General features: G+C 41.2%; 1 protein-coding gene across 2 annotated transcripts; it reads right to left on the bottom strand.

The window, feature by feature from the left end:
- Window positions 1–28525: 28525 nt before the first annotated feature.
- Window positions 28526–54408, bottom strand: LOC147627789 (nuclear transport factor 2-like). Of its 2 annotated transcripts, none has more exons than XM_086814758.1 (10): window positions 54213–54408; window positions 53991–54057; window positions 53720–53863; window positions 52923–53223; window positions 52573–52838; window positions 30128–30335; window positions 29919–30040; window positions 29764–29826; window positions 29586–29658; window positions 28526–29499 (listed from the first exon to the last, which is right to left on the bottom strand). In XM_086814758.1, exons 2-10 carry the CDS (start codon window positions 54042–54044, stop codon window positions 29207–29209), a joined length of 1524 nt encoding a protein of 507 aa, XP_086670884.1. In that variant the 5' UTR covers window positions 54045–54057; window positions 54213–54408; the 3' UTR covers window positions 28526–29206. The 2 variants fall into 2 exon arrangements, with proteins under 2 accessions (XP_086670884.1, XP_086670885.1); XM_086814759.1 differs by having other exon boundaries at window positions 53987–54057; window positions 54213–54397.
- Window positions 54409–72089: the final 17681 nt, after the last annotated feature.

Genomic DNA, 72089 nt, shown 5'->3' with positions numbered 1-72089 from the left:
CACATCTATACAACCACATCTACATCCACATTCACATACATCCACATCTACATTCACATTCACATCTATATCCACATCTATATTCCCATTCACATCTATACATCCACATCTACATCCACATACATACATACATCCATATCCACATTCCACATTCACTTCTATACAACCACGTCTACATCCACATTCACATCTATGCATATACATCTTCATGCATACATCCATTTTCACATGCATACATCCACACTCCCATCTCCACATCCACACATCCACATACATACATCCATTTTCACATTCCCATTCATATAACCCCATATGCCTTCATATCTAATCTTTTATATCACATCCATTCTCACCCTATCACAACCCATATACATCTTATCTCATCTCATACACTTCTTATCTCATCCCATACACATCTTATCACATCTTAACTCATCTTATATGCATCTTATCATATCTTATCACTTCCCATATCTTTTATGCATACTTCTATGCATGAAATTTAATTATGCTAAAAGTAACACTTTTATAATAAAATTATCATCTCTTATGCATACCTCTATGCATGAAATTCAATTATGCTAAAAGTAACACTTTTATAATAAAATATTCATCTCTTATGCATACCTCTATGCATGAATTTTAATTATTGTAAAAGTAACACTTTTATAATAAAATATTCATCTCTTATGCATACCTCTATGCATGAATTTCAATTATTGTAAAAGTAACACTTTTATAATAAAATATTCATCTCTTATGCATACCTCTATGCATGAAATTCAATTATGCTAAAAGTAACACTTTTGATATAAAAATTTATCCATTATGCATACTTCTATGCATGAAAATAAAAATGATAAAAGTAACACTTTTGATATAAAAATTTATCCATTATGCATACTTCTATGCATGTAAATAAAAATGATAAAAGTAACACTTTTGATATAAAAATTTATCCATTATGCATACTTCTATGCATGTAAATAAAAATGATAAAAGTAACACTTTTGATATAAAAATTTATCCATTATGCATACTTCTATGCAAGTAAATAAAATGATAAAAGTAACACTTTTGATATAAAAACTTATTCTTTATGCATAATATAGAAATTCAATTTCTCCATGATTATAATGAAATTCTTTCAATTAGTCTAGGATGATAATTCCTAGAATATGGTAGGAAGTCCTCTTTTTATGCTTTGAATGAAATTATTTTATGCATAATTTTTATAAAAATTTTGCCATAGCTCCGCTGCTATGACTGATAAATCTCAAATTTTCTACGGGATAAAGCTTATCATTAAGGAAATAATTAAAATGATCTCTAATTGGATCATTAATCCATAATGGATTGAATCATCAATATGCATAAACTAAAAGCATAGAAAAAAAAACCATTAATTTGGCCTCAAGCATAGCTTAATCTTGGATTAAGGAAAAGCTTTATGAAAAGCTTCTTTTGGATTGAGAATGGGTCATGAGTATGACCATTTCTTGAGTGAGAGAGAGAAATTACATAAAAACCATTAGAATTTAAACATAAATAAAAATTAACTTCAATAGCATTTATTAAATTATGTAACTCTTCACTACTATTCACCAATTAACTTCAATAGCATTTAAAAAACCATACCAATTAAGCTTCTCAAGCTTGAGAGGGGTTGAGAAGAGAGAAACATTGAGAAATTATAGAAAAGCACTAATTACCTTACAAGTTGCTTGATTCTTTGTTCACGGTAGAGGCCCCCAACCAATCAATTGGTTAAGTATGTTGATGGAGCCACTAATGGGGATTGAAGAAAGAGGGAAGCTCCAAAAACTAGTGAATTATTAAATGAATTCACAGTTCTTGGCTTAGGTGGAGTAGAGTAACGATGCATAAACACTATATATTTTTCAACAAGGGTGAGGCTTCTATTTATAGGAAAAATTGAGCTCCTAACCAAACAAACTGATTCTAGAATTTTCTAAATCAGTTTGGTCAATATTTGACCATTTTTAGGTCAGTTAAGCTAACTTTTTGGAACTAGACTTGAATGAGGAGAGAGGAGAGATGAAATATCTCAATTTTTTATGAGTTTAAAACTCATTCAAGCATGTGAAATATGCACCTCCTTTAAAGAACTCCCCTTCCTTACATATGTCATATTTTTAATATTGCTCATAGTTTTTTACTAATAAACCTTGTACATTTTCAACTCTTCATCTTATGTCAAAAATGCACCTCCTTTAAAGAACTCCCCTTCCTTACATATGTAATACTTTTAATATTGCTCATAATTTTTTACTAATAAACCTTGTACATTTTCAACTCTTCATCTTATGTGACATATGCACCTCCTTTAAAAAACTCCTCTTCCTTACATATGTCATACTTTTAATATTGCTCATAATTTTTTACTAATAAACCTTGTACATTTTCAACTCTTCATCTTATGTGAAATATGCACCTCCTTTAAAGAACTCCTCTTCCTTACATATGTCATACTTTTAATATTGCTCATAATTTTTTACTAATAAACCTTGTACATTTTCAACTCTTCATCTTATGTGAAAAATGCACCTCCTTTAAAGAACTCCTCTTCCTTACATATGTCATACTTTTAATATTGCTCATAATTTTTTACTAATAAACCTTGTACATTTTCAACTCTTCATCTTATGTGAGTATTTACTCATTTTTGGGTATCTTCTTTTTCAAATTGGATTTATCTCCTCCCTACACATGGATTGATGCTATTGGTCCATAGGAACCTTAATTGGACCATAATCCAAAAATTTCTAAAAATCTAGACCCTTAGACTAAGGTCCTTTATACACATTTCCAATTAATTCCAATTGCACATTGGAAAGTTCTTTTTGAATTTCTGTTTCAGGGAAACTTATTTTAATAAGATGAGATAATTTTCTATCCAAAAATATTAAAAATCTGAATATTCTCTCTCTAGAATATTTTCTCTCTCTAGGTTAAAACAGTTATAAACAAGTCTTTTATATTTCTGAAGAGGGATTGATTATAGAAGAAGATACTAGACATCAAAAAGGGGTTTGGGGGAGGAATCTTACACTTGGGACCGTAGCCTTGATCTCCATGGGATGGGACCCAATAAAGGGCATTTAAAAAAAACATCATTGTGGAGGTACTTAGCGATCTTTAGACAGTCTTGTATGAGGTTGAGGGCGGTGCCCTAGTTTTCTATTTTTAGAATCATAATAATAATCACTTAACAGTTTCATTTATAATCTAGATAATAGCTAGATATGGTTTCACCAAAAGATAGTGTGTCGAGACTAAGGTCATAACTCGAGGCATACTTTTTTCTCCATCCTAGTTTAGATAAAATTTGGGCCATCCTTAATATTACCCTTATCTTAACTATAAATTTGACTAGTTGTAAATATCTTTCCTCACTACTTGATTGATGTTTGCATTATGCTTAAATGCACCTTACTCATTGTACCATGTTGCTTTGTAGAACTTCTAAGACCTCCGACATTTCATGCATCTAGCAACAACCTTAACCAATTTTGATCGACATATTCCAAGGACAAGAACTGCATCAATAAGGGGGGCATGTTTACCCTCATTAGACATCTCTCCAATATCATTGTATATTTTACATGTGTAATCACCACTTGTCTATGAGAAAGGTGCATCATGGGATTAATTACGGAGATTGTATTCTTATATTAAGTGCTTGCACAAGCCTAGGTAGTCATGGATAGCCATAGACCTATTTTTTAAGTATGGTTGCCCAAGGTGTGAAGGCTAGGGGGGGCAAGATAAGGGTCATTTTGTAGTCTCACCACTCATTCTCTTAAGCTAATTCAATAATATAGTGCTCTTCTTCTCTACTCTCCTATGCTAATGCTTTCTTGCTTTCCTCTTAAGCTTTTGTGCATGTATGTGGGAGAGTGAGTGTGTGTGATTGAGTGAGAGAGGAGAGTCGAGCTTCCATTGGAGTGCGACGATGGCATTGAACTGGAGCTTAGTGTGTGGTTATGTGGCAACATCGTCTCCTACAAGAATCCAAGAACAAGCATTCACCTCACGAGGTGAGTGACACTGGGCTAGGTTATGGTAGATTAACTTCTTGGTTTAAGCTATTTTATGCTCTCGAGTGTGTGGTGAGGCAAAGCCCCACAACATTGGCTAGTTCCTGCACTTTTTCTATGGTGCAAGGGCTTCCCAACCCATAATAAGTTTACTACAAAAAGGGAAGGAGTCTAGGCAACGGCTAGACGGACCCAATAAGTGAGGGCTTCAAATGTTTTTCTTGGTGTAGAGGAAGAAAAATTTATTGTAAGAATAGACATAAAGTATCTTCCTTTCTATGCTTCAAATCTAAGATTAACCATGATTATGGAAAGTCTAGATCTTGTAAAAAAGGAATACAAAATATGCATGGCAAATTTCTTCACCCTAGATGAGTATTTAGTAATGTTTAACCATATGAGCTTTTATCTTCCTCGTAAAAAGTTAGGCTAGTATTGTTGATTATAGTAGCTTTTGGATCCCAGGATTGAGAATTTTCCCTAGCCATGTAATAATATTTTTGAAGAAATTTAAAAAAATCTTTTTTAATGTGATTATTACCAAAGTATTAAACTAAGAAAAGCCTTTTTTTTATAAGAATCATGAGACGTGGGCATCAAGCTCATTAAGCTAATAATGTGACCTGAAGTAGAGTCCTTGGATAATGATATTAAGGAAGTTCTCCGCAAATACAGAGCCAGTTTCCTTTCGAGGTGAAGGCAACAACCTTGATGAGGTAGTGTTAAGCCATACTAACTCTACAGATGAGTCCTTTGATATCACACGGTATAATGATAGGAGTAAGATGGCTCTTGCTAGTTTAAAGATTACTAGTGTGGCCAAAAGAAGTTGGAGAAATTATTTTGAATCCAATCATCTTAATCAAGATGTGATGGGAAGACACAAAGTACTACCTTCATTAAGGGTATATTTTTTTTGCGAGCATTTTTTAGCGAGCGCTTTTTGGTGTTTAGGCGAGTAGTTTCTCTCTCTACACTTCCTTCCCTCTATCAGCTCTCTATGGTCTTGCACATTACGACTCATTGATTGTGATAGGAGAGGAGAGGAGTGGATGGATACAAGAACTCTATACAAATTGCAACTCATTTGCAACTATCAATGCATATCAAGTTATAACTATCATTGTAACTCGTTTACAAAGTCACCATCTTATGATCTTAAACTTCCATTTTATATTCCCTAGCAAACTTACAAGGCCACAACATTACATGGCAAACACCTACGACGACACGATCATTTGTACTTCTTTACAAAGATACCATATGAAAGCATTTTGGGCCTCAACTATTATCTTCGCCTTTTCCGTCTACCCTAGCTTGCAAAATGAAGGTGGAAACTTCAGCTCTTAGAGGATCCTCCTTTGCCTCTTCAATAATGCTGAAATCTCTCCACATCCCAATGTTGGTTGAATCTGCTTTCACCTCTAGCATGTTCTTGTCTACAAGGTCTACCGCTTAGCATGTTTTCAGCTTCTTGTAGAGCTCATTTACTTCAGATGTTGTTGTCCATGCCTTCAAAACGGCATCCAATTTGGGTTCCTTTTCTTTGAGTTCCAAGAAAGATTGAAGAGCTTTACTTAAGATGGTTGCAAACATTATAGTATTAGAGGGATCACCAGATGAAGTCATAACCATAGAGTTCACAAGGACTCTATTGCAATATGAAGATATAAGGGGAAAGTGGTATGGGATGTGTCTAGAAGAAGAGTGTCTAGAAGAACATGGCAATCTCTATTGTGTTTATAACTTCAAAAGGAATAAAATTTTACTTTTTCGAGCACTAGAATTCTTCTTTTATTGTTTTAATGTTTCTATTATATTCTCTCTCTCTCTCTCTCTCTCTCTCTCTCTCTCTCTCTCTCTCTCTCTCTCTCTCTCTCTCTCTCTCTCTCTCATGTTGTTGAGATCTCACTCCAATTGCATCATCTCTCTCAAAAATCTAAGCCATGAAAGAAGAAAAAATCATGGCCATTGTCATAATATGAGTGAACAATAATAATGTCTAAAACCAATATATTACAAGCTACTGAAATACATTAGTACGGACGTCGGACTCCCCGATGGAAGAAGGGAGGTGGTATGGGGTAGGGACCTCTACCAAATGGTGCAAGTGCGGGTGGAAAAAGTGGCCTTGCAAAAATCAGGCCGCCGTGAGGGAACTGCAAATGAAGCTACGGGGGATGTATATGGCAAGACATGTCGATATTAGGGCTCTGAAAGGAAACTTCTCTACCTCCTCTGGAGGAAACTTCTCTACCTCCTTTGGAGGAAACTCCCCCTCTCGGTAGTCTAACCACCATGGACAAAGTATCCATGTGTCCTTGCCCCAAAGCTCGTCGATCCACTCTTTGGGGTACAATCCTATTTCCTCCACCTCAGATAGCACCCATGCGTCTAAAGGGTGCTCGAGAATGTAGACCCGATCATACACTACTTCTTCACCACCTAATACACAACCATTAGAAAGGTCTAAGAAACCAATACAAGATGCAGGAGAGCTTCTCCACCATGCAAGGCAAAAAAAAACTAAGAATTGTGGTACTTTATACCTGTACAAGAGGCGTCGTGATGTGCATGGTAGGTGTGGTTTGCTGATCATGATCCACGATAGAATGCATTTTTCCTTTCCACCTAAAAAATACCTTCTTAAAATGAGACTTCCTATAAGATTTCAGGGCATCCATGATAGCTACTCCAAAGTCTTCTCTAGCTCTTTCGTGCATGCCGGCTACTGGAGGTAAGCCCGCCCCTCCAGCTTCATGTACAATTTGAGTGTGTACTCGGTCAATTGGAAGTAGTACACATGATGATGGATCCACATGAAGAAGGCTCTATCGGATGGTGAAATCTGTGCATCCCTCATAGCAAACGCGCCACCAACCATATGTCAAGTAGGCTACATTTCATGCATTGTAAACAAGCATTAAGTTTCTAATAACTTTAAAAAAAATGTAATGCATCAAGAGAGCTGAAGATCTTACTCTTCATTTGAAACATGTACTCGAATCTCGGCTAGCTTTGGCGGCATAGTGAATTTGCTAGCCTTTTCACCCCACCCTTGGTACGAGATCACTTTTTTAAAGAACTCTTTCCCACAGTCGGGGTTGGCAATTTGTGTTAGCTCATGTCCCCTTTTAGTGAAGAGTGCCTCCATCTCTTTAGGGCATCCCTATAGTTCTTGTCGAACAATTCTGCATCCATCATGTATTCTCTACTCCCTCGCTCACGCAAGCCACAGATCTTGGCCTGGGATGTGCATCGAATTTGGACTGCAATGCGTTTATGTTTATTTAAGAAACATACTTCGAAATGAAAACATTAAGAAATATATTTCAAAATCAAAACATACTGCAATGCGCACACACCTTCTTGAAAACTAACTGTGACAAGAGTGCCATGAGAAGCTTCAACCACTTGGATCTGTTGGATCCCGGATGAGTAAGCGCTTTTTGGGACCATACATGATCAGCATCACTAAACTTTGACAACAACAATTGTGGATCGGCAAGACCCACACAATACATCATAAATATATCATGTGCCATTGTGTTCAGCACATGAATGGTGGTGAGCCTAAAAAAATTACATGCATTATAAACAAGGCAGAAGATGACATACACAATGTTTCTTCATTTCATATACACATTTTACAATGCACTTACTTGTTGATCATGCACAGCACCAACAAGAACTCTGCCTTCTCTTCCTCAAGGAACCAGACCACTCTGCAATTCACCTTGGGAATCCTCTCTTTTTCAACTAGATTGGTATTCACCCATTCTTGCCAAGCTTTGAGTCCATTGTTTCCATCCCAAACAACAAACATCTTGCCAATCGTGTGTTTCCATCCTTCAGTCTCCTCTAATATCGTGTCAAATTCACCTGGTAATGATAGATGGTGGCCGGCTGCACTTCGATGGTCGAATGGAATGGGAGCTTTGCCTTGGAATCCCTCTGAGATAATGAATGGATCCATTGTCAATTGGTACTTGCTCTCCTCAATGCTTATGATCACCCCCTCGACAGAATCCTCGTTCATGCAAATTGCTGGGTTTGCAAGGAGGCAACAAAGTGGCACTCTAGGAAGGCGGTTTTGGTTGTCGACCAAGTGGTCCTCCACCCAATTTGTAGACATGTGTCGATCAATCACTTGGCCGAAACTCTCTTTCATAGACTCCTCTTCTTCTACAATCGTGGCACTACCAGTGGCCACACGATTGTTGGCGGCCATTGAAGAACCAACTTCCATAGTCAACTTCAATTGTGAGGTGTTTGTCACCTCGCTTGATGTGGCCGCTTGCAATATGCCCATTTCTTACGAGAGAATGATCTCATCTTGCAATCCAGTGAACCCTTTCAATTGCAGACGAGTTCGTGGAGGCATTTTGTCTTGAATACGCATCCAGATTACCATCAATACTTCTTAAATTAGTCTTTTGTCATTCAACATGTGATGCAATTATCTTAAATTAGTATTTAAACTACATTAATTTTTTATTGCAATTACATGTGATGCTATTGGAATTGTTATGCTATCCATAATGAAGTCTACCTGGAGAAGTTTGATGATTGAGATCTCTTCCTTCGACGTTGAGAGGGCAAGTGAGGACTATTATTGCCTGAGGGCGTTCCAACCATTGAGACCGCTTCCAACCGTTGAGACGTGCTTGTTGAGAGAGAAAAGACGTCGGCTTCTTTGTGGTGGGAGAGAGAGATCTCGACTCTGTTGGAGGAGTTGAGAGAGAGAGAGAGAGAGAGAGAGAGAGAGAGAGACGGCAGCTATTGAGGGGTTAAGAGAGAGAGGGGAGCAAAGGGAAGATGAGGGTGAGCGAGAGAGGGGGGACAAGAGGGGGAGCAAGGGAGAGAGAGAGAGAGAGAGAGAGAGAGAGAGAGGGAGTGAGGGGGAGTGAGGGAGAGAGAGAGAGAGAGAGAGAGGGTGTTGTGTTAGGAAGAGGGGGAGTGAAAGAGAGGCACTATTGAGGGCTCTTTTATGAGCCCTCAACAGTTGCTATGCAATGGCTTAATAGTCGTCGTTGCACAGCCGCCCACGTAGCCATGCAACGTGGCCTGCATGGCCCATGTTGTATTGCCACATGGCCACACGGCTAGCCTATGTAGCCTTTGCCACATGCCACGCACGCAACAAAGGCCATGCGGACGTCGCGTGTAATGCCCACGTGCGGGCATTACACGAGGCATCGCCACGTGGACTTGCTAGGTGTAATGCCCGAGTGTGGGCATTACACTTGGCCACGCCACATGGACTAAATAGCCGACATGGGTTGTTTTGTCCATGTGGCTATGCCACGTGTAATGCCTACACTCGAGCATTACACGTGGCTGAGCCACGTGTACTAAATAAATAGTCCACACGGACTGTTTAGTCCAGGTGGTAGTGCTACATGTAATGCTTGCCCTTGGGTATTACACATGGCATTTCCATGTGTATTCACTTGTCCATGTGGCGAGCTAGTGGACTGTCCAGACCACGTGGCACACTATGGTGTGCCATGTGGCCTGCAAACCACATGTGGCATCATCTAATTGGTGCCACGTGTGCCAAGCGTGGCACCCACATGGATTGGGCCACTGAGTAGTCCACATGGACACCACGTGTATTGTGCCGTGCACGTGGCACCACGTGTACGGTGCACTACACGTGGCATCCACGTGAGGCCCACGATCGTGGGCCTCACGTGTGGCAACCATCGTGGCGTGGCCACGCATGGCTATTTCAACCCCTCCCGAGCCCTCTCGGCCCTCTCAAGCCCTCCTCTCGTGTGCTCTTGGCCCTCCTCTCACGCCCTCCACTCCACCTCCTCTCGCACCCTCCTTAATCGTCCCCTCCACCCTGAACCTCTATCAAGCGCTCCCTCTTCAAGCGCCCCTTTCTCAAGCGCCTTCCTCAAGTGCCTCCTCAGCTCCTCTCCCAAGTGTCCCCACTGCTATGTTTATTTATGTGTCATGACCATGCCATCGTTAGAGGATCGTACCATGGAGTGTATCATCTTGTAAGGATACATGGTGCTTGATGAAGAATGACTCAATCAATCCTGACTTGTACCAAGCTAGAGATATTTTGGGGAGTTTATTATTAGAATTGAAGCAAATAATCAAAGGGAAAGGAGAACGACCTGGCTACAATAGATAGGTTTGAGCTCAAAATCTCAAGTGCAATTGCTTATTGGAGAACATACAGAGTCATTAACGAGATGAGATCGAGCAATTAATTAGGAATACGGCCCAATCAATGGTTTCTCATCATAGAAACTTATGAGTGTGTTTCCTACTAAGTTTTGAGGTTTGTAATAAGGTTGGCATTACTTCATAATGCAACTTCTTTGATGAAGAAACTTCATAATGCAACTTCATAGTGCCACCTTCTTTAATGTATTTGTCAAGTTTTTTAGATGGTTATGTTTTTTGATGTTCATCTTGTAAACCATGATGAAGAAGAGTACGGAGAGAAATAGGAGAGAGATGAGGGATAGAGATGGCTAGATGCTAATTTTAGGAAAAAAAATATACATATATATATATATATATATATATATATATTAGATTATTTTTTAAAAAATATTTTTTAAAATAATAAAAAATATAATTAAAGTATAACGGTCTAATTAAAAACGGCCAACTTGCTTAAGGGTTTTAATCACCATTCAGTACTTGTGTACTCCCTACCTATTATATACCATTCTTTTTTGTTCTTGTGTACTTCATTTTTGTTCCTCTTTACAATGAGTTTCACAATTACATTCCCATGTTCTAAGAAAGAACTGAGTTTCATCAATGGATGGGTTGTGGTGAGAGTGCAAAGTTTTTACATGAGCAAGTAGCTCCCCCCGCTCATTTTGTGGTCTGCAAGCCCTAGTAAGTATTGGGACCCAATAGTTGCACATCCCTCTCGAGGCAACCTCTAATCATGAGGGAGAGGAGCTCTACATACTTGAGGACTCTCTATCAGCCAACTACTCATCGGCAATAGTTGATTCTTCATTGAAGTCAAACCCAGAACTAATAGCCATCTTAGACAGCCCACCTAGAGGTCTTTCAACTCCAAACAAGGTGATAGATTTATGCAGTCTCTTTCAAGATAACAAGGATACCGATGCATCAGGCTCATCCAGTGTTGCAAGAGGGCAAGGTAAGAGCATTTTAGAATACCTACTTAGCATGAAGAAGGCAAACACATTAAGAAAGATTTTGCTAAATGTCAAAGACGTTATCAAGGCCGTGGAGATTCCTAGACAATACAATGGTGATATTGCATTTGAGTTCCCACCGACCATGGAAACACACCTAGGAATGGACTCCATGGAGAAAAAGTATGATTCCCACTGGTGGTCAAAGCCGTAAACCTCTAACATTGCCTAGGCAGACCTCTTCTCTATCAATATCACTTTGTTTGCAGACCATGAAAGGGAATGGCCACCCAGGGCCTCTGACATACACTTGAAAAAAAGAATTATTGCTTCCCCGTTGTTGCTCATTGTCCCATGGTATATTAACAATTTGGCATTACATAAGTCTGCAATGAAATGGGAAAGACTTGATAGTTTACCCAAGCCAGCAACTCTGCTTCCTTTGGACCTCAAGAGGAAGGTTTCATCTTCAATATCCAACTACATGTAGACAATATTGTTAGATTACCTAAATGGTAACTAGAACTCAAAAGCAGGGATTGAAATATCACAAAAGTACACAAATAAGATGCCATTACCTTCATATTCTCATCTTGCTCAAGCAAGTTCTCTTTCCACAATGAGATCCTATGTTTTGATGTCTGCTCAGAATGATGTGCTAGAGCTGAGCTTCCAGTGAGATTCATACAGGCTTGTACCTCTTTAAAGACTTCATCATCCACCTCTTGAAAATTACTTGCCTCCTTAAAACACGTAGAAAGTTCCAATGTAGGATTGAACTTGTCTTCTAGGTCCAACAAGGGATCATCATCTATCATTACTTCCTTGTCCACCTTGCATGATTGAGCTATGAGGCCAAGTGCATAGTCCTCTCTTAGATTGAACATGCACAATATGTCATTTAGAAAAACATATTCTCCACCTTCTATCTTGAATGATGGAAGGATGGGAACAGCATAACTGGAACTATCAAGCTCAATTTTATCCGCTGTAACTGCATCTCTTAAAGTCTCTGATTTCAGAGATATAAGATCAAGTGTTGCAATAGCAGACTTCTCCTCCTCTAGATTAATGCTTTGCTCCTCATCTTGAAGTTCTTCACTCTGCTCACTTGCCAACTCCTCCTCCTTTTCCTCATATTCTTCCAAGTCATGTTCTTGAGCAGACTTTTCAGAAACACCAAGCTCAACATAATGTAAATAAATGGCAAATGCAAAGCTCTCCTCCAATATCCTACAGCCCCTCTTGTGGAGATTGCAGATACCCTTGAAGCAGCCATGTAGAACATCAAATCTCCTGTTCAATTGATACCTCAGCTTATCACTTTGGCATAAGTCCTTGATATGCACAAAAGTCCTTGATATGCACAAAAGCCTCACCCTTATTCACAATCCTTCCATCAGCCTACTGTCATCTGTCTAAACACCTCAAACTCGTCCTCCAAAAAGTGTTTGTGCTAAGCCACAATGTCAGTCAATTTGAAAGGAGTGGTGAACATCCTGTGAAATGTTGGATACTCCTTTTGGGCATTGGACTTTTGGAGAAACTCAAAAAGCTGTAGGTCTGGTGACTTTTGCTCTTCCAGAGGCTTCCTTGGCTTATTTTCTCATCTAAAGAAGAGTAAATTCAAATATTTCTCACCTGGACCTTCCTCAGCTTTGATAGAGTATCTTGATAGGTCCAATGTTCTCTTGGCAGAAGCATTATCCAAAACTGTACATGCACATAAAGATACACAGAGAGATGAGAAGAAAATCATTACAGAATATATCGGTAAAGGCCAAAAAATACGAGATATGCATTGATTCTCATCACAAAATACTTTTTGTCAAAAAACGCGATTTTGACATGTATTTGCAGCCAAAATCTTGAAATCGTGTTTCATTGCGAATATTCTTTGTATGCTTTAGAACTCATATACTAGCCTATGTAATTTAGGGAGAGGTTATATAAGAAAGAGTAACGAAATCTGCTAGAAAATGCGATATTGTGTCCCCCTCATGCAAAACCATCCTATATCGTGTTTTCTATCAAAACCACCTTTATATCGCGTTTTCAATATTGGAACTACTACACCTCGGGATCCAACAACATCGACAAGCGCATGTTTGTGGACAATACAGAATATAACATTGTAGTATAAAACTGAGATCGCTTTGAACAGTACCTCTTTTTCCTCTGTCCATGCTTTCTGAACAAAAGTGTATCAAGATTGCCTGCAAGGAATACCAAGACGGCACGAAGGTGATTTAGGGTTGAAGCAGATGAACTGTGTCTATTTGGTATTGCAAGGTATGAGGGTAACGCTTGATGAGGAAAGCATTGGCTGGGTGCTTGATGTGAAGGGGATGGTCAACATGGTCACTAGATGGTTTGTAAGGAGGAGAATGCAAAAGGACTCGATTAAAGAATCTGCACAAAAACCGAGGACACATCATCATGACGCACGTGGCAGGTACCGTTGATCACACGTGTGACATTTATAGTGGCACGTGCCACGTGGGCGTGAATTCCGAGACATAAAGTATACAATGTGCTAGAGTACTTGCCCTCCTCACATGTCTGTTCAGCACAACAACAAAGATCTCCTCCACAAAAAGGCGTCCTCCGAGTGAAGGATAACATTCAGCATGGCATCCTCCGACTGAAAGACAACTATCAGCATATCCCCAGCTCAACCAAAGCCAAGTACAAATACTCCAGCATATCCCCATCTTAACCAAAGCCAAGTACAGAGCCCTCTGAAAGGATTGTACCATCTAAGAGGGTATACTCCTGCAAAACTGAAACCTCATATTGTTTCTTCCTTATATATATTCGATGTCTAGTCCAAGTCTAAAAGAATCTTTTTAGAAAATAGATATCTGCATCTGCATTGAAGAGCATATAAGTTTCGGTGTTGGAACACTTTTTTGTCGGGAAACACGATTTCGATATGTCTTTGCAGCAAGAACCTTGAAATCGCGTTTCATTGCAAATTTTCGCTTTAAGCTTTTCTGTTCTTTCACCTTGGAGTCATGTATCATACATCCCTCTGCAATGACATGGAATAATTTGTGAAGCTGAGATAGTACTAAAGTTTTAGTGGGAAAACGCGATATGAACCAATTTTCCTAGCAATTGTTCCAAAAACGCGTTTTCTGGCAAATCTCTTCCCTTGACATGCGCTCTCGTGGAGAAGGCAAATTTCGAGCTATTCCATATCTTACTTGATTCTGATGACATATGGAATTTCCTGTCCTCCTCTTCCATGTTCTGTTCCATGATAGTTCTCATTATTGTACATTTTTATGAGTGGAAGCTTACCTTTATTGGATGTCATCTTTAAAGGTAATTAACCATTTTGCTTATTACTCTTTCAGTTCTGATGGCAAGAACAAAGGAATCTGCAAGGAGGAAGGGAAGTGGGCCTAACTTGGCAGTGGCTGGAGGTCAAAGTCCTTCAAAGGGGAGGTCAAAGTCCTCTAAGAAGGGCAAGCCCATGCACATGCTCCAGAAATGCCAAAAGAAGAGAATCAATCAGGGAACCAATGTTCTCAGGGAGATCAGGAAGGCACAAAAGGCTGTAGGCTTTGCAATTCCCATGGCTCCTTTCCAAAGACTCGTGAGACAAGTATGTGACTATTGGGGTGTCAGATTCAGGTGGAGTAGGACAGCCCTTCTCACCCTATAGGAGGCAGCAAAAGATTTTCTCATAGAGTTCTTCTAGGATACCATGCTAGTTGTTGCCCATGCACACAGGGTGACAATAATGAAAAAAATATCAACACATTAGTGAGAGTAAGGTACAGATATGATAAAATTCTGAATGCAGAAGACTGGGATGATATTAAGATGAGAGACATCTTATTAGTACCACCAAGCAGGAAGCCCTCTAAGGATAAGGTGAAGATAGAAGAGGTCACACACAACTATGAGACCAGAGGGAAGTCAACCTATGCGGATTTAATGAAACAACAAGTGAAGGATTCATCTTCGAACCTAGAGTCAGAAACACTTGTTAAGGAGTTGAAGATACATGAGAGGCTTCTGGAGTTGGGGCCCAAAATTACAATAAAATTAGAGACCACTGATTTTGATTTGGCTGATTTGGAGTTCAAGCTCACTAGAGACTGTATAAAAGCTCTTTCCCAGAGGAAGACGTACCTGACAGATACTCTCATCTTGGCTACTCTCTAGTGAGTATTTTCCAAGATTATTCTTTCTACAAAAGTATCAATCCTTTTCAATCTCAAACTGAGTCTTTGAGTCTTTCCTTGTGCAGCATGTTCAAGAGCAAATTGCATCCTGGGATTATGCACAGGATCTTCTCACTAATCTAGGAATCTCTTTCAAGCTCAGAGAGCACACAGAGAGCAGTGCAGACATTGCAAAATGGTTCAATTACTGCAATTTTGAAGTAGTTGATGTCATCTTCCTACCATACCACTCCAAGTAAGTACACCTAGATTTTAGATTTAATAGTACTTTGCTTTTTTGGTTCCTTTATCTTTCTGGTTCTCCTTATATTATTCTTCTTTTTGTAGCTCTCATTGGAGTTTTGTTTCCATTAACCTTGAACAAAAGAGATGTTATACATTTAACTCTCTTCAAGGTACCCACCAGGAGCTAGGCCTGTAAGTCTTATCCTTAATGTATTCTCATGAAACTTTGGAGTATGGAGAATGCTAATATCAAAGAAATTTGATAGTTCTCACATTTCCTTTGGTATTGTAGTGTCTTGAAAAGACTTTTTGATGCCCTGGACTTATGTCCTCCAAATACAAATTTACTCAACCTGATTGAACCAATTGCATTGCAGGTTTGTGGAAGAACACCAATCTTATTTTATCTTCTGTATAGAGAACTGTTTATCTTTATTTAAATTCTCATAATTTCATTTATAGACACCACAACAAACAGACCCATATTCTTGTGGATGGAGATTACTTATTATAACAGCTAAATACATGTTGGACTCCTACTTTGGAGAGAAGCAGCCTGAGTTCATAAGTCAAGATTTACAATCTTCAAATTTTTTAATTTTTAACATAAATGCAGTCAGTTTCTGAAAATAATATTTTCTTTATTGCAGATGCAAGAAGATAGTTTTGGCTCTGACTACGTCTATAGTTTCAGAGCCAATACAATTTTGAGGTTGCTACAACTTGCTTCTCCTATTCCTGCATCTCCTCCAATTCTAAACGAGCCAATATCCCCTTCTAATATTGATGTAGATGTGATTACTAAGCAGAAAGATGATTTTAAATCTTTCAATGTAAATGATAACATTCTTGATGGGTTCCAGAAAGTTCAGGAGCAGCCTTCCAAAGTGCCTGAGGAGATGAAAATGGAAGATGAGCCTCTCCCACAAAATATGAAGTTTTCGGATGTAACTGAGGAGCAAAAGGAGAAGCCGAGGGAGAGCCATATCAACAAGGAGCCTTTATCTGAGTCTTTGGACCAAAGCTAGGCTCAACCTGAGCTAGAATCCCAAATATAGGCATATTTATACATCTGTAGATATACCCTCCTCTCTGTACATCTGAGAACAACAACAGTAAATGCAAATATAAATGCAATTACTTTTTCTCAATGGATCACTTTTTGGTTTGAAAATGTTAAGAACTCTATAATGCTTTTACTGTTGTCTGGTAAAAGTATATATGAATTGTCTATTGTACCTGAGTTCAAGATGATTGAACTATCTGAATTGTTCTGCTTGCAATATCTCTACATTGTATCTTGCTTTCTCTTCTTTGCAGTATCTGAAACAAAATCACAGTTTGAAAATGAGATGTCTACATTTTTTGAATTAAAATTTTGATAAAACAATTTTGCCAATCTTGAATGAGTACTTTAGGAAACTCAGTTTACCTTTTTGTTGTTTAAAATGAATGAAAATCCCATGCAGACACTCCCTTCAGTCTGGTTTATCATGTCATTCCGTAATCGAGAGAGTGTGCAGGACTTACAGGCATGTCGGTAGTTTCCCATCTAAGCGTCTCCTTGACCCTCTCATGCTTGATTCTTTCAATATTATTATCATTTTTCCATATTTCAGGACAATACTTCAACAGTTGATGTAATTATATTGCCCCATTACTTACCATTCAAGTTCATCAGGTCATCCACCTTGAGTTTTCCACCACGGAGGTGAAGGATGTGTTCCATGTACTCCATGTAGTAGGCATAGATGAGTTGGATCATCAAAGCCAACATGTCATATGCCATTTTTAGTGTTTGATTTAATCAAAGTCCCCGCAACTAGTGCACCACACTAGCACAAGACGAAGTGTGCTCCCAACAAGTAGAGCTTGGTGTAATACCAAGGTTCTTGTCGTTCACACACAAGATTGCTTGATCTTAACTTTAGTGTTGTTCATTTTATAAAAACTTCTTACTTATATGTATTTCCCGTCCATGGAAAGGCATTATTCAAGGTGTCCAAGGAGTCATAATAATTGTATCATCCTTAATGACATGAGGGTCATCATCGAGTAGCCCATGTGCATCATCGACCATGGCTACATCTACATCAAAGAACACATCATCATCATTCTCATCTATGTGAGGGATAGCATCAAGTAGCCCATGTGCATCATTGGCCATGGCTACATCAAGTAAAATAATTACATTCTCAGTAAAGTGAGGGAACCCATCTAGTAGACCATGTACATCATTGGCATCAAGAAAAGCAACTCCAACTTTATTCAAGAGTTTTCTTTTGTGTGCTTCTATTGCAAAAAGTCTAGACAAAGTGTTGCTCGCTGATTTAAGGGTTACAATTGCTTCTTATTCTTTGCATCCATAAAAAGAATGTAATGAATATTTAACACCACTCTTCTGTCATGGCTGCTATGGTACCATCATACCTCATAGCAAACTCTTATGCAAAATGGCTAAGGGAGGATTAAAACGTAACAAAATCTATTTCTAAAAAGTATATCCACAAAAGTCTCTTTTCTCAATGGTATACGCAAGCACGCATGCCATGTTCCATCTAATCTTGGTATAAGAAGGGCATACATGTGAAACGTGTTTGAAGGAATGAAATTATCAATGTAAACCATGTATTTACCTTATGCAAGCAATGGGTTACCAACATAAAATGTGCGCCAAAGGCTTGTGCAACTACAAGATACGTACAAAAGTATACATCTTTAAGTAGCTAGTTTGCTGCCACACAAGCCAGGCCGCTAGCATCTCTTATTTCTCCCGATGAGGGGAAGCAACCTATATTCAATACTCAGATGGACATTGAACTAGATGGATATTCGATTATGAAGAAGCCACTAGAAATTAGGGACTAGTTAAGCCTTTTGCACCATGGCGTGTCTGGAACTAGATGGATATTCGATTATGGAGAAGCCACTAGAAATTAGGGACTAGTTAAGCCTTTTGCACCATGGCGTGTCTGGAACTAAACACCTTATATTTCTTGATGGTATCTCCGTTTACTACCTTCCAATGCCTTTGCAATTAACAAGAAGACTTTCCAAACTTAAAACCTTCCTCCAAATAATCTATAAATTAATTTCATATTGTAGAAATTACAGTACAAACACAAAATGAGCATCACACAATCATCTTCCCTAGAGGACTCATGGAGGTTGAATAAAACTCAAGAGATGGAAAAGAAATCACTAATCTCTCTTTTCCCTATGGACTTCTGATCAAGGGAATGTGGGCAAAGATAAGATTGATGCTTCTCATCTCGGCGTGATGGCCAAGTGTTAGCATCACGTTGCTAACATGGGGGAACACATATGCTCCTACACACATAGCCATGGAGTACACATGTACACATGAGAATGGAGTAGGAGGCATGGATCAAGAACAAGATAAAATATACAAGATAAACATATAAGCATAACAAAATAACATCATAGTGTATTCCATATCCATTTCAAGTTATGGACCAGGGTAATGCAAATGTGCACCCACATGCACATGAAACAAAACAAGTTCACCAAGATTCGGTAGATGTACTCCTCCACTAGATGGAAGGAAAAATCGAAAGTTCTCACTCAAAACTACGACGACTACAACAACACATACCCACCAACTCCCAACAAGTACAAACTTGGTTCCTATGGTAATAAAAGTAAGGAGGGTGACAAAGAGTACCTAGCTCCAAAAGCAATAACTCCAAATGGGTATAAGGTAAAAGGGGTATGTATTTCACACTGTGAAACATGTTCATACATTTTCACGTGTACAATTCTACTCTTCTAAATGTACATCTTGTGGCCTTGGAATGTTTAAACATATAGGAATCCAAAGGTATCAACATTTGCATGCATAAGGGAACGCGGCTATTTCACGTCGTGAACCGCTTCAAGCTATTTCACGCCGTGAAACCTTTCAGGCTATTTCACGTCGTGAACCGCCTCATGACAGTTCACACCATGAAATGGCCCAAAAGGATTTTGCGGACATGTGGCATGCCCAATAAAGATGGCCACCCGTGTGCCAACATCTAAACATAAATACCACGTCTTTCCTCTTTCGTGCATTTTCTTCATCATTTTCAAAGGTCGTCTTCTTCGCCCACTTCTCGTTCGCAGTCATCGTGTGCACTCCATCCTCCCAGTATTTTGCAAGTCATCACTCCGTCTTCACAACATTTCGCCACACAGTTGTCTCAGGTAGGAGCTCGATGCTTTGTGGTTACTTCAATCATCAGTTATCTGAGTTTCTAATTGAAATACTTGTTTCTAAAAGAATATTTAATTGCATCTACTTTTGTTCCTTTCCCTTTTTATACTTTTATCTTCCCATTTACTTCATTTCTCCCCCTCACAATCACAAAAAATGTCAGATTTCAACATGTGAGTTCTACATCCACCTCCTAATGATAAATCGCTCACACAATACGCACATCACAAATTTTAAGCCGTTGAAAGATACCATACTAGTTCACGAAACTATTATTTCATGCCTTAACCTTTCACCAGTTAACCTCCTATGGGTTAACCTTTCACGAGTTAACCTTTCATGTCGTGAACTACAATCTGTTGTTTCATGGCACAAAAGAGATCCTAAAGGAAATAACCAAAGAATCCAAGGCAGCTAAGAAGCCACGAAAACCCAAAAAGGTGAGAGGCAGCCTCCAACAAGTGGAAGTAGAGACCAAGCGCCTGGAAGAGGAGGTGGCCAAGGGCATTGCTTCATATCGTGCAAAATTGCCAGAACACCAAACACCATTGAAGGTAGCCACAACCCTTGACCCCCAATTAGGAATTGAAAGCATAAGCTTCACAGAAAAATTATCCTAGGAATCCATGGTTCCAGAGTTAGTACTCCCAACACCACCTTCTAGCCCCACCACCTTGGTTTTCAAAAAACTTTCCCCTCTACATGATCTCGTACTCTCAGATCGGCCAACCTCAAGTGAAACAGGTGCGCTCTAAGAACTGGGGGAACAGCAATTGCCACAAGGAATTGTAACAGAGGAGGACAAAGAAGCCTCATCACAACATCCAGAAGTTGCTCAAGAAGAACAAGTAGCAGAGGCTGACAAGTGCAAAAGGATCGAAGAAGACCCCAGCCCAAGTAAGAGAAGGAGACTAGACTCCGAAAACATCCAAGGCGCAAGATCCTTCTCTTTGACTATAGGGAGATGCCTACGAGTGCAAGTACTTTCCTCGAAGAGAGCATGGAAGGATTGGATATGTTGCTACAGCACCAATTTCATGACTCAGACGGCTCAACCTCAACAAGTTCTAACATATGGTCACATGAACAAAGGGTATGGCATTGTCACCTGTTCACCACTCATATGCTGCAAGATAGAAATGCAGAGTTATGGAAGCAGATCCAAGACACAACGGACCAGGTACAAGCCCTCAAAGATCAATTAGTTGTAGCCGCCGACACCACACACAAAGAAGTCATCATGAAAAGCTTAAAGGCATAGGAAGCAGGATGCAAACCATTGAAGAGCACAATCAACTATTAAGCAAGTCCATAGTCAGAACAACCAAGGAAAATGAAGGGCTCAAAGCGCAAGTTGATCAAGCAAAGGAATAGCTCCAGAAGGAGATAGCGCACACAAAAGAGAAGGAGGTACAGCACACACAACAGCTAAAGGATGCACACACCACGTTCCAAGCTAAAGAAGAAGGGTATACACAGAAAATCAACGAGCTCAAGGAAGCACTCGCTACCTTGGAACATAAAGTGGTTAACCTCCAAGCAAAAAGAGAACAGCTAAACAAGGCACACACAGAGAAGCTAAGAAACCTCAATGAGGTTATCAGTGCCAAGACACAAGAAATGGATCAGATGTTGGCCAGCCACCAATAGGTACTGAACATTTCAAACAACAGCCAAACCTTGGCACAAGAGTATCTAAAGCAAGTCGAGGAGGTTCACGCTCATGCCATCCAACAAGTACTCAAACATGTCAACTAGCAACTCACCAGCAGCCAAACCTTGGCACAAGAGCATCTAAAGCAAGTCAAGGAGGCTCATGCTCATGTCGTCACCTCCAGGATAGTCCATGAGGAAGCTGAAAGAAGATATACATAACTAGTAGCCGCTAGGGAAGTACGTGAAGCAGCCATCTCCACAATCCTCAACAAAAAAAGATACCAGGATCCAAGAACTGGAGAAAAGGCTAGCACTCTAGCAAACGACCTGAAAGTGAGGACCAATCCGATGAATTTACATCAACTCATCGAGCGTGCTTCAAAGATAGGCTCTTTGTCAATGACTCCTCAGGCCCCTCCTCAAACTCTAACTTTGTTTTTATCTACACTAACCCTGTCTCTTCTTCAGTATGAAATAAATCTAACAAAAGACCTTAGCTTAGGAGATCTCACCCTCCTACATCAAAATACGGAAAGGGACGCAGACCCAACACTGGTAATGGGGATATTAAGAGGTGACATCATTCTTACTAACCTAGCTGACATATTCTTTTTTAAGTTACATCCCATAGTGTTCAACCTCCATAGTTGGTGTCGGGTGTTACAACAGTCTGTCATTCTGGATGACAGTGTCATGCGACAAACTCGACATGTTCATGCCAGATGACATGCCATCCACACTAGCCAACTACGAGTTTATTGCTAGAAGCTACCAGTGGATTATTCGCCATGGGTGGGTTGAAGTTTATGACACACATCAATATCTAAAACTTTCTAAATCAACCTTGTATCATCCTCTGGGTATCATAAAACTCTATAAAAAGATACATAAACATATGGAGGCCATGCTTACTAATTTTAATTATCATTTTGATCTCATGAACATATTGCATATTCCACTATAGCCCCAGAAGAAATCCCCGACCTTCATGAATTTATGAAGACTGTGAAACCCCCTCAGCCTCCACCCCCAGTTCAAGGGAAGGTCACAAAGATAACCCAGGATCCTCAACATTCGTAACTTACCCTGTGGTTACTTCTTTTTCAAGTAAACTCCTAAATCCCTTTCCTAGGGTTTCTCCTACTAACAAAATTGAGGCAGATTGTATATTCTCACATTACTCTTTTACCCCTGTTGAATTCCCCACTAACCCTCTCGACCCCGAGGAGTTGTTGGCAACTACTCTATCTCCACCACGACAGCTCAATGAGGTACATAATCTACCTCCTTGTGTGATGAGTTGCAAGATTTTACTGATGAAAATGTCATTTGGTCTTTATAAGCTGCAAAATATGAGGGCCTCATCTCCGAGCAAGAAATCCCCTCCTAAATCCCAAATTGATGTTCAAAATGCTGATGAAGATTACACCCTTTGAGCCAAAAAGAAGAATCTTGACAGAGGCCTACTCGACAATGGAATTTAGGCAGCAACCATATGTGCCATATCCTCTATGAGCCCCAATGCCGGACTTAACGGAGTTGCTCTACCAATGGGAGGCACAGGCACTTTGTGGGAATATGTGGCAAGGCACACCAAACTAGCATACCCACACTTGGCCGACCTGTTAGAAATCTGCATCATCACATTTATGCTCAATTATTGTTTCCATAGGTGGCGCAAGCAGCATCCATTACATACATGGGGTGGATACACAACAATAGTTACAGATGATACCAAGCCCCGCCTAGTGGACTTTGGAATACAGCCTGATTGGTGAAAGGAGTATCTCATAGTGCCAGAGTTTAGCTTTCAGTACCAATGCTCCCCACCAAAACAAAGAGTAGACCCTCTATATATGCCAATCAAAAGCAGGCTCACTCCTTTACAGTTCCCCGACGCAAAGCAATGGGATTCCCACATTTGCTATAACTTCCCTCAATTCTTGCCATCAACATTTCAGGATATTACCAATCAAAGAAATCACATGATGACGTGGATACGAGCATGGCACAGAATATGAAACCCCGACATAGTGGTTACCATCAGATTTTTGAAGTTAATCATAGTTCTTATTGATCAACCAAAGGAAAGGTATGATGTATATGAGGCAGAGCAGTTATGCTTCAACATGGTCAAAAGGGGTATTTTTTTAGACACCCTTTCATGCTTTCACCCTAAAGTGAGAGCTCACAAGCCAGGAAATCCAGACTCTATAGAGTCAACAGAGGCCAATGTTGAAAAGAAGTAGCTAATCTTAAAAGTGGAAGTGAACTTGACAACATTGGTGCTGCAGCACCATGCCCAACCCAATACCTCCATTTGGCGTTCCATACAATATCACTAATGTAAGGATCTTGATGGACCATCCACTCACTCACACTTATTCTTTAAGCTACGCCAAAAATTTCCCATAAAGTGCATGCCCCTTGTAAACATGCTCATCTTTAAAGGAGATATCTTCCTTGAGTAACAAGGAGACTCATATATTCAACAAGTATATCGAATGTGGCTAACTACTAAGCCTGGTGCTCACTATTGAAACACCCCATGTGCAAAGATAGACATAGAATAGATAATGTTGAAATGCCGAGTAATTTACAGAGCCTACTACCTTGGAGAATGAGATCATAGATCACCAAGAAGCCTAGACGCCACTGGAAGAGGGAGAAGTCTTACCAATGCTAGATAAGAGAACCACGCCTCAATGGGCACGGGACCCACTCCCAAGAACTTTCAGCCTACCTAACCTTATCTTTGAAGTTGAAGAAAGACTACCACAGGAACTCCCATGCAACCTCTTGTACCTACCAGCCATCCACAACTACAATGATATTATCTACAAGCTGGCAAAGTCCCTTCTATGTAGGGAGCCCATCCATATAGTACACATGCTCGAGGTCCCACTAATGTGACTTTACCTCGAGAAACCTTTCAAGGAGAAATGGCTTCGGAAGACTCCAATAGAAGGCAAAGAAGGATATAGGAGGTTGGCCGATTGGCTGAGCATTCAATAGTGCCAAAATGAAGAACCAACCAAGATGGTGGCTCTACTACCTAAGGAGCCCAGATTGTTGGGCCATGTATTGCACTACACCAACAATCAATCAAAGGATCAACCCCATGTATATGCCACTGCATAGGTGCATGATGATGCGATGGAAAGATTATTTTCCAAAAAGAAGATCAATCCATTGCTCCTCAACTTGTCAAAGTTTGAACTACCACCATCATTTGACATGATTGCAATGGAGGATTGGATGTGTAGGCAGATATTACGAGTTTTTATGACTTCCTATCAAGAGGTCCGTGACATGGCAATCTAAGTATCCATCAAGTTCTTCGATACCATTAGAATTTAACTCTAGGATTTTCAAGAGAAGAAGGCCTGCATGCAGCATGTTGGGTAGGGTGGATTAGCTCAAGTAGGTGATGGGTGGGTATGTATGGGTGGGCAAGGGTGTTGAGTGTGGAAGGGGGGGTGGGGGAGGAGGGTCAGAGGGGGAGGTCAAAAAATTTATCGTGTGCATGGAGGAAGGGATGGAATTGACAAGGAATATGAAACGTGCAAAAATAATGGTGTCTGTTCCACAATGATGATAACAAGTATGATGGTAGCTCTATGGCAGTAACATGACATGAGGGTACATAGTAGCAACCTTACTCAAATTAAATGGAGCCTTTATGACCACATATAGGGGTGGCTCATGATGATGAGTAGATGAAGCGGCTTACTTGGATGAGTGGATGGAGTGCCTTAAAAGGGGGGGATAATAAAGAGGAAGGGTGAAAGAGCAAGAAATGGGATGAGAAAGGGTAATCGTTCCAATTGTGAGATGGAAAAATGGGGTGGTGGGATCATGTGGTTGGAAGGGATGGAGATTTAATGGTTTATAAGGAAGGGAATTCACTTATGGGTAAAACCGAGGCACACTTGAAAGAGGGGTGGGTATATGGGGGATCAGGGAAAAAAGGTAAGTGGTGGGCAATAGGGACATGGGTATGGCGCTTGAATTGAGAAAAGGATAGTTAAAAAATGCAATGGCTAAGTGGGTTGAAGAAAAGGGGTGGCAAAATGAGGTGCAAATATGGTCCACGATGGGTGCACAAGGGGAGAAGGGAACATGTTAAGGTGTCACAAGGAAAGAATGGTCACGGTGTCTTGATCTCAAATGGCCATGATGAGCATACAAAAGTCATTTTTTTGCTTCAAGATCCCACTTCCTTTTGTTGTATACTCCATCCACCAATGGAGGTGAAGGAGGAGGAACTAAGTACTGAAGCAAATGTATGTTAAAGAGGCAAATAATGAATCACCAAGGGAAGTGAAGGGAGGGGATCTTAATGATAAGATCTCCAATAGTGTAGATGTGCCTCTTGGCAAGGCGAAGCATGGGAGCCACATAAAAGAGGGGCTAGAAGGGAGATTTCATAATGATTGGAATTATGGAATTCATCGCGTAACAAGGCTAGGGTCCATTAGAGCAAGAATTATAGGCAATGTGTCATACTGAGGACTAAGCATATTGGTGCCCCCATCCATAAAACCCTAGGTACATCTCTAATTTATTATAATCAAAAACCTTGGGTTAATGCCTTTTATAACCAAATTTTCTAGATTTATCTCAATAAAGATCATTGAAAAGAGAGCTTTAATGTTAGAGCAAATAACTCGTGGAATCTCTATTGGACATGTAAAGAAATTAAAGAATGGTTGCTGGCGCAAAAAGATAATTTAGATGGCATGTTTTATAGCTCTATGCAAGCCGATCTACATGAGGAAAACCATTTATGGATTTGATCAACAAATTAGCTTGCCACACCATTTGAATCATTGAAATAAGCTCATCTCCATTGAGGTAAAAATTATTGTATGCTTCAGTTTGCCAAGAGATTTAGTTTCTCAATAACATGTAAAAACATGATACACTAGGTTACTAGCCAACTATATGTTGCTCATGTTGTCATAATATGACAACAACGCTATCCACGGGCTCTCTCATAACTACAAGTAGTTTCTGCAACCAAGCTACCTCACGTGCTACCAAAGTAACCCCCTTGTACTCGGCCTCTGTCCTCGACAAAGAAAATGTTGGTTGCTTCTTGTTGCTCTAGCTAACAATAGCACTCTTAAAAGAAAACATAAAGCCGCTAGTAGATTAAGACACTACGAGCCCAATCTGCATATATATATCCATGAACCTATACCTGTACCTGTATCCTAGCCTCATAGAATGTTACTGATTTCAGTTGTTGTAATTTTCAAGCTTTTTCAAATGAAATCTTTCCACTAGATTGAAGTTTTTCCCACTATTTCAATGTGAAGATATTGAAATTTTTACCAGAGCTACCATGTAGAGTTCCTAATGAATGGGAGCAACTATGGTGTGCCGTGCATGTGCTTCTTGTAGGCAAGGAATTTGAAGCTGAGAAAGCTGCACTGGTGGTTGGGAAGAAGGCAAAGGCTCCAACGAGAAATGTGATTATAAAATAATTTCATATGAAAGAAAACCATGATATAGCAAATCATTACAAGAGGAGACTATAGGTAAGATGATCCAACACAGGCTATCAGACGTGCTGCGAAAAAGACTTGTCATTTTCATACCAAAAGAGCCGTGAGAGGTATGGACAGAGATATTTAAAAATTGAAATGAGAAGACCTAACCCACATGATTAGTTTGAGATAAGATATTGGAAATCTCATTGTTTCAAATATAGTGAATAATGACCACAAAGTCTCACTTAAAAACGAGGGGTTAATACTAGGCATGGCAAGACAAATCATCTTATCATACAAAAAAGGCTACAATTGTCATGAAAAGAGCACAAGTTGATGCAACCTTGGGATCATTACAAATCAATCTTAATGTGCACTACTCATTGCTCAGGGGCAAGGGAGAGAGCTTGTTACTCCCACTTCCACACTCCCTATGTGTGTGTGGGGGGGGGGGGGGGTGTGTGCGTGTGTGTGTGAGAGAGAGAGAGAGAGAGAGAGAGAGAGAGAGCCCTCGCTTTAGAAGGCATGGCACTCCAATCCATCAAAAGGAACAGTTTAGGTCATATTCAATCCTTCCCACAATGCCAAAAGACGAAGCACATCTTTTCCAATCAATTCTTTACTACAACCACTTTGCCTCTCTAGTGAAAAACCATGATATGCATTGATGGATGTCTTCCAACAAACCTCTTCTTACTACTCGTCAACCTTCTCAATGCTTTTTCTCTCTAATAACATCAAGGATTCTTTGGTTCCTCCCCTTCACTCAGCATCCATAACATGAAAAAATGTGGACTGTGGTGGAGTGTGCTAAGGGCCTTAACCATGCCTGAACTTCTTCTTAATGATCCAAAACAAGTTTTAAAATTTTTTAAAGAATAGGCTTAATGTAATGCATGCATTTACTCAAAATTAGATGCACAGTACTACTAGCTAGAGTCATTACCACAGGCTGCGAGCTATTTAAACTTGCAAGGATTCATGTGTCTTGCAAAAATATACTATGTTCAGTAGTAAACTACAATCACCGAGAAGTTGATGAGTCTTTAAAAAATCCACACTGACGTATAATCTTGCACCCTCCACCTCAAACCACACTCTCCACCCAAGCAAACACCTCTTCTCATCCACATACAAAAGTTCCTCCCCGCAACCACTGATCTTCTGCTCACTCAACGTACAGAATGCATTTAGTCAAAGAAAACTGCCACCTAAGGGAAACCACAGATGGCAAGGTAACCTTTTCACCAGTAAAAAAACGATGCATATACATACAAAGAACATTCTTGGAACACATTTGTGACAAGCAAAGAGTACTTCAAGAAAATGCTAGAAAAGAAGTGTTGCACCCACATAAAGCACAAGCAAGAGTGGAGGAGGAACTAACCCATAAACTCAATATTGGTGAGAATACAAACAAAGGTGCACCCATGCCTACTGTAGTTCTCCATCTTGACCTGTTGCAAATTTTCCTGATATACTAGATCCTGGATTTTATAGCACATCACCCACCAAAAATCAATAATGCTGAAGGACAAAAATTCCATTGAGGCCTTTACAGGCAAGTGCCAATTGCTAATAAGCAAATGATGCTACTGTAAGGCTGTGTGGACACAAGTTCTAAAATTAAAAACAGCCATGTACAATCACAACTATTTGCTACCTGTGATGAACTATAGAAGAGTTGCTTGACCATTGTAAAATTTCTTGTAAATGGCAGCCCCCATATTAATATTAGTACAAGTCTCATTATAATCCACAAGTCCCGTTAGAATCCATTGTACAGAAAGAGAATGGGCATCATGCCAAAGCAAGGGTTACTGATAATCTACAAGAGTATAACCGTCGGTAGAAGTTAATTGTCAAACTAAAGAAAGTCTTAAAAGTCTCAATGGTAGGGTAATTCGAGCAAAACCCATCTGTTAGCACTTCAAAAGTGTGGGCCATCGGAATAGTTGCAAAATTGTGGGCAAAATCTTTGCCCGGGTGCACCTATTCTTAGTATGGCTGCAATAAATTAAACCTAAACGCCAGCCTAGATGGGTTGCAATGGTATGTTAAACCCATGCATAACACACCACCTCTAAAGCATGCAGCTCTAGCCTAGAGTCTAGATCTAGCATAGGAGTTTCATACTAGAGTTTACAATGCGGAAAGCCTCCAGCAGATTCATCGATTTTCAACCTCCTCATTCTGATGCAGACCCTCACCCACGTCCTACTTGATTCCCGCCACCCCTTCTCACAGGCCGAGGCCCGTTCCAGCCCTGGCTATCAGCTCTGCGATATCCATTGACAGTGTTAGAATTGGATCCATAGTTAGAAGTATAGGAGGCATTCCCCCCACCATAACTTCCACGACCTGCACCACTGCCACGTCCAACATCCCTGTCAAAATCCTGTCCACTCCCTCTCACAGAGCCTCGACCTCCAAAATAGCCTCTGCCCCGCAACCCATCGTTTTGGTAGCCCCTGCCTTGATTGAATCGTCCCCTGCCAGCTGTAAATACAGCTTATCACTTGTAAGACTAACAGTTTAGGCAAGCTAAACAATAAGCAACACTTTAAAAGGTAGCCTCTGCTCACCTCGTTGAGCCATTGGCATTGGCTTCTTCTCCTCCACATAGATTTGGCGTCCGCCGATAAGAATGGGAGAAGCCTGCACCAAAAATCTTCTAGCCATTGAGATTTGGTGTGGTTGAATTAGCTTGTATAGCTCACTGTAGCTTCCATAAGTATTAATGCCCTACCAGTACAAGCATACCTCTATCACACTTTGGGCTGAGCTGGGTTCATCGAACTCAATGAAGGCAAAACATACTCCTATCTGCATCCAATCACCAGAAAAGCTTGTCAAATTCTTGCCTGTACAAAACTTGAGGCTGCACCCAAAAAAGGAGGAAAGAGATCATCTGTCACCCTCTGATTGCGGAGGTTAACACCTCCAGGCTTGATGGTCCCAAACTTGTTGAACTCATCTTCCAGGTCTGATACCGTGATGTTCAAAGGGAGATTTTTCACATAGACAGACCGCCCATCACCTGAAAATCATCCGATGGAAGCTCTGTAAGGGGCCACATCAAAAAGTTGGAAAACTTTCCCCATGAAAGACTATTCAAGGACTAAACCTTCAAGTTCAGTAGCGGTGCTTTCATCTGGTCCTTCAGAAGCCAAAACTGCTCCATCCGATGAGAGACTTGTTGCAACTGATGCATGGGTGGGTTGCATCACTTGGGAAGCTGTTGAATGACGGTCAACTTGAGCTGGCACAGGCTTTAGCCCCAGAGTCGGAGGAGTGGCTGCTGAGGCACCAGATGCATCACTCTGAACTCGAAGCTGAACACCACAAAAAGGACAGGTATTATGCACTAAACCCTAGGCTAGAGACACTTGACTCGTTTACATCATTGCTTACACGTAATTACGAAGGTTTAATTGAATATTATATCCAACGTCCTCTCATAATGTCCGGTTCTTACAAGACTCACAAGACCAGGACTCAAGACTATAAACCTCATTGGTTGAGTTTGTTTGATGGGCAACTCCCATTTGTGAGCCTCCACGAAGGACATGGGGATACTTGCACCCATTAGCATAGGAACAAGGGCTAGAGAATTAGGCATTTTTTATTTATATTTATGTAATAATGGACAGGTCTTGTGGCATGTTTGTGGCCGCCTTGTAGGCTGCCTAGGTGGCACCCTGGTGGCTGCCACCTGGCAGCCCTGTTGATCACCACCCTTGTGGTCATGAAGCTACCACAATCCTTCGGCCTTCCTGAAGCCGCCTATACCAGATGCTCGACTACATCATCGCTGAATTATTGGCTGTGCACCATTGCTTGCTCATGTCACCTCTTCACCTGCCTGACCAGTTCCTAAACACCCTCGAGCTGTTGTAAACTGCCCCCTAGCAGCATATGGATAGGCACCTCACTCCCCCCTTCGTTGGGAATATCAAGCATTATCCATCCATTGGGAATGCCACTTTAGCCTAATGATGTAAAGCCTAAGTAAGTGTAAGAAGTCAAAAGCCCTAGAATCTACCGGAACAAGGCGCCTAGCTCAAGTGGGGTTAGGAGAATTCCAATCACCATAAAGAGAGCCAAATTGTAGGAGAGGTGCCTAGATTCATGGGATGAAGATTAGGGATGATTAATCCACCATTAGGTGGTAATACCTTGAGCTAAACACATGTACTCATGGCTATTTAAAGGCCTCTAATCCATGGAGATTAGTGTGGGTGCCATTATCATCATCTTGCCCTCATTACGTTTATCTTTGCGTTATTAGTGTTAATCACCTCACATTAGAGTAGCTCACAATGCTTAGTGTGCTTCCATGCCTAAATATCATGTCTAAGTGTCACTCCTATCCACCCTAAGCCATCCAAACATCATAATCAACACCCTTCTCACTCACTCACTCTTTTAAGGCTCTCAATTCCCACACAAGGTGAGGGATGCAACCAACAATGTTGAAGATTTCTGACTAACATTGTACAAAGGTTATTTTATTTATTTTTAATTGCAATTCTTATTCTATCAAGTGCACATTGATTGTCGGAATTTATTCCACTACCATCTCAATCTATGACTTATGCGAGCTTCTATCTTGGTTGGGGTCCATTCCCTCATTAATTTCACAAGATCCCAACATAAAGCCATAGCAACCTAATGATTACTAAAACATGACCAACGACTAAAATATGCACCAACAACTTTGCCCTCATGGGGACCTTGGATTCGGAATCACCCTCCCATGAGAGCCTTCATGTGGATTGTGACATCCCCAAGAGCGCCCGCACACACACATACGCATAGAGTGCACACAGAAAGCAATAGGCAACGGATTCACCTCCCAACTGTAGGCTCGCTACACCGAAACACCCCCGAGCTTGGGAGAGAGAGACCCACACACCACATTAACATGAGGCCTTCATCAAATCATGAGACCACCTCACAGTCAGCCCACCACCATGCACATCCCATATCACACAGTACCAGACTCCAGTCTACAAAGCTCGGCAACCCTAACCCAACTCCAAGCTAGTTTAGATCCAGACACACACAAGGTGAAACCGATCTCGTCAAGTGGGAATAGACTCCGTTGGACACCCACACGCGTAATAGCACAACTTAATATCACAATTTGAAATGGACAACTTAATAACAACTGCAAATTGAAATGAAATAGATGGACACCAGCACTAGGGCCGGAATGGGCCGACGCCCCCCCTCAATATATGATATATTATTGGGAGTATTTAACAAATACAATGCTCCATGGGTTCAATGAACCAGATGATGTCCATGTACAAATGAATATAGAGGCTCGAAGTAGATATTCGAAGGAGAGCGACCACTTGAGTGGTCCGGTCTCAACGGTCCTGTGCCTTCACTGGAATCCGCGGAGAGCGCCCCACTGGTGTTCCAGGACCACGCACAAACAGGCGCTCCCGTATTAACGCCTGGCCCTCCCGATCTCGACACCTTTGGACTGTGGTTCTCCAAAAGCTTGGACTACCCGGCACCGAACGGGTGTGAGCGGTGAGAGAATCCTTTATCAGATTTACAACAAAGTTCTTTACTTAAAATCTGAATTCACTTACTTGTAGCTCGCAGATGGAAGACCAATACCCGAGGTGTCTGTGTGCAGCTACTAGTGGTGGACACCAAGACACAGCAGCCTGTCGAGAAGGATGAGGAGGAGCTGCCTGTGTAGAAGGTGTAGCCACCTAGGAGGTGCAAAGCCACCGGTAGCCGTCTATGGATAGGAGGTGTAACAACCTGTAGAGGAGAGGAGACAACCACCTGGCTGCAAGAGATGGAGCAGCTATGCAGAGTAGACAGCCGCCTGCTGGAGAGGAGCAGCAGCCGCCTGGCTGTGAGAGCACAACCGCCTGTGAGGTGGTACAGAAGTAGCCGCCTGGCTGCAACTGCTTGGGAAATAGACGGAGCAGCCTCCTTTGAAGAGGAGCAGCCAGCTGAAGAAATCACAGCCGCCTGCTGTGTGCAGCCGTCAACTGTGAAGGTAGAGGAAGAGTAACCTGAAGATGCAGGTAGTGCACAGTCGACTATATTGGCAGAGGAGCATAAACAACGCCACCAGCAGAAGGCACAGCCGCCTGGCTGCAGCCTGCGCTACCTGCAGAAGAGGGCAGCTTGCTGGAGAACAGGCGCAGCCACCTGTAGCAAGTACAGCCGCATGTATGGGTAGTGGGCAGCCCGCTGGAGAACTAGCGCAGCCACCTGCAGCAAGTAAAACCGCCTGTCATGGCCCTGTGAAAATGGAACAGCACAAGTGTGGGCATGGTGGTTGTTGAGTCAGAATATTTTATGATTCACATGGGGGGTGCCCGGACAGAGTTTAAGATGTGTGGACATCCCTAGGTGTGAAGGGGGGGAACTAGAACATTAAACTTTTAATGTTTATTAAAGTTGCCCCTAGGCCTTAGTGGCCCTAGGGAACTTTTAAAGTTTGGGGGCCCTAGGATTTTTATGGGGAGGAGGCCACTCCACTTTTGGAGTGAGTGCTTCTCTCTCCTCCCTCTCTCTCTTCTTTTTGGGAAAAGGAATCGTGGAGCTTTCATGCGCTTGTGTACATGCGTGGAAAAGCTGAAGAGAAGGGTCGTTGGAGAAGTCGTGCTGCTGCTGCTGCTTTTCTGAGTGCAAACCAGCCGTATAGCACTGTACGGCCAGATCTGCTGCAAGTACTCTTTCTTTCTTGGTACAGATTACGTACAGGAGCTGCTGCGGGTCTTTTTCTCTGCTGGACAGGTTGCGCACAGGCTCTGTACAGGCTGTGCAGACAAGTACACAGCAGGTACAACACTGTACGACTGCCGTACAGTGTACGGACAGTCCAGGTACAGCACTGTACTGCTGCTGGCGGCGCAGGACAGATTCTGGACAGATTGACTGCGCAGGTTCAGGCGAGTCCAGGTGCTGGCTGCAGGCGGCGTTTGCAAGTACAACTCCTGGCACGTATCCCGAGGTAGTACAGACGGGTACGGGGCTGTTTTTCAGATCTGTACTTTCAAAGACAGCATAGAAGTGAACACAAGGAGGAGGGTACAGACAAGAACAAACACATGTGTGAAGCACGGTTGTGGAAACAAGTGCCTGCAAGTACAGATTGGTACCGTTGCTTCCTCCAGTGCTGTCTCACGAGCTGATTTTGGTAAGCTCCTCATCTGTTCATCTATCTCTCTTTCTACTGCTTGATGTCTGTTGTTGCAGATATGAGCTATCTGGCCCCTTGTGAGAGGAGGGGTATGGCAGATTGACAAGGGTTGAGACAGAGTTTGGACAGCATATGTAGGTATGAGCTGAGATGTTGGATCATGTACTTGACTTATGCCAGATGTATGCTCATGGCTGCCCTGCTTAGTGGTCTTGGCTGATCAGAGGGAGGCACAGTGTGTTATTGTGAAACACAAATCTGTGTGCATAGATCCTCTGTGCTAAGAGGTATTGTGGGCCGTCAGATTGGACATACAGGTGTAATCTCTTGGCTGATTTTTGTTGTACTCAGCCATTCATATTATTGGAATTGAATAAAGAAATACCGCAAGGGGCGCCAAGCTTTGGGGCCAACAGGTGTCGCTTTGTTTTCAGATTTGGGCACTCTAGCTCCAATCTGTTCTGTTTTCTCATCTAGACTACAAGTGGACGGGTGACTGCTAGTCTACCGCACTCTGGTTTCTATCAGAGGCCGGTTTCAAGGTTCCGCTGCCGGGACCAATCATCAACTTTCTGAAGGGGGTGAGCTCGTGGTTGCTTTGAAGAAAGCCATCGCTGAAAAATTCAGCAAACATGTCTGATACAGAGGATGAGTACTTCTATCATGAAGAAGAAGAGCAAGAGACTTCTCCTGAGAGAGATGTATCTGAGGATATTTTTGCAGGAAAACAGGCTGCAGATGTTGAGCCTTATGAGGATGTAACACAGCCAGAAGATGTGCATGGTAAAGAGGATGATGATGCTTGGTTCAAAGATCGCTTGGCTAGTGTTATGGATGTATTTATGCAGCTCACACAGAGTGAGAGATTTGCTGAATTTATGAGATCCCGCACAGAGCCCGAGAAAAAGAAGAAGAAGGTTCGTTCAAAGAATCTTCCACAGGGTCATAGTGGTGCCATCCCACAGGAACCATCTTTTGGCCAGTTTCCGAACATGCAGCATGCTTATGGTGCAAACTCTCAGAGTTCCTTCTATGGACAGCCACCTATTCCTCATCAAAATATGCATCCAGGTTATTTTGGTGGTGGCTCAGTGTTCCAATCTATGACTGGGTGTTACCCTCAGGGAGGCATGGGTATGCACGGGCCTTTTGGAGCTAATTTTCAGCCTGGTATGCAGGGGAATATGTATGGTGGTATGCAGTCCGGTATGCAAGGAAATATGTTTGGAGGCATGCAACCTGGAATGCAAGGCAATATGTTTGGTGGTATGCAGCCAGGTATGCATAATGGAATGTTTGGAAACATGGCTGGAATGTATGGTATGCCTGGTGTGGGAATGGAAAATGTTGACCCAATGATGGGCATAAATGTTGGGGGCAGCAATCTTGCGAAACCACTTCCATATGATAATCTAACGCCTATGGGAAAGGCGAAGGATTACAAGGAAGGGGGAGCTGCAGTGAAGTTTGATACTTTCAGTGGGGCCAAGGATAAACTTAAAGCACTTACCTTTTTACAGCAGTTTGATGCTGCTTTTTCTGGTGGGAATTACACAGAGTCCTCTAAGGTGAGGAAAGCTGCCACTTTTCTTAAGGGCAATGCTTTGCAGTGGTGGTCTACTCTTCTTTTGCAGGGCATAGCACCCACCACATGGGTCCAATTTAAACAGGTTTTCTCTTCCGTATGGCTCACATCTACATTTGAGGTGGATGTTATGACCGCATGGCACAAATTGGATGCTTCAAAGTGTGATAGTTTGGAGGATTATAACAAGAAGTTTTGGGAAGCTTTACTCCCAGTGACTTCTTATCGTGCGGTGCCATTATCTGAGCAGTTAGAGAAGTATTGTTGTGGGCTGCCCAAAGAGGTACGAGATTATTGTATAAAGACAAGAGTAACGAACATGTCACAGATGATTGAAAATGCTATGACAGCTAATGCGTTACTCACAGGTGGTTCATCTGGGTTTAAAGGCAGTAAGAAATTGAGCAAGAAAGCTGAAAAATTTGGGCATGCTTCTCGTGATGCTAAAGGGTCCTCAGAGACAAAGTATAAGAAGTTGCCAATGCCCAAGAGGACTTCTGAGGAAAGACAGGCTTTGAGAGATGCTCATAAATGTTTTTACTGTACGGAAGAGGGACATATGTCATTCAATTGTCCCAAAAGAAAGTCCCAAAAGGACTTTGACAATAAAGGAGAGCCCAAGCCAAAGAAACAAAAGCCTTCTCCAGGCTTAGTTCCTGGTCTTGTGGGGGGAACAGCCAGGTGGTGAAGCCACAAAGTTGTGCAGGGCATGGGGCAAAGTGAGAGATCAGAATGCTTTGATCTTCTTTGACACAGGTGCTAGAGCCAACTTCATTTCACCAGATTTGTCTGGCTCATTGGGGATTCGCGCAGAGGAGATGGGGCCGTTACATGAGGCTAATATGGCTTGTCCAGGGTATGCAGAACCCATTCCTCCTATTATTGGGAAGCTTCGGCTTCATTTGCAGGGTTATGTGGACAGCGAAGAGTTCTTCATCATGCCTTTGGATGGCTGTGATGTTTTGTTGGGGATGCCATGGTGCCACAGGGTACATGGGGTGGTGGATACTTACAATAGGAAGATCACTCTGACTCATAGAGGGAAAGAACATGTATTGGATGTAAAACTCAAAGGGGAATCTGTTCCTATTGTATCCGCTTCGGCGATTTCATCAGTAATGAAAAAGCATCTTTCCGCGTACTTGATTTATGTAAAGGATGCACAGGATGATGAGTCTAAGTCTAATTTGTCTATGTTAGATAAGGACAGGACTGATTTCTTATGTGGGTTTCAAGACTGTTTTTCCGAGTCATTGCCAGGAGAACTTCCTCCTGAGAGGCCAGAAGATCATGCCATTGATCTGATTCCTGGTAGTACTCCACCGAATAGACCGCCGTACTGTGTTAGTGCAGCCCAACAGGAAGAGATTATGAGTCAGGTACAGGAGCTATTGAATAAAGGGTTGATACAGCCTAGCTCATCACCCTTTTGCTCACCTGTACTCTTGGTGCAGAAGAAGGATGGTTCTTGGCACATGTGTATTGATTACAGGGCGCTGAACAAGAATACCATCAAGAATCGATTTCCCATACTGAGGATCGATGACATCTTGGACCGCTTACAGGGCTCCACAGTTTTTAGTCGTATTGACTTGAAAAGCGGGTATCATCAGATACGCATTAGACCCGAGGATGTGCATAAGACAGCATTCCGAACCACCTTTGGGTTGTACGAGTTCTTAGTTATGCCCTTTGGTTTGACAAATGCGCCTGCCACATTTAACAGAATGATGGACAGGATTTTCAGGCCTCATAGAGAGTTTGTGGGCACATTCTTTGATGATATGATTGTGCATTCACAAACTGAGGAAGAGCATAGAAGGCATTTGGCCATTGTGTTTGCAGAACTCACAAACCATAGGCTGGTTGTTAATGGCAAGAAGAGTGACTTCTTTTTGCAGGAGATACATTTCTTGGGGCATATTGTGTCTGCGCATGGAGTCCGTATGGATCCAGCAAAGGGGGAAGCAATACTTAATTGGCCAGCTTTGAGGACCGTGCATGATGTACGCAGTTTTCTAGGATTGTGTTCCTATTACAGGCGTTACATACGGCACTTTGCTGAAATTGCTTCGCCTCTTCATGCTTTGACGAAGAAAGCAACTCCGTTTAGATGGGCTGATCGGGAAATTACAGCATTCAAAAAGCTCAAAGAAAAGCTTACTTCGGACCCAGTATTGGTGTTACCGGACCTCCGAAAGGCTTTTGTTGTCCAGTGTGATGCATGTGGAAGTAGCACTGGTGCAGTTCTCATGCAAGAGGGACATGTGATAGCCTATGAGAGTAGAATATTGCAAGATGCTGAGAAGCATTTACAGGTTTATGAGAAAGAGATGTTGGCTGTAATTCACGCTCTTTCTACATGGAAACACTACTTGCTTGGGGCTGATTTTACTATGCAGACAGATCATCAGACCTTGCGATATTTCCTCACGCAGACTAAGCTTTCAGAGAAGCATATGCGTTGGGCAAACTTTTTGTCAATGTTTCACTTCCAGATTGTGCATGTGGAAGGCAAAAAGAATGTAGTGGCAGATGCTTTGTCACGCAAGCCACAGGTCTCTGCAGTTTCACTTGCTTATCATCATGAGCTTGATGAAATGAAAGAGCAGTATGCCCATGATGAGGACTTTGAAAGGTTGTATGATCAGATGTCTGAGGGTCAGCGGCATGAGCACTATACACTCAGAGATGGGTTTTTATTGATGCATGGCAGACTGTGTGTTACCAGGCCATTGCGACTCAAGGTTATGATTGAAAGTCATGCTCCACCGTATGCAGGTCATAGAGGTATTGACGCCACGGTCAAAGCAGTGGAGACTTTCTTTTATTGGCCAACCTTGAGAAGAGATGTTGATGCCTTTGTGAGGCAATGCATCGTATGTCAGAAGGTAAAGTTTGACCGTCAGAAGACACCAGGGTTATTACAGCCTTTACCTATTCCAGATAGACCTTGGGAGAGCATTGCCATGGATTTTGTATTTGATCTTCCACGGACACAAACGGGAAATGATGGCATCTGGACTATCATATGCAGGTTCAGTAAGCAGGCTCATTTCATTCCCGTGCATAAGACGATCAAAGTGGATCATATGGTGAAGTTGTTCATGGCGAACATCTTTAAATATCATGGCTTGCCTACGTCTATCATTAGTGATCGTGATCCACGGATGACGAGTTTGTTCTGGAGAGGGTTGTTTGACAACATGGGTACAACTCTCAAGTTTTCATCGTCATTTCATCCACAGACAGATGGTCAGTCAGAAGAGGCTAACTCTACCGTGTTAGATCTTCTCAAGTGTTATGTGTTAGAGCACAAGCAACAATGGGAAAAGTATCTTCCTTTGGTGGAGTTTGCATATAACAACACTGTACATACCTCGACAGGCAAGGCGCCTTTTGAGATTGTAGAAGGAGGGAAGAAGGTACCACCCATTTTGCATACAAAAGATAAGATCTTTGAGGCTGATCAGTATGTGGAGAGCTTGGATCGGAGAGTTAAGTTGGCACTCCAGAAAACTCAGCAGAAGCAAAAGAAAGCCGCAGACCGTCACAGACGTGATTTACAGTTTGCATTGGGTGATTGGGTTCTTTTGCGCTTTGAAAAGGCTAGACTCAAGAAGATGAAGGGTAAAGAGCGCTTATTCCCTAAGTTGAGCATGCGATATTATGGGCCTTTTCAGGTTTTGGAAAAGATTGGTGAGGTAACCTATTGTTTGAAGTTACCAGATCACTGGAGGATTCACAATGCTTTTCACGTGAGTCTTCTTAGACCTTTCCGTGGGGATGTGCCTGAGGATGTATCAGATGAGGCTCAGCCGGAAGTTGAGGAACTTGATGAGGTTCTGATTCCAGAGCAGATACTGGCACATAAAGAAAGGAAGGTACGAGGTAAAGTTTCCCGTCGCTATCTTGTGAAGTTCAAGAACTATTCACCGATGGATGCGAAGTGGATGGAGGAAGGTGACTTAACAGATTCACCTCAAGTTTTGCAGCTTTATCTCGATGCCCTTGAGTTAGAGCCGACTCTTATTGTGGCTCATTCAGGTTCAGCAGAGCATGGGTCTGGAGCATTACCTGATGCTCAAGAGGGGGGTAGCACCTCCACTCCCTTGATACAGACAGGCTCAGATGACATCTAGAGGTCGCTTGGTGCAGTTTTTATCTCACCCGAAGGTACTGATGGCTAACAGTACATCTGTTTATGGGACTTCTATGATATATGTGTACTAGTCACATGAGATTTTTGTGGATATGTATGGTTCACAGTGGTATACAACTTGGACTATTACTATGCCATTGGTTTGCAGTGAATGTTGATACATGTGTATGGCTTAGAGAGATTGGGACACTGATCTTGCCATATTGTATATTTCACTTTGGATATTTTGATGCATCACCAGAATGCAATCGAGGACGCTTGCCATTTTTCAAGAGGGGGGTATGTCATGGCCCTGTGAAAATGGAACAGCACAAGTGTGGGCATGGTGGTTGCAGAGTCAGAATATTTTATGATTCACATGGGGGATGCCCGGACAGAGTTTAAGATGTGTGGACATCCCTAGGTGTGAAGGGGGGGAACTAGAACATTAAACTTTTAATGTTTATTAAAGTTGCCCCTAGGCCTTAGTGGCCCTAGGGAACTTTTAAAGTTTGGGGGCCCTAGGATTTTTATGGGGAGGAGGCCACTCCACTTTTGGAGTGAGTGCTTCTCTCTCCTCCCTCTCTCTCTTCTTTTTGGGAAAAGGAATCGTGGAGCTTTCATGCGCTTGTGTACATGCGTGGAAAAGCTGAAGAGAAGGGTCGTTGGAGAAGTCGTGCTGCTGCTGCTGCTTTTCTGAGTGCAAACCAGCCGTACAGCACTGTACGGCCAGATCTGCTGCAAGTACTCTTTCTTTCTTGGTACAGATTACGTACAGGAGCTGCCGCGGGTCTTTTTCTCTGCTGGACAGGCTGCGCACAGGCTCTGTACAGGCTGTGCAGACAAGTACACAGCAGGTACAACACTATACGACTGCCGTACAGTGTACGGACAGTCCAGGTACAGCACTGTACTGCTGCTGGCGGCGCAGGACAGATTCTGGACAGATTGACTGCGCAGGTTCAGGCGAGTCCAGGTGCTGGCTGCAGGCGGCGTTTGCAAGTACAACTCCTGGCACGTATCCCGAGGTAGTACAGACGGGTACGGGGCTGTTTTTCAGATCTGTACTTTCAGAGACGGCATAGAAGTGAACACAAGGAGGAGGGTACAGACAAGAACAAACACGTGTGAAGCACGGTTGTGGAAACAAGTGCCTACAAGTACAGATTGGTACCGTTGCTTCCTCCAGTGCTGTCTCACAAGCTGATTTTGGTAAGCTCCTCATCTGTTCATCTATCTCTCTTTCTACTGCTTGATGTCTGTTGTTGCAGATATGAGCTATCTGGCCCCTTGTGAGAGGAGGGGTATGGCAGATTGACAAGGGTTGAGACAGAGTTTGGACAGCATATGTAGGTATGAGCTGAGATGTTGGATCATGTACTTGACTTATGCCAGATGTATGCTCATGGCTGCCCTGCTTAGTGGTCTTGGCTGATCAGAGGGAGGCACAGTGTGTTATTGTGAAACACAAATCTGTGTGCATAGATCCTCTGTGCTAAGAGGTATTGTGGGCCGTCAGATTGGACATACAGGTGTAATCTCTTGGCTGATTTTTGTTGTACTCAGCCATTCATATTATTGGAATTGAATAAAGAAATACCGCAAGGGGCGCCAAGCTTTGGGGCCAACAGGTGTCGCTTTGTTTTCAGATTTGGGCACCCTAGCTCCAATCTGTTCTGTTTTCTCATCTAGACTACAAGTGGACGGGTGACTGCTAGTCTACCGCACTCTGGTTTCTATCAGAGGCCGGTTTCAGCCGCCTGTATGGAGAAGGCAGCGCATCCTACTGGAGATGGACACACAGCCGCCTGCAAGAAGGTACAGCCACCAGTCTGAAGAGGAGAAAGTGGCGCAGCCTAAAGAGGCGTGGAGGAGCAGAGCCGCCGGCTACTGAGATGGTGGAGATGGAAGCGCACGATCCTGTCTGTCGAGAGGAGAAGGGTGGTCATTTTTGTAGATGTTGGAGGGGAGTTAAACGATTACAGCTGGCCGGCTCCCCACGTTTGCATGGGGGCGGCCAGCTTCATGGTGTAGTGTGGGTTGGTGGCCATGCACCCACCCCCACACACACAAAGGGTTAAGTGTGGCTCCCCACCTTGGCCCATATGTGGGTGCCCCTAATGGGTGCCCACTTTTAAATGAAATGTGAACTTGTAACCTTATAAAATGAAAGATTAGAAATAAAACTATTAAACCAACAAGTGCAATACACTTACCACCTGTTCACACGCAACAAAACTCATCAGAAGACAGAGCAAACTTCACGACTCACTGGCAGGCGTCCCCGCTCAGTAAGTGGCACGTCAAGCAGGCAAACACAAGAATACAAGTCATGCGAAAACAGTTTCAAACATGCAAAAGATGAGTGCATGTGCAAATAGTATCATGGACATATCTCCCGTTCATGGAACAAGTACAAAATATCTGTCAGGCACAAAAATGGCACGACATAAAACATAAATCCTGGTCTTCCTATGGAGTGACAGTCCCATAGGTAAAACAAAGTTCCAGGCACGAGCCTCCCTATGGAGTGACAGTCCCATAGGCAAGACACGGCACAAATACTGGCTCTTCCATGGCGTGACAATCCCATGGATAGAACACAGTCCAGGTCATACACGGGTGGCACCAGTCTCGCTCCCGTCCATACGACACCATCCTGCTAACACACGGGTGCCACCATTCTGGCTCCCGTCCATGTAAAGCAAAAATACTGGCCCCTTCACATGAGACACCGGTCTGGCCTCAAGTGAACGAGACACAAATCTGGAGATGGACCAAATGGTCGGCCAATTGGTGACATCCCCCCGGGCTTCTAAAGAGTTGTCCTCAACTCAAAAGCCTCAAGATATGCCTGCAACAACTATGGGTAGTCAACAAAATAATCCTCATTTACCCACTTTGCATCAATAGGCAAATAATTTTTAAACTTCGCAAGGTATCTCCTGGAAAGCTTTCCTACAAGTAGCTTTCTCTCCTTGTGAAAGACAATCTGTTCTGGCTGGAGGATCTCCTCAAGCTCATCAATCTCTGGTGGAGCTTCTGTGACAGGCTCGTCAGGATCTGGCCCCACATATTTCCGAAAAAGACTCACATGAAATGCATTGTGAATCTTCCAATGACTAGGTAAAGCAAGCCTGTATGACATTTCATTGATCTTTTGAATCACCTTGAAGGGTCCATAATAGCGAGGAGAAAGCTTAGAATATGATTCTTCTCGTCCTGGCCTCTTCCGAAGCCTAGCCTTTTCAAATTTCAGCAAAACCCAATCACCTTCTTTGACTTGCATGTCCCTTCTATGCTTGTCAGCAGCCATTTTATGCTTATCTTGTGACCTTGCAATGGCTGTCCGCACCTGAGCAAAGGCTACATTCAAGTCACGAACATATTCATCAGTTGCAAAAATCTCATCCTTTGTACGAAGGATGGGTGGCAATACCACTCTGCCATAAATAATCTCAAACGGAGCCTTTCCCGTGTGTGACATTCCTCCATAACCTTTGGACGCAAATCCTTCACGACACATAGGCAATTATCCTTCATAAGATGACCCTCGTTGATAACATAAGAGGCATGTGAATGACCAGCCATCAAATCAGTCCATATATGGCAAAAATCAGCATCCAAATAATACAAATCACGCATAGCAGATAAGTCCCCATGAGAGGCCACTGACACTGCAGCTACATAAGGCCTCCTGGATAATGCATCTGCTACCACATTTTTCTTTCCTGGAGTATGCACAATCTGAAAATGAAACATGGAAAGAAAGTTTGCCATTCTCATCTGCTTCTCCGAATGCTTTGTTTGAGATAGAAAATATCTCAAGCTTTGATGATCTGTCTTGACTACAAATTCAACCCCAAGAAGATAATGTTTCCATATCTTTAAGGCATGAATTACAGCCAAGAGCTCGTTCTCATAGATATCCATATGAAGCTCAGCATCATGCAAACGACGGCTCTCGTATGCAACTGCATGCCCTTCTTGATTTAGGACAGCTCCTAGACAATCGCCACAAGCATCACATTCTACCACGAATGATTTTTGCAAGTCGGGAACAATCAATACGGATCCACATATGATAGCATGCTTGAGTTACAAGAAAGCATCCTGTTCTTTTGAAGTCCATTTGAAAGTGGTTTTCTTCTTTGTGAGATCATGTAGAGGGGTGGCTATCATAGCAAAATGTCTTATGAAATGCCTATAATATGAACATAATCCCAGAAAACTACGTACTTGATGTACATTCAGCAATTCTGCCCAATTTCGAATGGTCTCTATCTTTGCAGGATCCATTGTTACTCCATCCTTGGATACAATGTGACCCAGATAATGTATCTCTGAAAGGAAGAACTCACTTTTCTTGGCATTAATGAAAAGTTTATGCTTCCGCATCTCTTCGAACACTGTGACCAAATGAGTTCTGTGTTCCTGCTCATTCTTGAAGAAAACCAAGATATCATCAAAGAATACTCCTGTAAATTTGCAATGGGATCGGAATATCCTATCCATCATACGATTAAATGTAGCAGGAGCATTGGTGAGACCAAAGGGCATCACCAAAAATCATATAATCCAAAGGCTGTCCTGAATGCAATTTTATGGACATCTTGTGGCACCACTCGTATTTGGTGATAACCACTCTTCAAATCAAGACGGCTGAAACAAGCCGAACCATCAAGCTTATCCAAAATGTCATCAATACGCGGAATTGGGAATCTATTCTAGCTGGTAAGCTTATTTAAAGCTCTATAGTCCACACACATGCGGAATGAGCCGTCTTTCTTTTGAACAAGAAGCACAGGAGAGCAATAAGGTGAGGAACTAGACTGAACCAAACCTTTCTCTAAAAGCTCATTTACCTGCTTCATGATCTCTTCTTGTTGTGCGGCACTCACACGGTATGCGGGTTTGTTAGGTGAAGAACTACCTGGCACCAGATCTATGCGATGATCTTCGGGCCTTTGGGGAGGTAATTCACCTGGCAGTGCATCAGCAAAACAGTCGTTGAATGCATGAAGAAAATTCAACCTATCATAAGTCATAGCATCCACATTTTGATGACTTGGTACAATGCTATCACGAACAAAAACCAAGTACGTAGAAAGACTCTTTTTGATTGCTTTATTAATTTGGATGTGAGATACAAGTGGGATGGAATCCCCTTCTTTGCCAGCATCAATGAAATGCATGCGGCCTCTATGCATAAAAGAAATCATGTTGGTCTTGTACTCTTTGTGGGGCTCAAGCCTATGATGCCATGGCTTGCCCAACAATACATCACATTCATTTAGTGGTGCAACTAAGAAATGTTCATTATCAAGGTAGCCCTGGATATGTATGCGCAACTTCCCTATCAATGGGGTAACCTGCACCTCTTTACCAACAAAAGCAGCTTCGGCTTCAATCTGAGGTCCCATGTTCTCAACCTCAATACCCAAGGCAGATGCTGTTTGTATAGAGATGAAGTTATCGGTTACACAGTCATCAAACATGAATAAGGCGAGCTGATCCTTGATTTAACCCCAAGCCTTGCATACCGATTTGTGTTTCCCTGCACATCGGGAACTGCATGTACATTAGCCTTGGTCTGCTTGTCCTCGTGCTTAGGTTTGCGGTCAGGGCATTGTCGAAACATATGCTCTTTGCTACCACAAGAAAAACATTTTCCCTCCTTGGCATATTGCTCTCTTTGCTCCGGGGTCAAGCCGAATTTGTTCTTCTTTGGGCCCTAATCTTTAAATGAGGTATTTTCAGCTTTACCTCCCTTGTGGATCTCCCTGAAGTTCTTTTTAGGTGGCTGTCCACCTTTTTGCAGATTTGGGACAGCCTTGTCTTTCCTCTTTGAACCGCCTTGATCCTGCTTAATTTTGAGCACCAATTGCTCCGTAGCAAGAGCAGAGACTATGAGCTATTGCAAAGTATGTTTCGGGTGCAATTCAATGCCCGAACGATAAGCTGGTTGCAATCCGGAGCGAAACTTCCTCTTTCTTTCATCCTCAGTGATTTGCATAAAAGGAGTAACCTCCAGCAACACTTTCCAAAACTTGTTGACATACTGTTGCACACTTTCATTATCTCTTTGGTCAAGTCTATCCCACTTTTGGGTGAGAGTTTGCTCCGCATTTGGTGGCAAAAACTGAGCATAGAATCTGTCCTTAATTCCTTCTAGGTGCAAATGGGATCCTTGGTGATCTTTTCAGTGATCCACCAATGAGCAACGGTCCCTTTCAAAAACATGCTAGCATGGCATACTTTAGACTTCTCAGTGAAGTCCTCATCGCTAAAAGCAATGTCAAACTGTGCCACAAATGCTAACACTTTGGAAGCATCATGCTCTCCATGAAAAACATAAAACTTAACGGACTTGTCACCTACTTTAAATTCCTCGAGCTTTCTGGCATGAGGCTCATGGTCCTCTCTTTTTCTTTTCTCCTTATTCAACGGGGCAGCCCTATCTGCATGGGCTCCATGGGCCATCATGGAAGTTTCATGAAGCACGGTGGCATGTGCTCCACGAACTTGAGAATCGGATGCATGTGACTTTCCTGCATAAGGCAATGTCTCTCCATGAGACAACTCAGAAGGCAAAGCTCTTCTAGTGGCAGACCTGTCACCCCTACCATGGGATACATGTCTTGAATGCATGTGACCATCATGCCCTGCATGAGCACTAGCATACATATACCTGTCAGGCTTTGTGCCTTGTGGAGAAGATGCATGACGAGAGGTGACTGTCACCTCTTCCTTTTGCATAAATGACCTCAACCTTTGAGATGCGGGATCTCCATGCTTCAAGCGAGGTGGATTTCTGAATTTCAGCTCTCCGTCTTCCCCCTCTTTGATGTCACCTTTGCAGAGGATGTAAGAAAGTGCCAACTCCCTTGGCTTCTTTCTCACTTCCCGTGCCATGGACTCAAAAGTCACATCTACCATTGCATCGGCTTTCCTTGCTTCAATGGCACTTTGCACATGGAGATCTTCATGCAAAAATTTTAGCTCTTGCTCTTGTGCCTGCAAAAGCTTTCTCATATGCTCCATTTTAGCCCTCATTGCATCAGGCTCTTCTTCTAGCATGACTGTCTTTCCTCGAGACAGTTGTCCCTTTGAATCACTATCATTTACCCTTTCAAGGGGGTTGTGCCTTCCTCGTAGAGCATCAGACCACGCGAGGCACTTGATGGGCCCCTCGAATTAGGCACTTCCAAAGGGTTGCCTTGGCTGTCCATTGTGTTAAGTGTGCTAAAAGCGGGGTGTCCAATACATACGTTCGTTTCCCCAATAAGAAGAGGAAAACAACCGTGCTCTGATACCAATGAAACCGATCCCGTCAAGTGGGAATAGACTCCGTTGGACACCCACACGCGTAATAGCACAACTTAATATCACAATTTGAAATGGACAACTTAATAACAGCTACAAATTGAAATGAAATAGATGGACACCAGCACTAGGGCCGGAACGGGCCGACCCCCCTCTCAATATATGATAATTATTGGGAGTATTTAACAAATACAATGCTCCATGAGTTCAATGAACCAGATGATGTCCATGTACAAATGAATACAGTACCAAATAAGAGGCTCGAAGTAGATATTCGAAGGAGAGCGAGCCAAAATGTGGTACAAGATATTGAAATGTGGCATAAAAGGATTGGATATGTGAACATACAAAAGTTAAAGAACATGCAGGCAAGAGGCATTGTTGGTGGGCTGCCTAGTATGATGGGAGTATACATGTATGTGATGCTTGCCAGTTTGGAAAGCAAGCAAGGTTGCCATTTCCTAAAGAAGGCAACATGAGTAGAAGGCCACTTGAGGTTGTTCATAGTGATGTATGGGGTCTTGCACAAAGCCCATCCATTAATAGCAGTAGGTATTATGTGACATTCATTTGATGATTTCAGCAGAATGACTTGGATTTACTTTCTCAAAGAGAAGAGTGAAGTGTTGGGAAAGTTTATGGACTTCAAAGCTTTTGTAGAGAAGCAGTATGGCTGTTGGATAATATGTTTACAGATGGAGGTGGTGAATACACCTCACATGCTTTTGGACTTCTTGAGAAAGAATGGCATAAGAAGGTAGCTAACTTGTAGGTACATACCTCAACAAAATGGTGTTACTGAGAGGAAAAATAGTCATTGGTGATGTGGCTAGGCACTTGAGTGGTCCGGTCGCAACGGTCCTGTGCCTTCACTGGAATCCGCGGAGAGCGCCCCACTGGTGTTCTAGGACCACGCACAAACAGGCGCTCCCGTACTAACGCCTGGCTCTCCCAATCTCGGCACCTTTGGACTGTGGTTCTCCAAAAGCTTGGACTACCCGGCACCGAACGGGTGTGAGCGGTAGAGAGAATCCTTTATCAAATTTACAACAAAGTTCTTTACTTAAAATCTGAATTCACTTACTTGTAGCTCGCAGATGGAAGACTAATACCCGAGGTGTCTGTGAGCAGCTACTAGTGGTGGACACCAAGACACAGCAGCCTGTCGAGAAGGATGAGGAGGAGCTGCCTGTGTAGAAGGTGTAGCCACCTAGGAGGTGCAAAGCCACCAGTAGCCGTCTATGGATAGGAGGTGTAACAACCTATAGAGGAGAGGAGACAACCGCCTGGCTGCAAGAGATGGAGCAGCCGCTATGCAAAGTAGACAGCCACCTGCTGGAGAGGAGGAGGAGCCGCCTGGCTGTGAGAGCACAGCCGCCTGTGAGGTGGTACAGAAGTAGCCGCCTGGCTGCAGCCGCTTCTGGGGTGGCTCAGCCACCTGGGAAATAGAGGGAGCAGCCTCCTTTGAAGAGGAGCAGCCAGCTGAAGAAATCACAGCCGCCTGCTGTGTGCAGCCGTCAACTGTAAAGGTAGAGGAAGCGTAACCTGAAGATGCAGGTAGTGCACAGTCGACTGTATGGGCAGAGGAGCATAAACGACGCCACCAGCAGAAGGCACAGCCGCCTGGCTGCAGCCTGCGCTACCTGCAGAAGAGGGCAGCTTGCTGGAGAACTGGCGCAGCCACTTGTAGCAAGTACAGCCGCCTGTATGGGTAGTGGGCAGCCCGCTGGAGAACTAGAGCAGCCACCTGCAGCAAGTACAGCCGCCTGTATGGAGAAGGCAGCGCAGCCTGCTGGAGATGGACACACAGCCGCCTGCAAGAAGGTACAACTGCCAGTCTGAAGAGGAGAAAGTGGCGCAGCCTAAAGAGGCGTGGAGGAGCAAAGCCGCCAGCTGCTGAGGTGGTGGAGATGGAAGCGCACGATCGTGTCTGTCGAGAGCAGAAGGGTGGTCGTTTTTGTAGATGTTGGAGGGGAGTTAAACGATTACAGTCGGCCGGCTCCCCACGTTTGCATGGGGGCGGCCAGCTTCATCGTGCTTATATAGGACTTTGGCGCTATTATTAACTCCCTTATGGGACTATTGTCTAGCTCTCTCAATAGCTAGTTGCTTGTCCAAAGAGATTCATCCACAATTCATTCAAGATTCTAAGTCCATAATTTAACCCTCTCAAATGGTGCCTTATTGAACTCAAAAGGATGAGAGCTCCCAAAGTTGAAAATAGCATGTGAAAGCCTATTGTGCTTTGAGATTTTGACTTATATACAACTTAAGTTATGACATTCTTTAATTACTTTGCTTGGCTCGGCCCCGTCGAGACCACAAATGACCCCTCGGCAGCACAGCAACATTGGCTGACACAGGGAGTCCGGGCGACTTTCATTGAGGACTTTTAGCGAAGACTCTGGGGCAGCTTCCATACTCGGAAGATCCCCTTCTTTCTCTGGCTCTTAGCCCATCAGAGCTTAGCAGTGGACACGTGGTTGGCGATCGCAAGCAGACAAGCAAGTTGTTGCCACTGCGGTAGCCCTAAGGAGGGCCGGAGACATTGCTTGTGGGACTGCCCCAAGGCACAATAGGTATGGCGATGCATCCTCCGTCTATTCACCTCCAATCCAAGCATTGCCCGCACTGTCACATGGGGGGTTGTAGCTTGGGTTACGGAGGCGAGTAAGCCCTTGCTTTACAAGGATGATGGACAAGGCCTTGCATTGTGTCTCACTTAACATGTAACGACTATAGCAACAGCTCCGGTGCAGCCTTGGACTCCAGAGTTACACACTAGCTCGCAATGGGAGATCATCAGCAACATAGAAGCTTGGCACATCTAGCGAGCTCGATGTAGTGAGGCGGTCAACGGCTTGATTCCTCCACCACCCCACCCCCAACGGAGCTCATCCATTCCATTTGGGTGGATCTCATACACACCCTTCAAGGCCGTTTTGAGCGCTTGACCGATGATTCGGAGCGCGTGCAGCAACGATGTTAGGTATCCATGCATGAACCCCCGAACACTTTCTATCCAGGGAGAACGGTAGAGCTTCTTGGCACTACACGCCCCGAGTGTGGCTTTTTCCTTAGCCTCTAGTTGTAGCCTCCCTGCGATAGAGGGGCCAACCGAGGAGGGAGCCCCCTTCCTTATCTCATATGTATATTTGGATTGCTTTTTAGCAGTGTTGTATTCAGCTGTACAGCTGGTTTTTCTATATAACTAATAGAAGGATCTTTCTTTCTTTCTTTCTTTTTTTGGGGGGGGGGGGAGAGAGAGAGAGAGAGAGAGAGAGCTATGGGCATTCACACTTGTCCACCCCCCATAACTCACTTATTTCCTAGTCTAGCCTCTAACTCCTTATTCTCCTAGCTTCTAATTCAATAAATATGACCTAGCCACATCCTTGGGCATACCCTAGTGCAATCACAAGCATCTAGCATTACATTTATCCATTCATTGCATGTCAAAAAATTTCGATCTTTCGGTGCTGGGAACACACCTTTCATTGATGTAGACCTTCAAACCACCTTGAATGACTATATTTTACCATCTTGTTGGTATCTTTTGCCATGTGCACCCGTCTTGGACACCCATTTATGAAATCAATAATGCATGTGTACTTAACCCTCATGGCAAGAGTCACCATTTTTGGGATTTACGAGATCTACGAGCATTTATCAACACTTTACTAATTTATGAGGATTTAGAACTTTTGGACAAGCTTTCCTATCACCCTCGACATCCTTGTGGACGGTCAAAAACAAGACTCAAGCTTTGGATTACACGCGGCTTATGCCCGCCCCTATGAAACAATCAACTCAAAGATAAAAAACATTGAATATTTTAGCATGGAAGCTATGAAACAATCAACATCAAGACAAAAAACATTGAATAATTTCATACAAGTGCCCGAAGTTTCCTAAACGTTTCATTCATAAGAGGGATTTACCCGATCAAACAAAGCATGTGTATGCTGCCTATTTTATGCCAAAAAGATTGAGGTCCGATTGCCACGAGACTGCGATGGTCCCAACCTAGCATCCCATAATACTACTAGGCCAAACCACCCACCTTGCAGCTCCAGAGTCCATGGGCCACGAGATCCTCCACGCTTCCTTTTGGTAGCCCCACGCCATCGATGACTACTTGACCTCTTGTGTCTAATAAGTGACCCCAAGGTCACTTATATAGAAATAACCTAGCTATTATTGACCCCTGCTTTATTTATTATTAGCTTTCTTGCTATATTTAAAAGCTTTTAGCCATTTTTAGCCATTGTTAGCCCTAGAATATTATTTATAAGCTCTAGACCTCCTTTTGCTAGCGCCCTTAGCCCCTATGTGAACCCTCCAAGTCCACACGCCCTAGCTAAGCCTTAACCCTAATCTTGGATTAAACCTAAATCTAATCCTAGGTTAGCACACACCCCTAGCAGGCTAGCCCTAATCCTAGGCATGTTGAGATGTAACAATCTAGGCCCTATCCGGCTGCCCATAGCACTGTCCAGACTCATGCACAAAGATATGCTGCCAAGACAAATCTTCATAGATAAACCATCCAAATTAAATTCTCACACTTCTCTAGAGGTAACAACACACTCATCCATGATGAAGGCTAGCACTAAAGAGAAAACACACACCCGCATATGCCACACGCATGGTAGTTGGTTACACAATTCAACCACTTTGAATAGAAAGAACTAGCTGGCCACAACTTGGACAAAGACTGCAAAAGAAATCTCCATGTCCGTCAATACGGCAAAAAAATATACCAAAGGAAAGTTCGAGTAATTTCCCAAACTTAATAAAAACTAAAGTGTGATCTTCACTCCATGAGAGTCTACTCACATAGCTTCTTCAATCTTCAACTCCATCATGCATAGATATAGAATGTATTTAAGAGCTCTCGTCTTATGAGAGTGTAATTAGCAATATGGTTTGATGTGTTCAGTCTATCCCGTTACTCATTTGTAATTAAGATTAATCCTTATTAATTATTCATTATTTGCAACGGATTGTGTTTGACCCATCGTAACATTGCAAATGAACAACAAAAGCCTTTGCAACAGCTTGAAGAAGACAGTACATACTGCTGAGGCATACGATTTCTTGGGTGCTTCCTCTGGATTTGACTCTTCCACAGCAGGAGGGAGCTGCTCTCCGTAAGATGAAGCCACATCATCTTCTTCGGGGCTGATGTGTTGAGTCTATCCCTTTGCTCATTTGTAATTAAGCTTAATCCTTATTAATTATTCATTGTTTGCAAAGGAGTTGTGTTTGAACCATCGTGACATTGCAAATGAACAACAAAAGCCTTTGCAACAGCTTGAAGAAGAAGATACATACTATAGAGGCATACGATTTCTTGGGTGCTTCCTCTGGATTTGACTCTTCCACAGCAGGAGGGAGCTGCTCTCCAGAAGGTGAAGCCACATCATCTTCTTCAGGGGGTGATGTGTCACCCATATCCTCAACATTAATCTCTTCACTATCGGGGACCTCATCCTCCAAAGGAGCCTGATATTGTTGTTCCACCGGAAGTGCCTCTTCTAGGGATGAACTTGAATAATCGCTGGTTTCGATTTGAGGAGAAGGCTGGGAATCAACCTCTCCTGGATCCAAAATATTCGTTAGTGTTATAATCATACATGCTGGCTTAGACAAATGTGACAGCATTAGACAAAAGAAAATATTACCTTGCTCTGGTGCTGAGATGTGCTGCTCTACTTTGCCATTTGACATAGGGACAACAAGAGGCTGGAGAGGCTCCGGTTCACCATCCAAGTACCTGAACATGTCATTCAAGACAAAATACCCTACCTCCTGCGGTGCTAAGAAAAAGGTTTGGACAAAATTGCGTTTCGGCAAGCCGTGGCTGGACAGAGAACGAGTCACCATTACAAGCACACTACCATTCAAGGACTCCAGAGAATCAACAGTCTTGATCTCCGCACGAAAATCTCTGTAATCCAGGGACATGATCTTCTGGTCAATTCCCTGCAAAAAAATACTAAGTTATCAAAAGACCAGTCATCAGAATAATAGTAGATTCTTTATAGCATCAGTTATGGTGGATGTGTTGAATAAATATAGATACATGATGATCGTTTTGGATGTTTTTTGTGTATAACTACGGTCATAAACCACATCATAAACCATGTCATGGATGTGTCACACAATCATAAGGGTACACTGAGATTGAGTTGAATATTTGAGATGTGCGATTATGATCATAAACAGTGTACTGGATGTGTTACATGAATATTTGAGTATATCAACATTGTGATGAATATTGATATGTATGATTACGATCATAAACCAGATCATGGATGTGTTAGATGATCGTGTGGGTAATCAGGATTGTGTTAATCATGTGGGTAAGTCGTATTGATGTGCGCATGATTGAGGTTTAAAGTATGAACATAAGATGTGTTGAATGAGTGTGGGTATACAACCATATCATGGATGTGGTACAGGATGAAAATTTACTTACAGCCTGGGAAATGACAATGTCGATGGCACCACTGGGTCCCGCCTCTGCCCGAGAAAGAATGCTTTGATCTGTGTAGAACCGATGGACCACCTCAGGAGACTGGAGGAGCACATTATAATACTTGCTCACGAAAGTGTTTCCAACCTGGAAAGGGACAACTAAAATCAGTGGAAATGGGGTTTGGGGGCGGGGGAGGGGGAGGGGGAGGGGGAGGGGGAGAGGGAGAGGGAGAGGGAGAGGGTGCGTCTCTTCAAAATATGTGCTTACTTACAAGACTAGCAGTCGTACGAATGGCTGGAGCGGCGCTGCCTGGTTTGCTTGCCATGGATTATGAGAAACTGCAGGAAGAAAGGAAAAAGTGAGTTTTTCTTTGAAAGGTCGGAAGGCAGCTACTGTTAAACCCTGAAATCTTGCAATGGAATCTCAAATCTAGCAAGCACAGGCACATGAAAGAAGGGGTGAATGATTGAATGGAGGTAGATAGAAGCTTTACCTTGAGATCACAATCCCTGTGCAAGACAGAAGAACAGGAAATTCTCCTGCCGAGAGAAACCCTAGAGTTGATCCAAGCTGTGAATCGCGCGCGATCTTGACACAAGCGATGGGGTAGCGGGGCAGGCGTACAAACACGCTCTAGCTCACGCTCGACACTCGTTAGTTTAAAAACAGCGTCCATTAAAGGCAGCTTCGGAATAATTATCCAAAGGGTTAACCACGGTTTACTTAACCCTTGGAACTCTACCTTTAATCCCTCACTTTTATTAACTACCATAAAAGTTCTTAATCAAAAGGAGCAAACCTTTTTGATCCAATGATGATCAAGATATCTTGAAATAGATGATGGATTAAATTTTTTCGTCCCAATCCTTCACTTTAATTATATATAGTAAGATGAGAGATAAAGGTTTGTATCCTCATACATCAATTCAATTCAAGGGCTGTTAGAAATGGAAAGCCCATCATTCAACTTACCATTCCAATTCAAATTCACATTAGTATAATTTTGGAGCTTTCTCCCCTCTTTTTCTTTATAAAAACCTGAGGCTAACTTACGTAAAAAACTGACCTCGGGCTAATGAGGTGATAGCTCAACTGCTGAAGGTGTTTGCCTAGAACAAAGAGATACTGAGTTCAAAACCCCCCCTTGGTGCTTCCTCGGTGTCATCGCCTACGGGTAGATACTTAAGCACCTAAGGGCAGTGGAAAATCAATAACTATGGGAGGATCTTGGTCCTAAGGCTAGTTGGAAAAAAAATGACCTTAGTTATACAAATAACCTAGTTCAGTTGATAATCTCTATGGTGCAAGGGTCTTTAATGCTCTAAATCAAGTCCTACAATACAAGTCTTAAGTTCTAAAAATAAATTAAGCCAAAAAAATCTTTAGTATACAAAAGCTTCATTGACGATGTAGCAAATCCCAAAGTGTAACCACAATCTTCCTTTAGTGCTTCCTCGGCGGCATCGCCTATACGGGTAGATACTTAAGCACCTAAGGGCGGTGGAAAATCAATAACTATGGGAGGATCTTGGTCCTAAGGCTAGTTGAAAAAAAATGACCTTAGTTATACAAATAACCTAGTTCAATTGATAATCTCTATGGTGCAAGGGTCTTTAATGTTCTAAATCAAGTCCTACAATACAAGTCTTAAGTTCTAAAAATAAATTAAGCCAAAAAAATCTTTAGTATACAAAAGCTTCATTGACAATGTAGCAAATCCCAAAGCGTAACCATAATCCTCCATACCCAATATTTTGCTTTAAATTTTGCATAGATTGAATAGACCTCGCCTCTACAAATTGCATACACAAAACCCACACATGGTTGTCTAGTAAATGATTTCTTAAAACCCACACATGGATGTAGTAAATGATTTCTTAAAAATTAAAACAATCATCAATTTTATGTTACACCAAAATATTTATTTGTAATCTGATGAAAATGTGAGTTAGATCAATTGCTGCTTTTGAATGTGAGTTGGAGTGAACGTTGCGTCATTATGCAAACCTCAATCAAGGATTTAAAAAACGAAAAGACCTCTTATCATGAAAGGACTCATAACGTAAGCCATAAAAAGGGGGGTTACAAACATCAATGATGAGATCACATAAGCTTTAAATCTTGACTTAATAAAGCATTCGTTCTTAACAAAAAGGAGCACATAATTAACTAAAATGCTTGGGCAATTGTGCATGTGGTTTCTTATGTATATTTAAAATGTACAAGGGAGATGCAAAGATTTAAGAGTATGTTTATGTGTTTATCAAGCCATGATGTGGCCTAGAATCTAATTGATGTAAGCATCTCCCTCATACATTTAAAATGTGCAGAGATTTAAGAGTATGTTTACGAGGGAGATGCAAAGATTTAAGAGTATGTTTACATGTTTATCAAGCGATGATGTGGCTTGGAACCTAATTGATGAAATCACATAATAAAGAAGTGAGACTTTAGTGCTTAATCACATTACGTTCATGATGTGGCTTGGAACCTAATTCATGAAATCATATAATAAAGAAATGAGACTTTGGTGCTTAATCACATTACGCTCATTATTATGTTTATGTGTTACAAATAGTTCGAAAATTTAATTTTGATATCAGCACGAAAACAAGAATGCTATTAAAAGTGCACCTATTATAATTTTGAGACTATAACAATGTCATGGATGCTTTGATCATTAAATATAAAAGATGTCTCTCACACAATCTTTGGACAACATGTTAACTAACATTAATCCTTCATTAACTTAATCATTTTGACAACAATGCTTCTTCTATGCATTTGGGGGGGGGATACCATACATAAGGTCTAGCGACGGAGCGGTGGCATACATCTCTCCTTAAATTTATAAACATCTTCACCTATTTAGAAAATCACTTTCAATGTGGAAAGTATAGAGAATGGATTTTCTTTTCAAAGTGCTACATGATGTGATATATTGTAGTTACATTTAGTCTTAAACTTGTTATTCTCAATCATCACTCTATCAATTGTAGTCAAGAAGAGAGATACAGTCATTACATCCCTCTTATTGGTCAGGAAGAGAGACACAATCACTACAACCCCCTTTCTAGTTAAGGAGAAGGAGAGACATATTGCTCAAAAAATCTGTGAATTCTTAAAAACATGGTGGGTAGACCAATATATAATTGTTAGTCTATACATAAGCAACCATCATGATATCTAGCAACCATAAAGGGGGAGCAAGCTTGATGCTGCACAAAAAAAGTTTACAATGGCACAATACGGAGATGCCTAAGGATGAGTGGTACTAAAAGAGATAGCTCTTCTTCAATCTAATCGGAGATCCCATTATTAAATTGGTACTAGATCATGGCTGCTAGCATACCCGCTAGCTTTCATTTGTTATAATCACATCATTAATTCTATTAAAGTTATGGTCAACAATGTGATGACAATAAAGGACACTTGTAAGCATGCTGGACAAACAAATCAAGGGCTATGAGTTCCTAAAAATGACCCAAAGGAATCACTCTAACTCTACTCCAAATACTATCACGGGGATCTTTCCATCGACCAAAGCTTGAGCCACACTCCAAGAGCTCCATTGCTCCTTGGGAAGCTGGTCCGTTGCTACCTCCCCCCATGAGTGATATCACCCTGTAAGATACCTTCTATATTTCAAAAAAAAAAGTAGATTGATTTTCATCATTTATTTCAAGAGGAAAAGATTAAAGAGAATGGGTCACACCCATGAGAATATTGATTTGGATAACACTGAATAAATATATGGAATTATTTTTCAACAAAAAGAAATTGGACAAGATTGGTGTGTGTACAAGAAACTGGACAAGATTGGTGTGTGTACAAGAAACCTCTCATATGTACACATCACAAAAAGGTTAGAGAGAGAAAATAACATTAACAAACCTTGTGAAATAGTTAAATACAAGGCAATAATAAATTAGACTTCTTATTAAGTGGAAAGTGTTTCCCTCCTAGAGTTAGAAGAAATCCCTTGGAAAATAATGGGTTAGTATGTGCTCATTAGAAAATTTATAAGGGTGAATTAATAATTATCAAAGAAATAATATTGGGGTATAGAGAGAATTATTATCATATATTAATGGATGGTATATCCTTAAGTTGAGGAGATGTGAAGGCGTAAATGTATCTAAAACGTGTGAGCTTTTTAACCTTAAATGTGTGTTTTTCGTGGAAACATAGGCTTGAAAAATAAGGTATATCCAACCTTAATATGAAGGGAACGTTTTAAAAGGGTTAAAATAAGAAAATAAGAGGATATACATCCATTTCTAGAATCCACTTAAATAAAAAACTATTTTTGCATGGAGACTCTAACATGAGTTGCATAGAGGGTAATATGGTTGAAAGAAGGCATAGAGATACCATGCATTTAACATGCCGACTGTCTATAGAAGCACAAAGTACTCATTGAGTGCATTTTGAATGGAGGCTCTAACATTGAGTGCATGAAGCATTCTATAAGATCCCTTTTTAACACTTGGAATTCCCTCTCATGCATGGTGGGCTACCCCTTACCTATATAAGAAGGCTAGAGGGAGGGCAAAACATAACATTGTTCATCTCTAGAGAATGTTGTTTTCATACACACCTCACTTATCATGGAATTTTCACCTATGTAATGGTCGAATTTGATATGGGCCCAAACTAAAAAGTTATGCGGCTACTCATGGGCTTTCTAATGCATAAGATAGTTGGATTTGGAGTTTGGAAGCTCTAATTATGGACAAGACACTGATTGCTAGATTTTTACAAGGTATGATTTTAGTAATTCTTCAATTATTTATCATTCTTTTTGAGGTTGGGGTATGGCCCCAACTTCTCTACTAATTATCGATTATGACTATTAATTAAAGATTAATTAAGACTATGTTAGAGATTATGCTAGAGGTTATAGAAGAGATTGTGATAGGGATTGTAATAAGGAATTACGATGGAGATTATGCTACAGGTTATAGAAGATATTGTGATAGGGATTGTAATGAGGAATTATGATAGAGATTATGATAGGGATTGTAATTGTTGGAGAGATTAAGATAAAATTGTGATAGAGATTATGACATGAATTAGGATGGGGTTGCTAGGAATTCTCTAGTGTAGTATCATCCATGTCAATGATTATGACCCTATTTCTAGGACAACAAGGCTAATTAAGTTTAGAACATCAAGGCATGATTAATAATAAATTTAAGGCACAATTTCATATTGTATGGATAGTATATATGGATGCATGAACTTAGGACAAGAAGGCCAATTAACTTTAGAATAACAAGGACATTTTGGGAGATCAATTTTAAGGGCTATACTTAGAACTTGTAGAAGTCTATGTTAATGATATCCCCTTGTGAATTACGCTAGTTTTCTCTAAGAGAAACACTAGACCTAATGTTATAAATTCTTCTAGAAGTAGACTAGGCCATAAGGTCATAATTGGAGGGTTTGAACTCTATGATTCTTTCTAAATAACCCGAGAGCAAAGGAGTCAATTGTATCAATTTCCAACCATAGGAACCTAGAGATAAGCTTCATTGAAAACATAAGAATAGAGTCACTAATGTTGAGATTGGGCATGTAGAGAGAGGAAGAAAAAGAAACTACCTTGAAAAAACACTCAAAATACTCTTAGTAGATTAACTATTACGAGAGTTAGATTTTTCAGAATATTTTATCATGGGAGTGAATCCAATTAATTATGTGTGATGCATGGTTTATGTGTGAAGCATGGTAGTAAATGATTTACATTTGTTAGAATTATTTTTGTGAGTGATTCCAAAGTAATTGTGATCTAACATTGTGGACTATGTTGAGTATAGATCATGAGTTCAGAACAACTAAGGTGGACATTGGACGAGATTATCTAACTGAGTACATGTGTGTTATATTTGATTTTGTATGGTTTTGCCCATTGTACATATGTTGGGCAAGGTTTATTTTTAATGAGATACTTTAAAAGCATTGGACTATGGTTCAATTTTGTAAAAGCCCAATTTTGGAAAAGCTATGTTATTTATGGCTGCAAGGGCTAAATTTTTGATAATATGATTTAAATACAGCGTATGGGAGTGAAGCCACACATGTCGGGGGGAGGGGGGGAGAGATTGCACCCAATCTTATGTTCTTTGATCTTTATGCTCTTGAATTATGCTATGTTGTTTATGGTTTAATTCTTCTATTATTTAGTTTGTGGAATATTCAAATCTCCATATACCATGGTCCTGTGTGGTATCAGAGCACGACAAATTCAAGTATTGAATTTGGGTCATGGAGACTTGAAGAAAATTCAAGAAATTGATGTTTACTCAAAGGTTATTGGGTTGGAGCAAATTTGAAGGCTTTTCAACAAATTCAAAATACTTGCACAAGAAGGGGAGAATAGGAAGGGGAGAATCTGCCAGCAAGGGTATAAAGGCTTTGGACAATGACAAGATTCATTCAAAAATCCAAGAGATAAAGAAGAGAACATGTGGAAGACCTTTGGGCAAAAGAAGACATGGTAATGTGATTTTTTTACACCCTTGGATGTGATTGAAGATCAAGGGCAAGGAAAGAAGGTGGAACCACAAGTGGATTTGTAGGAAACCACCCTCTTCAAGCAAAAGTGGTTTTCATGGATTCTCAACCTCTTCTTGATCCATCCATTTGGATGAAGTCTGCAATTGAAGGAGGATTGGGCTTAGCTTTTGGATTGCTAAACTACTAAGCATGGAAGTTTTCTATAATGGAGGGTTCATAATTTTTCTTTTCCCCTTCTTCAAAAATCAGCCCTGTGTTCGAGTTTCTTCTCTTTGAACAAAAATAAAATTTCTTTTTCATCTTATTTTTCATCTTAATTTAAAATTTCCTTTTCCTCCATCATGGCGAAGGCTGAAGCGAAGACGGATTTCTCTTTCTTCCATCCATCTCGTAGGTAGAAAAATCACTATACATAGGTAGCGATTCTATTTTTCCTCCTACCACAGCTGTGTAGGCCATCGATTCCAATCTTGAAGAAACAAAAAAATTCTTCTTCTTCTTTTTTGAAGCTTAAAGCTTCAAATGTTGAACCTTCAAGGCACATCTTCTTAAGCTTTTAAAAAGCTTAAAACTATTTTAAGCTTTTAAAGCTTATATCTATCACAGGCGTATATTTATTTTAGCTTCAAAAAGCTTTCATAAAGTCACAAGAAAGATTGAGAGAGAACCTTATAAAATTCCACTCCTTCTACAAAAGAAATTCAATAAGTTGTCAACAAGGTTTTCTTCTTCGTGACATCTTTCTTTACTCTTTTAAAGACTCTTTCAATGAGTTATTACTTGGGTTTATTGTCGACATCAAGGCATTATTGGATTTATTCTTATTGTTCATTGGATGCAATCTACTTTGAGCGCTTCAACAAGCCTTCTTTTGAAATACACAGGAATCAGCTAAGCTTCTTATTTTTCTATTTTATTCCTGGACTCCCATATTATTTTGCTTGCTCTTCTATGATGGCAACCTATCCTTAATCGTCAACTATCCAAGATCAATTAAATGCACTTCAAGCTCAACTCAACACTAAGCATAATCAAAGAGAAGATCTTGAGCGAAAATCTACTTGCAAGAAGCGAAGACGTGCATATTCTGAATCTGATTCGTTGGATTCTGAGGAGGACCCTATCCAAAGGATTGTGCAAGCTACTCAAAAAGCTCAAGAGTCTTGAAAGGGACACAAGATTAGCAGAAAGGCTTTTACTTTTTAGGAGTTTGATGGCAAAAAGGATACACATGTCATACCCACATGGTTAAGCCAGCTTGATGATTATTTTTCTAGAGATAAATTTTCTGAGAAGGATAAGGTTAAATGTGCTACTAATCATTTGATAGGTAGTGCAGCTCTTTGGTGGAATGTTATTAGACAAACCAAAGTCATGGAAAGAATTCTAGAAGCTGATCAAGAAGGATTTCCTACCTCCGTCATACAAGAGTAAAGCCAAACAGCAATGAGATATTTCAGACAGTTGGAAAAGGAGAGAATGTCATGTTATATTGACAGATTTTAGCAAAATTTGTTGCAACTTGAAGCTATAGAGAAAGTGCATGAAAAAGAGTAAAGGAGGAAGTTCATAAGTAGGTTTGAAGCCAGTTATTTGAGTAGAAGTGAACATGTTTCCTCCTCATTCTCTTAGCAATACTCTCTCTAGCAACAAACTGCGCGAAGAAAAATGGATTTCCGAGAGACACTACAGTGACAAATTCTCATATTCCTCAATTTTCTCGATCTACACATTTTGAGAAGTTTCAGCAAAGATAAAGTAGAGAAGCACAATGGTCCACAAGTGAAGCTGCAAAAAAGACCAGCAATGGAGATCAAAAATCTCATGGGATGACATGTTATAGGTGTGACAAACAAGAACATTATGCATATGAATGCCCAAAAAAGAGAGAATCAAGTTGTGATTGTGATCGTGAACGTGATTGAAGACAAAGACAAAGGTGACCAACCTAAACAAGAGGGTACTCCAAATCATGATTTCTACCACTAGAGAATTAAGCCTAAAACTCATACTTATGCATTGTTCAATACTTAAAAAAAGGGGATTTAGAGTCCTTAGGTGACCTTCCAAGCAAGAGGGAAAAAACTATAGTTAAAATTTAAATATATTGGTCAAGATAGTTCAATGATTGATATGTACTTTCTACACGTGGAAGAAAATACATATTAGACCATTCACTATCAAGACGTAAGTGAACTAACAATGATGCATATATGTTTTTCGATTGATCACCGAAGAATATATGTAACTTATTGTTATTTCACATTCAATCTTTAAACCTTAACACCTCATTTAAAACATTAATTATTCTCTTTTCTATTTCAAATAAGTTTAACCAAGTGTCTGTGAGAGATACTTGTGTTGGTGTCTATGAGAGATACTTGTGTTGGTGTCTATGAAAGATACTCATGTTAGTGTCTGTGAAAGATACGCATATAGGTGTATGTGAAGCATACTCTTTTCATGTCTGTGATGCATAATCTACTTATCCATGACAGATAACTTATCACAATCTAGTATTGAGAGGGATTCTATCTGTGACGAATACTATATCCTGACTCTCTTCACTTGCTAATTAAATATGCAACTGAGGTTAGTTGTAACCCAATAAGTGAAAATAATATCTTGAGTGACCCAAGTGTGATTAAAGAATTACTTGGTTATGAGTGAATCCAACCAACCATGACATGTGTGACGCATGTAAGAAATGTGTGAGTTTGATTGTGAATGAATCTAATCAACTCTTTTGAATGAATCTAATCAACTCTTTTGAATTAATTTTTGAAAAGGGTGACCCTAGTTGGTTGTGAGTGAATCCAACCAGCTATGACACATGTGAGACATGTGGTGTCTCTATGAATACGTGCAACACGTATGGACATTGTGAGTGAATCCAATGTGGGAGTTGGTTGTGAGTGAATCCAATTAACCCTAAGACATGTGTGCAGCGTGTAAAGGTTGTGTGAGTTTGATTGTGAGTGAATCTGATAAACTCTAAGATATGTGAGACACGTATAAAAGACATTGTGTGTGAATCCAATGTGGGAATTATTAATGTGTTTGGTCTACTGTGTGTGCTGATAGTTACAACTGAGGATGATTGTCTTCTCAAACGGGAGGACTATCACGGGAGTCAGATTTTTCAAAATATTATGGGGGATTGAATTCAATTAATTATGTGTGATGCATGGTTTATGTGTGAAGCATGGTAGTAAATGATTTCCATTTGTTAGAATTATTTTTATGACTGATTCCAAAGTAATCGTGATCTAACATTGTGGACTATGTTGAGTATAGATTATGAGTTCGGAACAACCAAGGTGAACATTGGATGGGATTATCTAGCTAAGCACATGTGTGCTAAATATTTGATTTTGTATGGTTTGGCCCATTGTACATATGTTGTGCAAGGTTTATTTTTGATGAGATACTTTAAAAGCATTGGACTATGGTTCAATTTTGTAAAAGCCCAATTTTGGAAAAGCTATGCTATTTATGGCTCCAAGGGCTAAATTTATGATAATATGATTTAAATACTGTGTGTGGGAGTGGAGCCACACGTCGGGGGGGAGAAAGGAGATTACACCCAATCTTATGATCTTTATGGTCTTGAATTATGCCATGTTGTTTATGGTTTAATTCTTCAATTATTTAATTTGTGGAATATTCAAATATCCATGTACCATGGTCCTATAACATAACACTCTAGTAAATCCTAGATCAATAGAGTATTATCTTCTTAAAAATGTGTATGGGTTAAGAAAGGCTTATGAAAGTTAAGTAAAGAAGATTAATCACACAAACTACTCTTATGTGTCAAATGTATGAGACCTTAGTAAAAAGAGGGAACTAAAGCAACCTTAGATAAAAGCATATCTCTAAGTTGTGTTTAAGCCTTTCAAAAAAGGCTTTAACTAATGATATTGTGTCATTTTCACACGTCCTAAAGGTAGAAACCTAAATAGGGAAATTGTACAAGCCAATCAAAATAGGGGAGTGTTATATGAAGGAATTTGAATCTGCTCTTGTGATCCTTGATGATGGACTCGGAGTAAGTATCATCACGAGGAAATGTTGGGAAAAATGGGATAAAGTAGCCTTAGAGCGGATGGGCCTCATTGTAAAAATGGCTGATAGTGCCATTAAAAAAATGGTTGACAGTGTCATGTTGCGACCTATAGGAGTTTTGTAGAACTTGAAGATGGAAGTCTTCTCATTCTACTACCATATGTTTTTCGTCATGAATTTTACTATGGGCACACAGATTCATATGATGTGATTCTTGGTAGACCTTTTATATGAGGAGTGCCAAGCTGGTACACGACTGGGCCATGGATCACATTTACCTAATGGAAGGACTTGCAAATCTTGAAGGTAGATGTACGGACTTGGAAGAAGCATCCCGGGTTATTTGGAAATGATTCTGAAACAATATACATAACAACCTCGATACAACTATATGTCTACCCATGATCAACCAGAAGTGTCACATGAAGAGAATATCTTGTACGCTCCTCTTCTAAATGACGATTTGGATGCATGTACTAGCTATGATAGATGTAGTGGGAAAGTCTAGAACAAAGTTTGTGGAACCAAATCAGAAGGATGATATGTCATTCATCATCCCCACGGTACACGTATGATGAGACCATCGGTGGTGTGGAAGAGTCATGGGAAAGCTCTTTGGCAGAGCAAGAGTCTAAATTTGATATGTGAGAAAGAAGCTTCGAATTCAATCGCAAGGGTGAAGTTCCAAAAATGGTTGAAGAATAAGCATTATCAGGCTAATTGCAGAGCAAGATTCTTAGAAGAGGACCCACTGATGCTCAATGGATAAGATACGTCAAAGCCACTTGAATTCACGAGGAATTATCAAAGAATTGGGGAGAAGAGTTAAGCTAGATAATGCTATAAACACCTCAAGAGCCAAAAGTGATCCAAGATCGCCCAAGCTCAAGATCAGAGAGAAGGAAACAAAAGAAAGCATTGGTTAAAGCTGAATGGGAAGTAAAAAGGGATTTGGTAGCTATAGGAAAGGAGGAGAACGAGGAGGAGCTTGACTTGTGGAAGGTTCCAAGCTATCAAAACTTTTGATGTCAATGAAAGGAAGGTGGTTCACCTATGGGCACAACGCTTAAAGGGCAAACAGATAGGGGTCTCATATGATGGACTAGTGGAGGTCAAAGAGGTAGATCTGATTTGGTATCACCAATTATGATTGTACAAAAAAAAAGCTTCACGTGTGTGTCAATTTGAAGAAGGTGAATGCGACAACCCACAAGGATCACTACTCATTAATGTACACGGAGCATGTGTTGGAAAGAGTGGCTGGAGGAGAAGCTTACAATTTTTTAGATGGACCAGGTTTCCATTGCACTAGAGGGCCAACATAAAATAGCTTTCACCAACACATGGGGAACCTTTGCATATAAGGTCATGCCATTTGGACTGACCAATGTTCCCACAACATTCCAAAGGTTAATGAGAACAATTGCAAAAATGGTTAGAGGTGTTCATTGATGATCTTTGTGTGCATTCACAATGGATAGAGCAATTAGCTTGCCTAAGAAAAGTGTTTGAAAGGTGTCATTTGTATTGTATATCCTTAAACCCTTTGAAATGCCAACTTTGGGTAAATCATGGACTGATATTGGGACATATAGTGTATTGGATCATCTTATGAAGAATGAATATGTTGTTAGTTCTTATCTTATCTATTTTACTTTCAATTATTAGAGTAGTGTAGTGTGAGCAAGAGAGTGTGGCTACTTTGAAGGGTTATGCATTGTAATATAGTTTAAAATGGTAAAATGGTGTTATACAGAAAGCTTGCATATCTAGCTAGTGAGTGAGACTAGTCATCCTTGGTAGGTATACTTACCTAAGAGAACCCACCTCCCTCTTCCTCTTCATCTCTTCCTCCTCTTAGTAGCTATTGGTAGCTATGAGTGAGCCAAGACCACCAGAGTCATCTACATAAAGATGACCTATAAGCATACATATTACTATTTTTTGCATAAAAGCATGCATTGAATTGAGTTCTCAATAAAAACATCTCTACTCACCAAAACCCACCTTGTCCAAAGGCATCCCTTTGCTTCTAAGCTGTATCTCATAAAAATGCATTTTATCGCCTCATCATCTAGCTTATTATGTTGTTGTGCTTAGGCACAAGAGCATAATCAAGAGAATAAAAAATACACAAATGAGTCATAGAGGGCTTCTTGCCATTCCAAGATTCATAAGGGCAAGGCCTTATTGTTGGGGCATCTGTTTAGGAGATAAGTGGCACATATAACTACCTCTAACCAAAAAAAAGGAGAAAAATCTTGGTCTTTAACCATGCAACATGCCATCTCCATGAGAGATCTATTCTTTCTCTCATTCACACCATTTGCTAAAGTGTGTAAGGCATTGTGCATTGATGTTTTATGCCTCTTTTAACCATTTGTGCATGAAACTCCTTTAACATATACTCTCCCTCTCAATTTATGCAAAGGATGCCAACTTTACATGCACACACATTTTCAGCCATAGAAAATAATGTGTCTAAAACATGTAAAAACCTCCAAATTTACCTTTAATATATAAAACCAAGTGTGCCTGGAGTAGTCATCAATAAAAGTCACAAAGTCTACCAATCGATGGTGTCCTCATATAGGACCACATATATCACTATGTATAAGCTATAATTTTTGGATAGCCCTTATTTATTCATATTTTGAGAAAGATTATGCCCATTGTATCTTGCCAAATGCACCCATGTTTGACAGGGGCCTCAAGCTTTGGCAACCATGTCTTGCCTTTTAAGGTGCGACAAATTGCCAAAATTCAAGCGACCAAAGTGGGCATGCCATAGCTCCACGTCACTCATAGCACGTGTAGTGCCAATTAACTAAACATGCATTATGGTCCCATCTCTCATACATGTCCAAGCTATACATGCCATGGCTTAGAGTATTGAGCAAGTAGCATGGTGATGTCTCCACCATCAGTCCGGTCATGAACTGTACACCATTAATAAATTTGACCACTAGGCTTGCCCTAGCAATGGAAGAGACTAATAACAAGTTATTTTTAATACTTAGAATAAACAAGAATTCTGAGAGAGTGATTGTCTCTTAACCTTATCAACTTTATCCACTAGAAATAAGGAATTTTTTGTGCATGTGATAGTGCCTCCTTAAGGGGGAGAAAAACAAATCATGCCAAGAAGTAATGTACTTGTTTTGCTAGCTTATATTAAAATACCAAACACTTTAATAGTGGTGCTTGCTAGTTTATATTAAAATACCAGACACTTTAATAGTGGTGCTTGCTAGCACCACTATTAAAATATGAGACATGATGATCTTTCAATGATATGCATACATCATGGGAAAAAGAAGGGGCATAACTATAGTGCACAATAAATGCCCAATCATCCTATTCGTAGTTCACTGACTCCTTCTTTTCAACACTTGGTGTTCTGATGCATTAGCCACATTTATCATATGCTTGACTCTTTCTTCTTCTCCTTCTTTAGACTTTTTCTCCATTCATTGATATAATGGTTTGGCTTCTAAATAATAATAGTTGCATTTTCCTTTCTTCTGAGGCTCATCATCCCCCTTCTCGGCATCCTTACTAGAAGAGTGGGCTGAATTTGCAGCTTATAGCCACTTTGAGAGAAGGCTTTGCCTTTAGCTATTAGACTAGAAACAAATGCATGATCTCCCACACTCATAATATTAGTTTGGTTTTTCTAGGATTACTCTTCTTGTAAGAGTACTACAGCCAAATCATTGAAACAAATGCATGATCTCCCACACTCATAATACTAGTTCAATTTTTCTAGGATTACTCTTCTTTTAAGAGAAATGCAATCAACTCATTAAACATAAGGGAATTAGGGTTACTCTTCATCATCTCATGAGCCAAAGTGTGGATGTAAAATCCTGGTATGAATCTGGTAAATCTATGAGAATAGCAGACACCAATGAACTGTCTGGATAGGCATCATCAATACATGTAAGATGCTCTTTAAAATCTTTGATCCTTGTGAGAAATTCATCCATTAACTCTCCCTCATTCATATGCTCAGACTAAATGCTTGTGCAAGTACACCACTGGTGCCTCATTATACACCTGATAAAGTGCAACAAGCACGTCCCAAGTCTACTTTGAAGTTTTACATGAGCAAATATGAGGAATAATTCTCCTTTTCATGAAAATTGCCACTAGCAATACATGTATGTGTGGCACATCTGTGCCATCCCACCTATTTTGTTTCGATGTGGGAGGTGTAGAGGTAGATTCAATAGATACGTTTAAACTAGTATCACCATCTAAAGTACTAATACTATCCTAAGATGGCAAGATAGGCATGTCTCAATGCTAATAACAACATTCTAAAGCCCTTTAGCATATAGGGCCATTATGGGTAGTAAGTCCCGTTAAGCGTATCCTCTACAGAAAAGCATCCCAAATATATCACTCCCTGGCATTTTGACTTGCAAATAATTATTTTCTAACATAAAATGCAATATATCCCAATAACCTCTAGGTACTATCTCAATGCCCACTACAACTAAGATGGCTGCCACCATAACAGAAACCTACAAAGTGTATCAAAAATGGGAGAGCGTGGAGTCTTATAATGTTATTAGTAGGGATGCAACAATCAATGAAAATGATGACAATCTAATAACAAAGATGTTGATGATAATCTTGGAGATGCAATTTTGATCAGTGTGGATAATAGAGAAGTGGCAATGATGGCCCTGTCTGCACAAATATATGTTGTTGTTATAGTGCAGAAAACCTAAAATTAAACCTCACATAGCCTTCTTGTCCTTCGAAGTCTAGGTTCTGATAATTTCTATTTTATAAGAAAATTCTAAACATTGGAGAGACTTATTCAATTAGATAAATGGAAATCTAAGAGCCTACATAGTAGAGGATGAGGGTGATCCATGCCACATTAAGTGCACTCCTTCCATACCTAAGTCCAAAGGATAGTCAAAAGTGCCCATAAACAAGGTGGGGAACTATTTCAAGAGTGATAAAATGAATGTTATGCTATGTGTCATTTACAAGGGAAAGACGATCTTTGGTGACCTTGGGATGGTAATGCTAGTGTAAATAAAATCTCCAAGGATTGTTGAGAGGCCTAGGGAAGCACACCACTTATAGGCTTAAGACTCGTAGTCCAGCTTGCCATGGGAACACGATAAACCATTGGAAAACCTTCAAGATATGAAAATTAATACCTTTAGACCAAGCTTCCACCACTCATTTGTAGTGATGGATTTTCAAAGAAGAGGGTTACACACACCATGATCTTTGGAAAGCCTTACATCTGAGATGCAATGCTAGTTCATGTTTGGGAAATTAGTTGGTTCATGATTGGGAAATCAATCACATTTATATATGCTTGTTGTGATGAATATATATTTGAAAATAGGAAGACTCATCTCATGGGTCAAGGCATTCTTGCCACAATGACTTAGATATAACCATATGAACAACCTCAGTCAACATTTGTAAATGTTGCAACAAGTTGTATAGTGAAGATAAGAACCCAAACTATGAGCCTCTTCTAGAGCCTAATGAATCTTAATATTGGTTTCATGTATAGATTGTTGGCATTACCATCTCCAGATTGGGCATATATGTGCATATTTCATGCTGTATCTGCCCAGATTTATGAGGCCATGCATTCATCTTATTTTAGATATTTTTTTGCTATTTTTAACTATTTTTTAGACATTATTTTAGTATTTTTTTGCATAGTCGGCCAGCCCACTATTTTTATACTGACCGACCAGCTCTTGTCCAACCCATAAATAGGTGGCTTGGGTTAGCATCATTATCACATCATTAATTTAGCTATTGCTGTTGGTTGTATGCACCTACGCGATGCACCTACGCGGCACAGCCCTCGTGCTCTACTTCAGTAGATAACAAGTTTTCTACTTCAGTTCTTTTGCACATGTGCTTCTTTGCAAGATCTATTTGCTGTTTTTCTATTTTACAGCCATTCTTTCATGGTATTTGAGCCCAATGTTAAAAAGGGACCTACGTTTTCTACATCTACTGCTGTAGGCAAAGATCCACCACATCTACATCTATAAAGGAGATGCGTTTTTTGCTGTGGACCTGTGTTTTCTATTGTGGACCTACGTTTTCCATTGAGGAGCTGCGTTTTCCACTGAGGAGCTGTGTTTTCCACTAAGGAGCTGCGTTTTCCACAGAGGTGCTGCGTTTTCAGCCTGAGATCTGTGTTTTCAGATCTCAGCCCCGTATTTTGGTGCTACAATAGGGTTTTAACCCAAGGGAGTCATTTCTTACCTCTCCTTTTGGTTTCCCACCCTCCCATCCCTTCTTCTCCTTCCTTTCTCTTGGCTGCACTCAACTTTCGAGGAGGAGTTTGCTTATTTTCTGATCAGCTTTGTTGAAGAGGAGGATTCTGTTGTGTTATCGGAGGATATGGCTTCTGGTCATAGTCATTCTTCTCTCTCGGGGATTCTCTTTTCTTCTCCCCGATCCCAAGCCGCAACTTCACAGGTTTCTTCTTCCCAGCTTCCTGTTTCTCTACCTTATTCCCAGATTCGTGCTTCTTTTCCTTCCATATTCCCCACCACCACCACTTCTCTTGTTTCTCGCCTCCCACAAACCCTCATCCCAACCCCTTCTCATGTGCCATCCTATTCACCCCCTCAAGTGAGTGATTCCATGAAGCTGATTGCTACAACTACCATACTTAGTCGTTTTATACGCAATTGTTTCTTGAAGGAGCAGGTGTGTGGCCCTCTGTCACCACTCCTCACTTGGTGGATCCCACGTTTTGTGGAGTTCTGGATGCACAGGCCCATCTCATCATCATCCATTGTATGACACCATCTATCCAAGCACAATTTATATCTTCCCGGAGTGATGCCAGTCAGATGTGGAATGAGATTAAGAGGAGGTTCAGGAGAGTATCTTCTGTGAAGATTTCTAAGTTGTAGGCGGATCTTGAGCAGATTATCATCAGTGACTCAGATAATATCATTGATAAGATTGGGGAATTTACAAGGATTAAGAGGCAGCTTGAGGAGTATGGGAGCTCAATCAACAACCCGATCCATAAACTGCTTGTAAGTTGCCATCATCCTTTGACTCTTTCAAAGATCACATCTACTTCCGTGAGCCTCTCCCCCCTTTTGAGGAAGTCATGAGTGATCTCCATGACAAGTGCATGCTTCACGGAAAAGGCAAGTCAGAGTCTGCTTTTGTTGCCTCTAACAAGGGCAAGGACAAAGGCAAAGGCAGAAAATGGAACTCCAACAACAAGCATAAAGTCACCACAAAGTCATCTTCTGACGACGACAATTCTGACAGCAACAAGGGTTCCAGGAGGATGAAGGAATCTTGTGAGTTTTGTGGCCGACTTGGTCATTCTGAGGCCAAATGTTTTGCCAGACAAGCTGCTTCCCGCAAAGCTAAAGCGAAAGCTAAAGCAAAACAAGAGTCCTCCTCCGATGGCTTAGACACTTCACCCACGACAGATGGTTCAGATACTTCGCCAACGAGAGAGGAGGGTACGAAGTCTCATGCTAAGATGTCTTTTCTTGCTGTCTATGATCCCCTTGTTCTTTCATAAGAGTAGGATGAGTCCATCCTGGTGGTCACATAGGAGACTTCTGATTCAGAAGTCAGTGCCCTATCCATAACAGAGGATTATTTACAGGAGTTTCTGATAGAGACCTTATCAGTTCCTCTAATCCCTTTGGATGAGTATCTCCCTTCCCTTGTGTTGTTTCATGCTGATGCTATTATTGCAGATTTTCTCTCGTCTCTTTCAGAGGAGGATAGTGGTTCTTCT

Source organism: Cibotium barometz, chromosome 20, assembly GCF_041138505.1.
Source record: "Cibotium barometz isolate CiBa-2024 chromosome 20, ASM4113850v1, whole genome shotgun sequence".
Lineage (NCBI taxonomy): Eukaryota > Viridiplantae > Streptophyta > Polypodiopsida > Cyatheales > Cibotiaceae > Cibotium > Cibotium barometz.
The sequence above is the reverse complement of the archived record's forward strand: the minus strand, read 5'-3'. Positions and strand labels throughout refer to the sequence as shown.

Bases quoted from the DNA above. Each gene is read 5' to 3' on its own strand.
- LOC147627789 (XM_086814758.1), bottom strand. From the start codon at position 54,044: ATGGCAAGCAAACCAGGCAGCGCCGCTCCAGCCATTCGTACGACTGCT. The intron at 52,839-52,922 runs GTAATATTTTCT...TTTTGGATCCAG, and splicing joins CATCTCAGCACCAGAGCAAG to GAGAGGTTGATTCCCAGCCT. The intron at 29,827-29,918 runs GTGACAGATGAT...GATTGGATGCAG, and splicing joins TTAACCTCCGCAATCAGAGG to ATAGGAGTATGTTTTGCCTT.